Source organism: Corvus hawaiiensis, chromosome 30 (assembly GCF_020740725.1).
Source record: "Corvus hawaiiensis isolate bCorHaw1 chromosome 30, bCorHaw1.pri.cur, whole genome shotgun sequence".
Classification (NCBI taxonomy): Eukaryota; Metazoa; Chordata; class Aves; order Passeriformes; family Corvidae; genus Corvus; species Corvus hawaiiensis.
In genome coordinates this window covers 4,929,840-5,001,928 of record NC_063242.1, presented here as the reverse complement: position 1 = coordinate 5,001,928, position 72,089 = coordinate 4,929,840, and the positions used below count along the sequence as shown (strand labels likewise).

At 43.4% G+C, this 72,089-nt stretch overlaps 1 protein-coding gene and 1 long non-coding RNA gene across 2 annotated transcripts; one reads left to right on the top strand and one right to left on the bottom strand.

Moving 5' to 3' along the window:
- Positions 1-21,973: 21,973 nt before the first annotated feature.
- Positions 21,974-25,340, bottom strand: LOC125318630. The gene is made up of 3 exons (XR_007200458.1): positions 25,228-25,340; positions 22,632-22,634; positions 21,974-21,983 (listed from the first exon to the last, which is right to left on the bottom strand). It is a non-coding gene; the product is annotated as an uncharacterized LOC125318630 (long non-coding RNA).
- Positions 25,341-35,955: 10,615 nt separating this feature from the next.
- On the top strand, positions 35,956-65,484 carry NR4A3 (nuclear receptor subfamily 4 group A member 3). Its single transcript, XM_048289451.1, has 8 exons — positions 35,956-36,372; positions 38,877-39,035; positions 41,623-42,509; positions 44,696-44,825; positions 45,777-45,949; positions 51,296-51,495; positions 52,657-52,835; positions 62,322-65,484. The coding sequence occupies exons 3-8, from the start codon at positions 41,625-41,627 to the stop codon at positions 62,582-62,584; spliced, it is 1,830 nt and encodes a 609-aa protein (XP_048145408.1). The 5' UTR covers positions 35,956-36,372; positions 38,877-39,035; positions 41,623-41,624; the 3' UTR covers positions 62,585-65,484.
- The last annotated feature ends 6,605 nt before the right edge of the window (positions 65,485-72,089 follow it).

Below are 72,089 nucleotides of genomic sequence, written 5' to 3'. Positions count from 1 at the left end.
ACACCAGGAGAGCTGTTTTTAGCTTGACAATTTTACAATTCAGCGGAATGTTAATGGCCTCTTAAATTTCATATAAAACAACATCTTATCGAGTCCTTAATCTCTTATCAGATATTATCTAGAGTAAAAAAAACTCAGGGCCAGATTATAACCATGGAGAGAAGAAGCAAGAAAATTCTCCCATGCAGCCAAACTCAGATTTAAGATTAGCAGACTGTGTGCCAGCTATTTCCTGTGACTGATCAGGTATCTAGAGAATCATTACACTGTTCCCCTGTCATATATTACCCAGCATACATGACAATAAGGGGGAGCATGCTGCTGCTGCAGCTAAAAGTTGTAAATTTGCTCCTAGTAGCTGCCAAAAGTAGTTTATCATGCCCTGGGATCACCCTTAGAGCAGTCCACAGACATGCAATCTGGGGCAACCATCTCTTCAAAGCAATTACAACAGGGTGAAATCCAACCAATCTAAAGGTGGTTTGAAATGGGGCAAATCCCACATCTGTCCTTAAATCCCATGGGATATTTTCTGTGGCTTTGTAGTATGGAACCTCTACTTTTTTAACAGGTTTCACATCCCCCACTAACATATTCCATAACCATAGAAATTTTAAAATCTCTGTGCATGTCTGTACAAAACCCTTATGAAAAGAGTGAAACTGAATACCCACACTGTGCTGGCACATGGACAGAGTAAACAAACTGGAAAGAGAGAAAGAAAGAAAGAGCAAGAGATCCTTTTCCTCACCCTCCCTTTCCAACCCTTCTACTTACTCAAAGCTTAAGTTTAAAGTAAGATTTAAAAGTAGGTTAAAAAAATATTGTCAACTTGATTTCTTTTCGTTTACACTTCTCCATTAACACCTTTTCAAAGATACTCAGGTTTTAGAATGCACTGTTTGTTTGTATTAGGAGAAGCCCTTGCTGCACGATTGCTTAAAGCAGATAGGATCAAGCAAACTGCATGGCTTTTGTTGAGCCTGCCTTTTAGAGCAAATATCTTTGAGGCACAGCCTACTGAGAAGAACAGCTTTTCACAGGAAACAGAAGAAACTACTGTGTGCTCCAGACAAATGGGATTTTCCCCAGGCAAGAAAGACATAATAAACATCTCAATACAAAATTAGTAAAGAAATATGAGAGTTTGTGGTTGATCTTTGCTTTTACGAAGACAAAGGATAAAAACATGTATGGTAAAGACGTACAAATTCCTCTAGAGCAGATTTCAGACATAAGTAAAAAATTTAAATGAATTCCCTGATATATGCCTGCAAACCAGCCAATATGACAAGAATGTGTAAGGAATGGCAGAAATGTGGATCCCAGTCATTCTCTTGTCACACCACACTGACAGACTAAAGCAGTATAACTGCTGTAACACGTCACATTCCCATTCCCCCTTTTTTCTCATGCTCCTGCTTCTCATTTTCCATGTGCACCTTAAACCCGCCTTTCCCATTATTCATCTCCAGTTATTGTTCTATGTGACCCCATCTTTGATCCCCTGTTCCTGATACAAGGGTCTTTGACTCTGCAGGGCACACATTCATTGCCCCCAAGTCCAAGTGTTCTAGCCCCTTCTCTGCCAGGGGTTCTGCCTGCCCCTCATCCCTTCTTGCTACCAGCTGTTTCAGTGTCCACTGGTAATTATAAGTAACAACAATTTAAAGACAAAAACTCCAGAGTCTAGTCCCATCCAAAGAGCAAGCACAGTTCTGAGTTGGCATGTAGGGGGAAAAGCAACCCTGAAATACCTACATCAAAGTTGTAAGCGAAACACTACCTAGGGCCAAGACAAAGGTGCATGGCCAAAGGTCTGAGCTGGCTGCAAAGATATGTTATTCTGAACTCTTTTTTTTTTAATCTCTCCTTTTTTACTTAATGTCATGATAGAGAGAACCACTCCCTGATACATATATTAGATATTCTAAAGTCTAAATGTAGGATCCTTGAATCACTAATGATTATATCACTAAAAAGGGTACTACTCACACTGCTAAAAAGAGGTCTAATTGTTGTTGCATTTTATTTTTATTCAACTAATACAATCTTTAAAAGAACAAAGTACCTAGGTAGTCTAATACTTCCAAATGTAAAACCTAGTTTTCCCCAAGCTTCTATTACAGAAAGAAGGATCTTCAGTGGTAAAGAAAAGTCTACAGTCATCAGTGAAAGGGCCAGCTTTACTCTGGCCAGCTGAGTGTTGAAGTTGTCAGTCATTTAAGTCAGTTTGTTCACTGAAAACAAGAATTCAGACTTATGAAAATATATGACTTGACTTTGCTCTTCTTAGTGGGCTCTGAACCACATAAAATTCTCTCTGTCCTTAATTATTTTGTTTGAACTTAGGAGAACGATCCTATATTTAGCTGTTAGTGTATAATCCTCATGAGTCTGAGGCTAAAATTGTTGGTTGATATTTGACCTACCTTTCCCTATTAGTTAGTGCTTCTAAAGACCATTGTATTTATGGCCCATCTTTTCTTGCTCTAATCTGAATGTCCACAGGAACAAAGCACTGGGTAAAGCAGGGCAGCTTAGTCCACATTTTAAATCGGAGTTCCATATGCTTGACATTCAGTATTTTGTTGCTGTTTGACTTCTACTTATCTATTTTTCCCTTAGCTGGAGATTGTATTAGATGTTAAATGATTCATGTGAAAAAAAACTAAAGAAGACATAGAACATACCTCCTGAAACAAGAGAAGACCAACATCTAGGTCATGGAATTCAGCAAGTTCAGAAAAATTCAGGCATGTGAAAAGCTAAAAATACAGTATATGTGTCAGTTCCTCATGCAAGTGAAGAAAAAGGGGAAAAATGGCATTTGCAAAAATTAGTAAGGAAAACTTCAATTTTAATTGGAAAAATTGTTTTAAGTGGCATAAAGCCACAGCATAAGTTCAACGGGTAGATAAAGCCAATAAATGTCTCCTTGCAGCTGAAAGTATGAAGTCTGTCTGCCCTTTTCTTCTTTTCCTTCTTCTCTTTCTGTGCCCCAGCTCCTGTCTTTCTCCTCCCCTTCTGAAAGTCACCATAGTCCACTGTCACATTTTATGGCTGAAATTTCAGAAGGCTACCCACAACATAGATGGCACAAATGGTCTTCCATTTAAGTGAATTAAATCAGTTCCTGGAGAAATACAAGTCAGAGAAAGCACCAAGTATATGATGGAAAAAGAAAGAGAGAGAAGGGTAGAGGATCTCATCTTTTTGGTAGTGGTGAGCTAGTGTGCCTGCTCATTCTGTCTCATCCCCTGAAAAGATACTGCTTGAGAGGATGTGTCTGTGTCTTTGCTCCACATATTCCACACCTGGTCTAGATCCACAGTTTATCTTGGTGATGCACTAGCTGTCCTGGAATTTCATCAAAAGTAGCTTATTTACTCAGGAATCAGACTTCCTCCTATGGCTTCAGAGCACTCCATTTTGCTTTTCTAGGTGTTTTAGCACTTACTCTGTAATTCAGTTGATCTGCTTTTAATAAAAAGGATGGAAAACCTTCTGTCTAAGGTTCAGAAGCTCTTCTTCTGATTTTACAGCAACAAGAACCATCTGTACTTAGTCCCAAAACATCACCCTCCAAAGAAGCTTCTTCCCAATATTCATCCTGGCTTCATGGTTGAGCAGATGCACAAAATTCTTCAGCTACCTCTCAGCTCAGAAAGGGTTCTACACTCAGCCCCATGTTTGCAAAAGAGATCTGGAAAAAATGTTCTTTGTCTGAAAGTTATTGTTCCTTGGGGGTGGTAGAGCATGCTCCTTCTGCAAGACAGAATAGACTCCAAGGCCCCCCATGGCACACAGCAGCTTTCAGGGAATCTGTGATAGGCCAATACCCCCCATAAGCCACTAAACCATCCACAATCCCCGACAGCCACCATGTCAAATGACAATAGTGCAGAATCCCCAAAAGAGTTTCAGGCTTCTGACAATGAATTAAGAACTTTATTACAATAAGTAGACTAGAATTCCCCTTAAGAAGGCATTCCCAAAGTATGGTGCAGCAGGCCAGGCTAAACACTCAAAGGCTGGTCTGCAAAAGTCTGTGAAAACACTGTTTTCAACAGTGTCTCTTTTAACGGTTTGATGAGACAGCCCAGTGGTGGTACGAGAGAAAGAATGAGGCTAACAAGCATCCATCCATCAGAAACCTTGGCAACTACCAACCTAAACTGCTTTTCCCCCTGTCCTCCTGCTTCTGGAAGTTTTTTCAGACCCCTTCTGCCTGCTATCCCTCTACAGATTCAAAGCTCCAGCATGTGCACACCTTTACCAGGATTCCCCTCCTCCATCAAGGGTCTGGCTCTTCTGAGCAGCAGGTTCCAGAGCCACACCAATGCTCAGCTTGATAACCACCCTGCTGATGTGGGCATCCCTGCCTAGAGAAAAACTCTGCCTTTTCAGTTCTTCTGGGTATCAATTGTCACAGAAGTGGGCTTCCTTCGTGAGACCTTTTGCTACACTTCCAGCATGACTAACCTTAGCCTTGGCAGCACACCATAGCTCAGTAAAGTTTACATACTTCAGCTGAAGGCAGTCACATACAGGCTGTCTAGAGATAGTGATGTCAACAGGTATTGCCCAACATTTTCCCTACTTAGCTTTATTGCCACTAGATTGCCTGATTTCATCTTGCATAGGATTTCTGTGGCTAAGAAAGAGAATGATGGATTTTTGACACCTACAAGTCTCCTGTCATTTACAAGAGGGCACTTGAAATTAAAGTGGTGGTGCTCCCCCGCTGCTGACTATGCAGCATGCTTGACTATGTGACTGTATTTAACCAAGAGGACCTCACACCAAACAATGTTGCTACAGATGTCTGTCCTGCCCTCTCTTACCAGTCTGCTCCCTCATGGAAGGAGTGACCAGGATGTTCTGTGCTTGAAACCACACTGTGGTTTCTGCAATGCCTGGATCATTGCCTAAGAAACTGCTCTTAATCATGGCTATTCCTTCCAAGTACCAAAAGAGAAAAGATGCCTTTCCCAGACACATTCATTGTGGTTTTAGGATAGAAGAAGTGTTCCTACAAGTTTTAATCAGCCAGTAGTTGCGACACAGGTAGGTCACAGAAATGCAGTGCCATTCAGCAGATGGTACTCAGGCTTGAGGGTGCATCTCACAGTTGGTATTACTCTAACCTCTGCTCTCAACCCAGCCTTCACTTAATGGACAAGCCCAGAAACTACTCTCATAAAGGTTATGTTTCTTCCTACCTCATGATGCTGTATTTTTTACCCATTTCTGCACTGCAACCAATGTGGGGACTCTTTACATAGTTGATTCACTCATCAAAAGAAAAAATGTGATTATGGAATTACAAATGCTGTGTGAGTTGTCTGACAGGATATATAGGATCTTTGATGTTCATTTTGGGTATTTTTTGAGATGGGGATACTATAGGTTATATCTTTCGTGCAACAGCTACCATCAAATTTAGATGTAAGTTTGATGCCTGTTTCACGGTTTTACAAATTCCATAATACATGTCATTAACATCTCTAAAAGAAATAACTTTCTAAAACTCTCTCCTGGATGTGCAGATGGACAACATACCACCTTCTAATGTCTTCTTGGTCAATACAACACTTAAATCTGACCTTGACCATGTCTCCAAGTATATCCTGTTTAGAAGCAGAACAAAGCAAAGGTGTTCCTCAAGTTAGCATTAGAATTTGTTTTGCTACTTCTCTGAGAATTACCATCATACCCAAGATTAGACTTGCCGTCTACTACACTTCCTCACTGATTAGAAATTTTGCCCTAGTACTCTTAAAATATGATCAGAGACACATTAGAAACTTAAACTAGGAAAACTAGGGACAAATCATGAGAAGATAAATCATTGAATGAGGTTTGAAACATCAAAAAGTTTTAGCTTTTCTTAACAGATAAAGTTTCCTATCCTTTTCCTGTGTTTGGCACTGCTATATTCACCTTTCTGCCTTTTCCTGTACTCGCCAGGACATTTTTTTGTAGACACAGGCAGGAAAACTGTCACCAAGAAGCAAGAACAATGTGAAGTACTTGCCCTATATTCTGTGAATTGTCAATAATTTCAAAGAATGTCATTGTTGAAAACTACTCCACTGGAGGTCCTGAACACCCTTAAAACAGCCTATTTCCATAGCACCACACAGGAGTCCTATCACTACTGCTCTGGAGATATTAGTCACAGTAGAAGTGTTCATCAGTGTAGACAACAGTAAGGAGCAGAGAAGCAGAAGCAGTTGCATCTGGTGTTGTAAAAACTGGGGAGAAACATGTACATAATTTGTTTTATCCAGATGATATGATTGTTGTAACCAAAAGTGCAGGACAATCTCTAGCTTCAAACAAGCACAGCAGATGATATGATTGTTGTAACCAAAAGTGCAGGACAATCTCTAGCTTCAAACAAGCACAGCATGGTTAATATTAGAGAAAGTATGCCATGCGTGTATTTTTCTTTACTTACCAGACCCATCATCACAAATAAAAACTATACCTGATGGTAGCTCCTCATTGCTTCAAAATCCCCTTCAACTCGCACAGAGCATGACACCATAAACCCTATCTACATCAAGCCACACTAATCTTGTCATCATAGTACTTGTTCTTTTTCCTTACCTGACAAATATTAGAGTTTTTTCTTTGCTTTGTTGTTTGCTACCTTTATAACCTTTCATTTATAGCTGAGGAGTAAGTTTAAATATGTGACACAGAGACATCAACAGTTTTCGTTGTACTAATACATTTGCCTTTGAAACAAGACGTTGTGATTCAAAATAGTCTCTTTATATTAAAATTATTCTGAAATCCCCTTCTATCCTCGGTATAATCTTTTCTGTGTTATGCAGTATATATATATATATGCATTTCTGTATTATGCAGTATATATATATATTTCTTATATATCTCATTACAGTTTTGCAATGTATTTTGAAAAGAAAAAAATATATATGTATTAGTGAATCCAACAGTATGCAGAAATAAGAAAAATAGTCTGTAAACCACAGTCATTCTGAGGCACACCGTTCTCCTAGTCAAGAGCCTTGATGTGCCAAGGCCACTCCATTTGCTGACCTAAACAAGTAAATATATATACAATTGTCTTTAAGTAGGTATGAAGCTTTCCTATTCAGAATATTCATGTTCCCCAGGCTCCTCCAACAGATGTTGCAACAAGTGCATGTGAGATTACAACTAATTCAAGGTGTAAAACATTTCTCACTTTCTTCTCTGAGTCTCTCTTTACAAATTGCAAAACAAAACCAACACACAGTCAACCAAGGATTAAGACACTTTTTAAATATTTGTACTCAACAAGTAAAATACCTGTCCTATTTTTTTCTAATACATTAATTATGAGCATTCTACACTATTAAAAAATCCATCTGACTTAACATTTTAGATTATTTACCTGTCTAGAGCAACATTACTGAGAAACCACAAAAATACTCACCTATATAACTTTTTTTTGTTTCTGTAGACACCTAAAGGTTTCAGTAAAGGGTGAGATGTTTTAAGCGAAACTATTAGTTGGCACAGAGATACCAATCTGGCATTACACTGGCACAGCTTATAGTTAAAATATAACATTGTACTAGCAATAATTGTGTTTGGAGAAGGGGAGGTTGTATTTGTTCTCCCATACCAACATAAATTGAAGCAGTACCACTCTGAGAAAGAACAAGCTCTTCTGCATGCATGTATCCTTTCAGATCTAGCTGTGTAGGATGGAGTTGCTACCACTTCTGATTGCTCCTCATAGCCCATCAGGTGCAGATTACCACTTGCAGAGCACCACTAACAAAAGAGACCTTCGGAGCCCTTGGTCACACACATCAGTCTAGTCTGCAGGTTATCAGCTGTTTTAATCAAACCTTCTAGATGGGCCTCTAGTAGATAAAGTAAGCACGCTTATTTCCATTACAAGATTTACCAGGGTGATACTCTTCAGCAGCAAGATGGGTAATGAATTAAGAGATGGTATTTTAACATCCCCAGCCAGTCCAGCTATTTGCAAAGTCAGCAGCTGCCAACACAGCTCGAAGTGACTGTGACTCAGAAGAAAACAATTCCTGGCGGGATCCAGTATTTAGCCCTGTTCAGCCTTCAAGGCTTCCCCTCCAGGGTGAACCTTTAAGGTCTAAAGATAGTGACTGATAACCTCATACCTACATACTTCCTCAAGGATAGGTAGTAACCCCTGCCATAAATATACAGCTACATATAAAATCACTGTTAGCATCACTGATGGAAGTCTGGCTTCTGACTCAAACGGCGGCTCCATCTTCTCAGAAGGACTGAAACACACCCTCATGTCCTCAGGTAATGGTCTGAAATACAAGAGGGTGCCAAGTGAAAGCTCGACTATTCCATTATTGTGCAATTTGATTACAGCAACCCAGTAGGAAAGTGATGTCCTATGCAAACAGGTAAGAAATCATTCTGTTACATCAGTGATGCCTTTACCTAAAGGCAAAACTACCATCATCTTTGGTTTTCAAGGTTTCCAGAAAGTATTTAGTCAAACTTCTTCTCCAGTCAAATGTATAGCCCTGTTGTTTGGTTTGAAACATTAGCAGCTTATATGATGTCATTTAAATTCTCGGCTGTGTGTCTACAGAATTAGAATATCACTAACACTGAAGTGTCAGCTCCAGAAGTAGAGAAGTTCATTAAGTGAAACTTGTTTTTTGTAAGTTGCTCTGACACACTGGTTTTACAACTTTGCCATTGTGTTTTTAAACTAACGACTCTCCCCCTAGGCATGTAATATCACAGCACTCATTACTATTGATGGCTAACCTTACGGAGAGCTTTTGAGAGTATTTTAGAGTATAGTGAAACATTACATTGCAAGGCTTAATACTCTGAGTTAAGAAAGATACTTTTTACCAAATCCCGTAGTAACAAAGCAAGTGACGGAAAAAAGGTAAACTTCGACTGGAAGTAAGGAAGAAATACTTTGATGATGAAGGTGGTGAGGCACTAGGACAGGTTGCCCAGAGAAGCTGTGGATGCCCTGGAAGTGTTCAATGCCAGGTGCGACAGAGCTTTAAGCAACCTGTTCTAGTGAAGGATGTACCTCCCCATGGCAGAGGGGGTTGAACTAGATGGTCTTTAAAGGTCCCTTCCAACACATACTGTTCTATAGTTCTGTGATTCCATGATTCTGTGAAAAGCAGAACACTTGTATTTTCATGTTCTCGTAACTTTGTCCAGAGCATGAAGATCTTTTTGCACAGCTCTGCTTAAGAAGTCTTTTTTTTTTTTTTTTTTTATTTTAAGTGATAATCTTGATGTTGAATGAACTGTTCTAACCAAAACTTATGGTACTGACACAGATCCTGAGTCACTGATGCAGGTCATGCTTTGAATGTTTGCCTTGAACCAACAGTCAGTGGTACTCAATGAACATCAGGTCACTCCTTAGCTCAAAATCATCAGCTGAAAAACTGCACTTAGGTTGCAGACAAGATTGAATCTGTTCCTTGAGACCAAGGCCGCAAACCCTCGTCTTCCTCCAAAATTTAAATGTGCTCATAGAGACAAGAAAATGTCATCATTGCAGAGCTTACGTCTACATTGTCAGGAAAAGGCACATACTGCATAATGCACAAAATACATGAGATCCTCATTCTACACACTACGTTAAAAAATCTTCAGTTAATAAGTGGATGGAATTGCAATTAAATCCACAGGCTGCTAAGTTTCAACAACTGTATATGCTTTAAGGCAACAATTTTTCCAATGTTATTGGAATGACAAATATATAAAAATAGATTTTGGTTTCATGATACAACAATCCTGTATTTATAAAACTAAATTAGCATTGCATTGAAATATCCTTCTTTCCACAACTTTATAAATGTAGTTACCACTCCAAATCAGGCATGTGAAAATAACCTGCTGCTGTTTTCTCCAAATTCCTGACTTCTCCTTCTGGTGTTTCATCTTCCATATTATACCCAAGTTGTGACAAAATGTGCTAATGTGTCACCACTATTTATTAAAACATGAGACATTAACTAATAGAAGGTTGCTACTCCCCAGAGCACTGTTTTACAGAAATCAGTCAGCAGATATCTCAGAGGTTGCCTTCATCTGAACTAACGGGGTTCTTCAAACTCTTTAAACTTTTCCCATACATTGAAGGTGGAATTAAAGTAATTCTGACATTACACTAATGTATGCATATCCTCAGGAAAAAGAAAAAAGGGCTTGCCAATTTAAATGCTACAGCATGATACTGTTTTTCTCCTTTTAACTGGTTATTTAGTGAATTGAAACAATGACTGCTAGTGGTTCAATATATTTCGTACATATTACACCAAAGTCTATGGTCTACTGTCGTATTACAGTAGAAACATATATACATCAATTTCTGTTGGTGAAATTTGGTTTCAAACAAATGTCTTTGATTATTGGCACAGAGAGTTATTTGTTCACTATTTCATTTTTTCCCCAAAAAGCTTTACTTAATTATACTTCAATATGGTCCTTAAAACTTCAAACGTACTATGAAAAGTAGCTCTGTGGAAAAAGAAATTAGCTTCTTACTAGCTCTATTTTATTACATTTCAAATCCAGAACCATAACTTTTTACTCCACCATATGGATATCACAGCAAACAACAAACGTATCACCGGAATGTAACAATTTCTGCTCAGCAGCTGAGCAGCAGTAACTGACCTTACACATGCTTTTAACAAAATCAGATCCATTATTTTGAACACTGGTGAGGATATACACTAGGCTCTTCTCACAGCCCCAACAAAGCAGTTCTGCTTACCCAAAATAAAAATTTGCTGTAAGACAGCAGTCTAGATTCTGCATTTCTTCCTGAACTATCAGCAAAATAATGTACTAAGCTTCACTTCATGTATTTACTGAAAATTATTGAAGACTAAGTGTCTTCAGCACCACTAAGGGCCTATAGAAAATTTATGGGGTTAGATTATTGTCTAAAATGTTCTGCAATTTTTTTACTGTGGACACAGAATGGAATTTGTGGTGAACTTCATCAGATATCAGGCTGCAGTGGGAAGTCTCATCCTTTTCTCACACAGATAGAAATCCCCTGATTTGGTGCTCTCTAGAGACCCAGCTAGTATGGAAACAAAGGATGCCAAGCTTAGAGAATCCCTTGGTGATTGTTGGGGGAAGAGTAAGTTTTGCCATGAGCCGGTGTTTGCTACAGCTCAGTGGTAAGTTCATCTTACAGCAACCTACAGGCTATGCTTTAGTAATTGCAAAGTATTTTCAAAATTCTATTTTCCAAGAAGAAAACCACTCAAGTGTCATCAGCACTTCCAGGGCCACACTGAATGAAAACACCACAGAGAAACAGAGGCTCAACAACAGTGTGGATCCATACATCCCCGGATTACTGTGTGCTCACCTCCACCTGTGGCAAAGAGAAGAGAGCTTGTCTCACATTTTGATTTTAGTTCCTATGTAAGCTGGCCATCTTTTAAATGAACTTACAGATTCAGCAATAGTGATTAAGGCTGTACAAATCAATACAGGAAGAAACTCAGTAGGGGAGCTCCACCTAGCTGGCAAAATTTCTCAATTTGGCCCAGTTTAGTTTCACACACAGTGAGCCTACTTCACTGGGCAAGTTGTTACCATACAAAAGCTCTCTACAGAAACCACAAAGCCAGACGGGGTATCCTCCAAATGCAAAGTCAGGACATCATACTATTAATGTGTGAGAGTCCTGAAGCAGAAGGCCCTTTTTCCAGAGATCCTGTTTAGGAGAGTATCAGCAGAAGACAAGTCTGCTGAAAACACTCCTCCTCTACCCTCCTGTTCTCCTGGTTACCCCTCAGAACGGAGGAAAAAAACAAAGGAGCAAGCAGACCAAAGAGAGAAAGTGTTAGAAACATTAGCTAAATGCCTATGTCCAAGTGCATGTCACAGCTTTGATCCTTTGCCCCTGTAGAAAGGACACAGCAACTTCATAGTCCTTTGTGCTTCAGATCTAAAAAAAAAAAAAAAAAAAAAAAAAAGAGTGCGTAAGATGGACCAGCAAACACAAGTTTTACTAAAAAAAAACATTTTACAGGTAAGTTCAAAATGCTGTGAGATCAGTAAGCATTCCCACTCTTTAACAGACTGACTACTAGAATGAGCTCTAGGAAAATGAAAAGGAATCTGGGTCTTTTCTCATGATCTCTCTACCTTTTGGATTTGTTTGTTGGTTTAAGTTGTGGGGTTTTTACACTATTTTAATTACAATGTAATGCAGTTATATTGTCAGAAGTCACTGCTATCAGGGATGAATGAGGCTCTTTATAAGGCCAGTTTGAACACTAGGCCAGAAACCTGGAGTCAGCTGAATCCTGAATTATAATGGGTTCGGACAGAACCAAAGATGTAAAGGTACTTTTCCCCAAATCATAAACTATCATGTCTGCCACATAACTTTTTACTTCAGTCTGTTTCAGCCTCTGGAAAATGACAGATACTGAACATGAAGGATTTTTAACAACTTGAAGAGGGATCCTAGAAACCAAAGACCAGTATGTCTGATCTGCTGACCAAACCAGTAAAAGCCTCTAGTAATTGACTAAATTCTGAAAGACAAGAAAGGGAAAGGAAAGAGAAAGGGGAAAACATCATACAGGAATAGGTCATTTGTTTTAACAATAAAGAATTCATGGAGCAATATTTGAACAGAACAGCAGCTTTCTCACCAGTTCATAACTTCCTTAGTATTGCAGAAAGGAAAACTTAAACAGATTCTATTGGTCTAGAATAATTAAATTTGATTGACTATATTGTAACAGAGTAGTAGAAGAGAAATATCTCAGTCAGGCACCAGAAATATGACACTGATTACGTGGATGATGGTGATTAGATTTATTGTGAAGTCAATATCTAAATATTGCCAATGAAGTATAGAATATAAGCAGGTCTAAAGGGTTACAGTATAAGCAGGTTGAGCTAGAAATGTACAGGTTTACAGTCTTTGGCTTTGCAGAACACACAGTCACAAAGCACCTATGGAGCTACTTCATTTTATCTCCACATGTGACCTTATCTTAGCAGTTTTACTCACCTGTCCAAAAGTGAATGTTTTCCTTATGAGAGCATCCAGAGAGGCCCTCCTGGTACCTTAGGATAAATCGTACTACCCATCAGAGACAATCACAAGGGAGAAGAGGTATGTCTGTGGGGGGAAGACTCACACATGGCCAGACCATCTTTTGTCTCCAGTCACATATATGCCAGCAAGTTACTTGAAAGAAAATCTCTAGTCAATGCGTGAATAAATGCACCAAGCAAGCTATTGGCAAAGTCAGTGATGTACTTGGGATAAATTGTTAGCATTCATGCAGAGAAGGGGTTTGGAAGTTTTGTTTATTTATTTTATAAGCATTAAGACTCTAAATAAGTTGTTTCAAATTCCAGAGACCCTCAAAGCATTGGCAGACTCAAGGACCACAAAATCACCAAGAGAACTCTCACAGGTTTAAATTTGCTCTTCCTTCTACCACTGCACATTTTTCTGGGCCTTCCAACTGAGAAGTTGAAAATCAGTCGTCTGACAAAAATGGACATGTAAAGTCTTCAGCAAAGACCTAGCTACAGGATAAGTGTGACATTATGTTCAAAGAAAAAATAAATTCAGTCCAGTAACTTGAAAAAAAAAATTACTCAAACCAGCATATATATACCAGGTATTTTTTATTATTATTTTAGGAGTTAAAAACCACTTAGCATTGTCTATTAATTGTAAAAAGTGGTATACTTGCATGGAGCAAGTATACTTTGTTCCTTGTATATGGGCTATTCTCCTCATTTTCTAATTATCATGCCTTTTTTGAAGATGAGAGTTGCAACACCAATACTCAGATCTTGGTTGTAGGCAGAAGTTTTAACCATAGAATCTCTCTTATTGCCTTCGGTCTGATTCAGGAGACACTTCCATGGGGACAACTTCCCAATATTTTCTGACAGGTGCTGAGCAGATAGGCACTAGAAAACATGTATTTCACCATTATCTCACTTGCTTCATATAGGGTGTTATTCAAAAAAAAGGGAAAAGAACACATTGGTAGGAGTAAAGTTACTTCCAGTGTGAGTGATTAAATCTTGCAGACAATAAATAATAACTTTTTAAGTTTCATTTTCTCTTTTTATTATTAGCCTGTGGTCCAGCAAATGCATCTGACACACTGGACAGGTATGTATTCACAAGACTGTCTTTGTTGCTAGGTTCTCCCCTGAGCCCATGAAGTTAACACACCCAGAAGGTCAGTAAAAACAGCTTTTCAATTCCTGTCTTGCTTTTTAAAGGCTTTGGGATGAAAAGAGGTACACTGACATTAAGATGCACCTGAGGCTCTGTGGCTTCGGACCAGCTCACCGATCATCTTTCACAGCCTATGGAAAGATTATAAACATTTTGGTATTATAATCATCCATCAAACCAGTGTGTGGTGGGTAACGAACTATGCCATGGTGTTCTGTACGATTTTACATTGAATTTCAATCATTTCCATTTTTTCATATTTAGAAACAAAGCATTCCTTTTGTCAACAGTTATATGCACACACCACATCCTGTGCACAAGATGTTTCCTCCACTACAGGCCACGGTGGGGAGTATCACAGCAACTTCTCCTGATGTCAGGACTGAGTTCCCCACAATAGGCTGCAGTTTCACTGACTCTGCCACCTCTGACAGTGGCCAACACTGGCTACTTTGGAGAAAGCATAGCACCATTGCTCTTTAGCCAGAGCCAGTTTAAGGTCTTTCTGAACCAGAAGTGACATCACCACCTTTGTTTGTGGGGTTTTTTTTCCTTTAGAAGTACCTCCTCTTGCTTGTTTGTAAGCTTTCATCTTGAAGACTTAGTTTTAATTTGTGGTTTATTACAGAGAAAGGAATTACTTGGTGTGTGTCCTCCCATCCACTATTTATCTCTCTGTAAAGAGCTATCAACTCCTCTCCCCTGAAATGTATTATTTAAGAGGAAAAACTCTTCTGTCCTTATATGAAAACTATTCCAATGATTCTTGTTTCTTTGCTGAGGTTGGGGATTTTTTCAAATTCTACTCTATTTTCCTTTTGATAAGGTGGCTCAAGATGCACGCAGTGTTCAAGATTTCCATTGATTCATATACCAATTTGATAAAATTTTCTTTTTCCACTTCCTTTATTTTTACTTTTTGCTCTTTCTTCTCCTTCCTAACATAGTTCTGCTTGCCTTTTTGACCCCTATTTAGTATTGAGCTGACATTTTGACATAACTAGTCACAGTGAGTCCAGGATCATTTCTGAGTGATAATAGGTAAAACAGAGCACATCACTGTGTACGTATAATTAGTGCACATGCACACTATTTTACATTTACCGGTTCTGAATTTCCTCTGCCATCTTCTCACCCAGTCATGCAAGAACTGCAAGAATTTCTGCACTGCTTTATAGCCAGCTTTAGGTTTGATGTCTCCGTAAGCTTCGTCACTCCCCTCATTCTCCTCAGACTTCTTTTAAACATAAAAATACCGACTGCATTGTGCCAGATCAGTGATCCCCCTAACCAAGCATTCTGTGCAATATTGACTAAAAACAAAGATGCTTAGGCAATAGCATCAGAACACAACCCTGGAATACCTACCACTCTCAACCACTCCTGAGTTTGCATGCTGTGTTTACAGCTTTGGCTTGCTTTTCCACACTGCTGCCTCCTTGGAGCCAGAGAAACTTCTAGTGTTTGTCATGTCATCAGGTGTGGAATGTCAGAGCTTAGTGACACACTGTGCAAAGAACCACCTCCTCTTGTTCTGAACGTGACTCCCACCAGCTTCCTTTGGCACCACAGACACTCCGGCTCTAGTCACCCTCTAATGACACCCATGATTTGGTTGACTTCTGTTTTCGAATACCGAACCATTTGTTAGCTATTTTTGAACTGATTCAGAGTTTCTTTAGGGTCAGGCTCAAAACTGAACTATCGAGCAAAAGGACTAAGACAGCCAGATGGGCTAAAAACGTTGTCCAATGCTTTTCTGGAAAAAAATGTAGCAAGTATTTTCTCCTTGCTATTTGGTCTATAATTTAAATGCAAGCTACACCAGGTTCTTGTCCAAGAGCAGTTGCAACACTCCTGCAAACAGTTACTAAATTAGACTCTTGCATTTCAACAATATATAATACATCTGTAAATTAAAAGTATATTAAGAATAGATGTGCAGAAGAAAGAAGGAAGCAGAAAAAATTAAACTAAAATTTTTAGAAACATTCTTTTGAGTTGACTTTCTGCTTGACTTTCTATTGTCTCCTCTTTGATTGGGATTTTTCCTCACCCAAAAAAAACAAGCCTAAGTAACACTTTTACTGCTGGCCAGCAAAGTGAAAGTTGTGAGGGCAGAAGTTTTGGGGTAGACTACCAAAAACTGCACAGGAAGAGCAGACAAAATTTACCCTATTCTTACCCTATACTTTCATATACATTGTTATTTGGGCTTTTTAAAAGGAAACTGAAATCATCCTTGCCTATGCCCTAGGGATTTTTTTCCCCTGGTCATTGTGGAAAGTCGAGGTTGAAGCAAGTGAATTTTACACTTAATTCTGAGGACAGGGAGGTTTATAGTTGCTCTGATGTGTTCCAGGAATCAATCCCTCAGTTCTGGGCTAGCTGCAGAAGCAGTTTGTCTCTCCCATTCATTCCCCCTCTTGCCAACAATGCCATTGTTCCAGAGGAATGCAGCTGTCATGAGCGGCCGTGACTGCAGAAGGTGCTCCCTCAGGCAGCCTGGGCCACTGCCATCAAGCATTGTAAAGTGTAAGACCAAAACCAAAACCTTGAACTTGCCTTGGTGCTCAGCGGGGCTACAGTGCAATGAGCAGAACTTCAGGGCAATATGCTTTCAGCAGCCTGTAATAGGGAGGAGATGAATGGCTTCATTTTGCGTCAGCTTTGCAAATCTATACCATATGACTGGCTACCAAAAGTCAGTAGCCAACCCGAGCGCAGGGATTTGTAGCTTCTAAAGTTATTGTGAAATTATGGGGGGAGGGAGTGGTTCAGTACTTATACAAGTGAGAGGCACAATCTGAATTCAGGAAACTGTTTAAATATAAATAAATCCATACTGTGTGGAAAATCATGCTGCCAATGGCCTGTGTCCACAAAGGAGTCCTGCAGAAATTGACTTTATTCAGATAAAGGGAGACTCCACTCGGCCATACCCCTATGGGGTCTCTCGAGTTGTTGGAGGACACAGCCTCCTTTTATCCTAAACTCCTGACCGCGTGTTGCCCTCCTCCTCTTCCCATTGGCTGAGGTACTAGGAAGGTACAGCCTTCCCAACCCTATTACTACGTATCTCCCCTCCACCATGTACCCCCACACCCATTCGTACAGATCCTTGTTTCCAAGTCGTTTGTAAAGACATACAAACCCATTCCTCCTATCAGTACAATTATGCATCCATGAATTTAGTGAATCCTACACACTGTTCAGCCAAGAATTTACTTTAGCTTAGCACTTAACTCCTTTCTTCAGTTTTAAAAAACAATTAGGAGGGTTTTCAAGAAGCAAACATTTACTGTTCATGTGAAAGTGTACATCGAAGCTCAAATCTTTACATCTGTACAATTATTATACCAGGATGCACAAACTGATTTTACGAGGGCAATTCAAGCATCATTCAGAAGTAGTGGTTAACTATCAGGTTTTGTCTACATCATAAAATTTTGCAAAAAACAAGCTCTAAACCAAACAAAATCTTTATTGGAGTTGTAGAACTTCAGTGTGACATTCCCCATATTTTTCTTCTGGTTCTCCCAAAGCACTTACTCCAGTCCTTACAACCTTTAAGAGATCTTGCCCAATATGACCAAGACTTCTTACCTTCTATTCTTCCTGTTTTATCACACCTATCAAGTTCTATCAACAATGACTTTCAAAGTATTTCTCTTGTACATCCACCCTTCCCCTACCCAACCATCTCTGCCAATAATCAGCCCAATGTCCAAATGATCACAGCTAAGAACAATCACTTATAGCCTCAATCACCCATTTTCTAACTTTTCCCTCACAATTGACTGAGGAAATTCAAATGAAATTAGAACAACCTGCAGATGACTGCACTGGTTATTTCTACCTTCCATTATTTTTGTAGAACTTCTTCCACAACTAAGTGCAAGCAGTTAAGTAAGTGCATCATGCACATTTTAAGTATCAAATTAATTCCAAGCAAGCAATAAACTTACCCAAGCATATTTCTGTAAATAAATTACTGAGAATGTATACAATATCAAATCACTTTGACACACAGAATTAAAAGGGCCAGCATGAGGGGATTAGTCTTTCTCCAAATCATCTTGCGGGGAATGGGAAATGGAAAGCAGTCACCAGTCCTCCAAGACTACTTGCTGCTCTAGGGCTCTAAGCCTTAAGAATATCACATCTCAGGCTTGCGTCTTCTTCTCAGTGCAAAAGTCTTGGCTTTGCCATGGAAGAGTGAGCAAGTTGCGGACCAAATAATTAGGGAAGATCTACTCCCTAATAGAAAAAGCCATGATACATAAAGGCATGCACAGATCTCATCATACATACCTCACATGCCAGATCCCAGAGCAGAACTCCTTACTAGTTTTGCTTCACGTCTGAAGTCAGTTCTGAACAACAAAGTCAGTAGAAGAGTGCATAATGAAAGCCAAATGTCAAAAAATGTTTAGAAAAAGGCTGAATGTAGAAAAAAAAAAAAGCCACCCATGCTTCAGACATTAGCAGGTTTCATTAGCACTTCTCCCACAAGGAGACCAGCTTGGAAAAAAAAGGTAAATAAGAGTTATTAAAACCCTAGAAAGCTAGCATGAAATCACTTCTTAATTTTACTACATAAATGAAAAAATTAGTCAATTAGGGATATGTGAAGCAGGAAAATCCAGAACTGGCCTACTGTGGAAGCAAGGAGACCCAAAACAGAGACTGGAAACTCTAGAGGTACAAGGCAGAAGAGAGATTAGACTGAAAAGAAGAACAGAAAGCATAGAAACCGAGAAGGGTATTTTAACGCATGACCACAGACATAAGCTGAAAGCTGACATTAACAAACCACATTATCTTGTGCTCATCTGCTTATGACTTCCCACTCTATCCCATTTTTGCTTCTCATTAAATGCAAAACAAGGGAAGAAGGCAAAAAACGCCACTTAAATCTTTTTTAGAACATGGAACCCTTGCATACAGTATTGTTACAATCATATTCAAGAACTGGACCAAGCCACACTTTTTAGTAATTCAAATACCAAACTAGATTTTAATACAATTATGCACACTGTTATATTCCATCTAGACATGTTTTTCTAAACTAATTTTCTTCACTTCAACAAATGAATCATTTCTGGAAAAAAAGCAACAGGAATTTGCTCAAGATAAAATTTTGCAAATCTGCTCCTAGACATATATCTCAGAAAGAATGCCTTTCTTTTTTGTATTTAGAAAATATATCTGACACATTGAATTCTGTAAAACAGACTGGAGTGACTTCACTGACAAGTATCCCAGTCTACCTGAAGTTAGAGAGTAAACCTTTGGAAAGAATAGTTATTAAAAAAAAAAAAAAAAACACACAAAAACCAACCAACCAAACAAACCAAACCCAAGTACTCAAAGAATGTACAGTATTGTCACATCAGCATCTGATTTTCTTGTGACCAATTGTTGCTGCAAATATATTTTTACTGTTTACCATTTGCAATGACAAAAACACTACTGATTAGCCCGATCACAGACAGCATCACGGTAGGGGATGTTTACTCTCAGCACTGAGCATTAAGAGGCATCCAAGACAGAGGAGACAGCTCTAAAGGAGACTAGCTTTTTGCTTTATTACCCTACAAAGCCATTATGACTTTGTGTCATACTCATCTTTCTTTCCTTTTCCCTAAGCTCTGTCTTTGTTTCGGTTAAATTTCTCTTCTATTCAAATGAATCACTACACTGGTAGAATTACGGTCCATGCACATGAGCTGAGAGAGTTGCTACTTTTTTGGTTTGGGCTGAGCCCCATCAAGATCACCTCTTACTTCCCACATTTTTCATCCTCCTTAATTCAAGGCCTTGGGACCCACCATCAAGAAGTGACATGGTGTTAAAGTTAGCTTTTCTTGGCCCACTCTCAAGTGTCTCAAATCTAGACTTTCCGCAGGAAGAGAGTTTACTGCACGCCTAAGTGCTTTTGCTATCAAAAACCCTTAAATGGCCAATTAGTAAAACACTTGAACCTCAAACAAAAAGCTCAAGATGAGTTTAAGGAAAGCTTGCTAAGAGTGTTTTTGGTCAAATACATTTATGGATTTAATTTCGCCCACCAGTGCTACACCGTATGATAGCTCTCACCAAAGTTCTCTTTGAAATTTCACAGCACATAGATCCTAAGTAAACATTTCCTGGAAAGATAGTGCTGCGACTCAACTCCACCATTTTCAGAAAGGTAGGTTGAGGGCTTGTTCATAACTAGTTCCTTTCATCTTTTTCCCTTGGCTCTAGACAGCTGCCAATGGCTTGGAATTCATAATTTGGGGATGACTAGGTAGTGGCAATGATACCATCTACCCCACTGATGATGTCACAGGTAATCTCTCCTAGTGCAATGGTGGAATACACCAGGAGAAATCTGTCACAGATTACTGAGCTGTTCCTAGTTTCAACTCACCTGTGCAGTCATCTTCTCAGTGTAGGAAAATTCTCCTCCTTACAGATAAAGTAAATGCAGAACCACTGAGTTTCTCTCCTTGAATGTAATTACTGAAGTAAACCATTTTGCTTGAGAACTGAAGCTGATATTAGCATCAAAGATGATGGTAGAGGGCTGATGTAGTCTCTGCATGATGTTCCAACAGACCATGTATCCCAGAGGAGGGCATACATTCAAAAAACTGAGATTTAAAATAGTTCCCACTTGTCCAAGAAATTACTATATCAAATACGCTCTAGAAAGCTGACTAGCAACTGGAAATTACAAGTATCACTATTCAACACACTACTAGATGTAAAATTTTCAATTGAACTGCAGACAGAAAAGAATTTGTCTAGTCCACCAGGGCTAGAAAACACATACAAAACTCCCCAAATGCACAGAACTCGGTGGAAGCCCTAAATCACCAAAGCAGCTAATTCTCCTAGTGGAAGAAGTTGCTTTTCTGAACTCCATTGATATAAAAGCACAAGACAAGAAAAATGTAATATCGAATATTTTGTAATCCGTAATTTAAGCAAACCAATCAAGTGTTTGATGTTGACCTATAAAATGAAGCATAAAAAAACCCAACAAACCCCACACCAGAAAACCGTCAAAATGGCTGGATTTCCTGAAATGCCAAGCACTAGAAGTGCTCTATTGAGCAAATCTGCTATTTCCATTTTCTTTGTTACTGCTTTGCAAAGACTCTCTGGAAGAAACACACACCTTGGCGCAAGCAATAAGGGGTCACTGGGGTTTTAGAAGTCGTCCAGTTTTCTTTTTCTCTTAAAGAATTTTTCCCATACATGTTGCCTGGGCAACAAATTACTGGGTGCTTAAGAAAAACAAAAGACCTGGCCACAAAGGGAGGGTTCCAAGTGGCTACTCTCTTTCACCTGGGGGGTGGGTACACCCCAGGCTGGCTGGTGGTCTCGGCATTTGGTGTCCAGAGGGAGAGAGGCTGCCATCGTTGTGGAGGGAATTTGTCAGCACTGCAGGCTTCTGCTTTTCGGCTGCCTTCCTTCTACCGTGAGTGGAGCCTGCTCACTGGAGCGGCTGTTGCACCGGGACCCTAACAGCCCACCTTACTAAAAGAGGGACCTGTTCACCATCTGCTCGGGTGCCTCAGGGAGATTCCCGGAATTCCCAAGCCCGCCTTTCCCTGCCCTGCTGGGAGCTGGGCTGCGGCCGCCCTCTCCCCACCGTTGCTTCGAGCCTTCACTACCCTGTAGCCCCGCACGTCCTGCCTGCCGAGACCTCCCGGGGTTCCCACCGCAGCTCTGGAGTTTGATACTTCTCATCTGCCACCCGGGATTTGTGCTCATCCCTGCTGTTCCAGCCTGCCGTTCCAGCTTGCTGCTCCCGAGGGTCCGGCCGGACACCGGGATCGGCTGCCCAGGGGTTTGTGAAGCCTTTGTCCCATCCCTCCCCGGGATCCCAGGGCACCGGTGCCGCGTGCTCCCCGAGCTCGCTCCGGAGCGCCCCCTGCAGCCGCGGGGGAACCATCGCACCTGCCCTGCTCACCGGGAGCCGCCAGCGCCCCTGCCGGCTGCGAGCGGAACTGCACCCGAGGGGAAAGGGCCTGACAGCCGAGAAGGCTGGCACTGGGTTTGTGATTGCTGTTACTGCCATAGTTATTGCTGTTTGTTTGACTTGTTATACACACGTAGATATATAATAGTAAAGAACTGTTATTCCTGTTCCTCATATCTTTGTCTGAAAGCCCCTTAATTTCAAAATTGTAACAATTCGGAGGGAAGGGGGTTGCATTTTTCATTTCAAGGGAGGCTCCTGCCTTCCTCGGCAGACACCTGTCTTTCAAACCAAGACAGGGGTATGAGACAGACAACAACTGTGATGCTCCCGTACCCAGAAAGCTTACAATCAAAACTAGGTAATGATTGGATTTTCACACTATTTAGCAACAGTCTAAGCATTAGAATTGAATTTCTTTTTACAGAATTGTTTTCCATTCAATTCTTCAGACAAGCCTAGCTTTAAACCTAGCCCTACACACTTAGGAAGCAAGTGAGATGCCCAGACAGGAAAGCCAAACACGCTACTCATGCCTACACTCTCACCTGAAGAGGTTACCTGGCACACAGCCCTGCTGTGAACAGATCCAGAGGTGCTACCAACCAGGCTGACCTGAGGATTTGTGTACCCATCCTGAACCCCAGGCACCCCACATACTCACAGAAAAGTCGTCCTCATGCCTAAAGTGACAGGCAGGCATCTTCTTTTGAGTATCACTGCAATAGGTATTATTGCCATGCAGTGCTGCCATCATGGACAGCCATAGAGAACACCAAGTCCAAACCTCTGTCAGCAAGAGATATCGCAGGAATCCTCCCTAGGGTGCCTCAGGCAGTATTAGTACAGTTCATCCAGCTGCTCGCTTATCCAACATCAACTCAAGAGCTGTGGGGGCGGTAACTCTGGCAGAAGAAAGGCAGCAAATCACTGGGGGAGAGTTGCATCTTCAGCCAGCACAGCTGCTTGCAAAATGAGTTATCTTGCTACACTCCTAGCCCCAAGGGGCCCACTGCCTGCCGACACACACAGACCAGCCATCACAGCCATTTCTACACAGCAGACCACTGGCTAAAACACTTGCCTAGGCTGTGAGAACATTCACTTCCCTCCTGGACCTAAAAGGATCCAAAAAAGCCATTGCCTACCTCCTGGGAGATGGCTGCAGCTAAGCCTATTGAGACACCCATTGTATAGCTGGGAACACATTACCTATATTTATAATAACCAGCTGAAGTACACACAGATTCCCTGTAACCCTGCCTGGGATCTCAGACTAGAGGGAGAACAGCAGCACTGAAGTTACTGCTTCTGCTATGTACTCCCATCTCGGCTGCACATGGGAGTCAGGCTGACTGCAGGGTGACTCCTGAACTACTAACTCACAGCTGACACTCAGGCACATAATGATTTGTGCATCTGTTCAGCCTGGAGAAGAGATGGTTGTGTGTGGAAACCTCATTGCAACCCTCCAGTACCTTAAGTGGGCCTACATGGAAGCCAGAGAAGGAACCTTTATCAGGAGATGTAGTGATAGGACAAGGAGTAGTGGGTTTAAGCTGAAAAGAGGGCAATTTTGAGTTAAATATACAAAACAAATTCTTTACTGTGAGGGTGTGAAAAACTGAAACAAGCTGCCCAGGGGTGATGTGCATGCCCCATCCATGGCACTATTCAAGGCCAGGTTGGACGGGGCGTACAGCAGCCTGGTCTGGTGGGGGATATGCCTGCCCATGGCAGAGGGGGTTGGAACTGGATGATCTTTATTATCCCTTCCAACTCTTTTAACATTCTATGACTTTGATCACGGGGCTGTGAACTGCCACCGCTCAAGGCCAGTTACGCCGCCGGGCGAAAGGGGGAGGCAGAGGCAGCAGCACCAACTGCCCAAGCGCAGCGCGGCCCTATAGAAGAGAGACCTGCCTGCCCAGGGAGCTCCTCCGCACGCAGCCCGGAGGCCCCCACGGGAGCGAGGCCGCCGGGGCCGGCGGCTCCCGCGGGAAGCGGCACCGGGAGCACAGGCGGCAGCGCGCACCCGCCGCTGGCGCCGGCCGCCGGAAGGCTATTTATAGCTTGGCCCGGATACGCGCTGACGTCACGGAGCGCACCGCCCCCGTGCGTCAGCGTAAGGCGCACGTAATGGGAACGTGACACACGCACGGCGCGCAGGAGCTATTTATAGCCGGGAGAAGGCGGAGAGGGGAAAGGGAAAAAAAATTTAAAAAAAAAAAAAAAAAAGAAAGGAAAGGGCCGTTTGTTCGCCGTCCGCACGCGCTGGTAGGGGGAGGGCGTGGGCGCCGTCAGGTGACAGGGCCGGCAGCGGGGGGAACCGCGCGTGACGGGGGCGGGGAGGCGGCGGGCGCGAGCTGGCGGCGCGCGCGGGGGGATTCCCCCTCCTCCCTCTCCCCCCGCCCCCCCCCCCCCCCCCCCCCAACCCCGGCGCCCGGGGAAACCCCCCCATGGAAAATAAAAGGCGTAAAAGTAGCGGTGCTCGGGTTTCCGGCAAGCGGAGCTGCGCCCGCCCGGGTCTGGCGGTGCCGCTCCGGAGCCACCGTTTCTCCCGCCGCCTGCGTGGGATGAGCAGCCCCACGGCAGCTTCCAAACGCGTTCCTCCCACCGCCACGTCCCAGCGTGGCGGGAGCCGGTCTCCCCCCCGCGGGGTTGTCAAGCCCCCTGTGGGAAGGGACCCGGGCAGATCCCGTGCTGGGGACGCGCCGTCCCCCGGAGCCGGAGCTGTTCTCGGTGACAGTCCCGTCCCCAGCTCCCGAAAGTTGAAAGAGGCTTTTCGGAGTTTTTTCCCGCTCCGAGAATAGACCCGAAAGGGATCTGGAGCATCTGTCGTATGAGAAGAGCCTGTGGGTGCTGGACCTGTTTAGTCTGGAGGAGAGAAGACTGAAGAGAGGCTCTCATCAATGTATATAAATATATTCCAGGGCGGGTGCCAAGAGCATGGGGGCAGACTCTTTTCCGTGGTGCCCAGCGACACGACGAGGAGCAATGGCCATAAACTAAATCACAAAACGTTTCACATCAACACGAGGAAGAGCTTCTTTACATTGAGGGAGGCAGAGCACTGGACCAGGCAGCCCGGGGTGGTCGTGGAGTCTCCTTTGGAGACATTCCAAACCCGCCTGGACGCGTTCCAGCGTAACCTCCTTTAGGTGACCCTGCCTTGGCAGGAGCTCTGGAGTAGATGATCTCCAGAGGTCCTTTCCAGCCCGGGAGTGTCCCGGGGACACCTGTTGGCGCCGCCGCCGCCGTCACGCGGCGCTCAGCCGGGCGCGCGCGTCACGGGACCGGGCGCGCGTGCCACCGCTGTCACCTGCCCGCGCCCCCCCCCCCACCCCGCGGAGCAGGGCGGGCGAGAGGGAGAGCCCCGGGGTCATGGAGGGTCTCCCCCTCCCAGGCGGCCCCCAGCAAAAGGTGGGAAACTGAGGGGTTAAAGCAAATAGTCCCAGCTGGAGTCCTGCGGCTGCTTAGCCTGGGAACAACCGCTTAACTTAATCCTGGCTGGGTTCCACCTCAAGGCACGGTAAATGGGAGCAAACTCTTCGGGTAGGTGGGGAAGCGGCAGCGGTTCCGCCGGTGAAGGTTTAAAAACAAATCTGAAAGCAGCGCATGAGCAGAAATGAGAGATTAAGGGTGTTTAGTGGAGTGTGCTGGTATGACACAAATCCTGCAGGTAACGTGGAGCTCCCCCAGAATGTTTCTAATATGGCAAAGTTATTAAAGAGCCAACCGGACAGCTAGAAAGAAAGGAATCGTGAAATGATACAATTTTTCATAAAAGCCTATTTATGAATCACAGAATCATCAAGATTGGAAAGGACCTCCAGGATTATCCAGTCCAACTTTTGACCAAGAAATACTTTCTCTGACAGCAAGAGATACGTGCATCTAGACAGAGTAAGATCCATTAATGTCTAGGTTGAAAAGTAGTAAGTAGTCAAGGAGTTTGTTGGTGAGACAGTCTGGTTACTAGATTGATGATACTAAAGGAGATGGAAAAGAGGAAATCCAAAGCCTCCAGTGTTAGAAGGGACCCAAGTGAGGGTTTCGGGTTCTTGCCACTATTTAAATACCATGCTAGGAGCAGGTATAAGGAATGATAAAATGGTAAAGCTCAGTGGTGTTATCTCTCTGTTAAAAGCATGATACTACGGCTTAATTTGAGAGCAGCAGCATGGAAAATAAAGAGAACTGCCTAAACTCTTAAGGGTAGAAATACTGAAAATTTAACTTACTACTTCATCAGCAACAAAAACAATAAAACAGGGAAATATAATAGGAAAAGATATCTAATTTAGAACAGATGGCAGGAAGCTTTTTTCCTCCTTGCATGGAACCACAACTGCGCAGAATGATCAGCGGGGAATTTTGGTAGGGTGAAAACACCACAGTTATTCTAGCACTCAGCACATGAAAGCTTTGGTGAAGGAAAGAGAAAACGGGAATGAAATTTGCTTTTTAAATTGCCCAGACTTCTAATTAGTTTCTATTGCCAATTTTAACTGCAACATGACAAAGCTTTTACTTCATCATCCACAACAAATTTCTTATAAAAATACAAAGCATATCCTAGTAAAAAATAGGAGACTGTTCAAATATTAATCCTCTAGCTGTGCAATATTCTGCTCTCTTCCTGTAAGGCAGAGTATTGAGATTGGCCCAAACTGTGCAGGACAATGTCTTTGTAAAGACATTTGCTGGTCTTCTTGCTTTGGAAAATGCAAAGGTCCTTTTACTAGAGAAACACTTAGAATCATGGAATGGTTTGGGTTGGAAGGGACCTTAAAGATCATCTACTTTCAGCCCCCCTGCCATGATCAGGGACACATTCCACTAGATCAGGTTGCTCAAGGCCCCATCCAGCCTGGCTTTGAACACTGCTCAGGGATGGCACATCTGTGCAGCAGTGAGCACTTCCACTGATTTTCGGTTCCACTGTGGTGCTTCCTGTTTGCCTTTGTGAAGCTCAAACACTCAGAGGAGGATTTCTTAAGCAAGCAGAAGACAAGGCATGGAATCTCTTTGCTGCCATTCTCCCCCTCATCTCCATCATTGAGACACACATGCTTTCTGTAACTGGATCTCTGCTCTAAGTGCCCCAGAAGCAGTGATGATTGTTCTCTAAAACTATTTAGAGGCGTTTGACTTTCACTTCTTGGTGTTTCAAATTTTTTGCTATTTAAACCACATCATCATCTCATACAGCACTCCACCTGTAAGTTTTTGTGTAGTGTACAATTATAATGTGAGACTGTCAAGTTCCTTGGCTCCTTAAAATGGGAGGGAAGAGCCAGTAATTGAGCTTCTCTTTTGGTCTCATTTTCAAGGTTGACTTTCTAAGACATGTTTCAAATCTCAAATGCTTTCCTGAAGAGTGTGAGGCAATAGTATTCCTCCTTTGCCTTTCTCGGTTTTTTCTGCAGAAATGGCAGAAGGCTCCTCCTATTTAGTAGAAGAGCCAAGCTTCCCCAGTAACCTGGTTTTAGTTGGAAAGGAGTTAATTTTCTTCCCAGTAGCTGATATAGTGCTTTGTTTTGGATTTAGGGTGAGAATAATGTTGATAACACACACTGATGTTTTGGTTGTTGCTAGTGAGCAGGGCTTACACTAAGTTAAGGACTTTTCAGTTTCTCACATCAACCCACCAGTGAGTGAACTGGGGATGCAGAAGAAGTTGTGAGGGGACATAGGCAGGACACCTGATCCCAGCTGACCCAAGGGACATTCCATACCATATGGCACCATGCAGAGCACATTAAGCTGGGGGAAAGCTTGGGAACAGTCTAAGCATTGGTCAGCAGGTGGTGAGCAGTTGCACTGTGCATTGCTTGTTTTGTATATTCTAACTAGCGGTGGTAGTAGTAGTAATAATACTTCCCCTTCCATTTCTGTTGTATGAAACTGTCTTTATGTCAACTCATTAATTTTACTTTTCCCCTCCCAGTTCTCTCCTCCATCCTGCTGTGGGGGAAGTGTGAGTGAGTGGCTGCATGGTGTTTAGCTACCCACCAGGTCAAACCATGACATCTAAGCAGCACACCTGCACTCAGCGCACTTTGCTCCTTTTGTTCCTAAGTTTGTTTTGGCACTCCACATTCCCACTAGCTCCAGAGGGCTGCACAGAGGAGTACACATAACACAGCTCCAGGCATGGCATTCCCAGCCCACTATGGGCTGCAGCAGCCCTGACCTGCCAGTTTCATTCAAGTTTGGATTTCAAGATGATTTTCACAACCCCAAAGACTAGACTCTGAGCTCATCACCCTACTCCTGGAGCTGGGGCTGTAAGTTCAGGTGCATACACCACAATTTGGTCTTTCATATATAGTGCAGGGGGGTGGAAATGGAACTGATTTCATCAGCTCACTCTAGCAGCGTATTTCAGCTGATTCAGAGATGCCGGAAGGTTTAGACACGATTGAAGAAAGCTGATGCTTAAACTCTCTTAACCTGTGACGTGATACTAGTGCCCACTTCTGATCTTTAAGATATGATAAGCTTGAAAGAAATAGTCCAGATTCTCTCAGGTAAATGATTAATTTCTTTATATAAGAGAAAAAAGAAGTAATTACTGCCATTGAGGGGTTTGAGGCCTTGTGCGTTAGTTAGACATAAACAATAATAGTAATTAGTTTTCATTTCTGTGCCTTTATTTCCTAAACACCCTGTTGTAATTTTACAGATGGAGAAACAGAGCAGGCAGAGGTAAATGAAATTGTGAAAAGGCACAAGCCAGGACAAAGATGAAGCAAAAAGCAAACCTGGACAAGGCATTTGCCCTGGCAGCTGGGATCTCTCACTTCTCAAATCCCTCATCCTACTGCAGCTGAAGAACTGCTACCCTTTGGTTCTTGGCAATGGGCAGTTCGGATAGCACAGTAGTGAGAAGACAAAGAAAGGGACAGGGAAATAGTAGGAAACAGAGAAAATGCAGTTTATGAAGAGGTGAGAGAGATAGTAAATTAAATGCAATGCTCAGTAACATAGGAAGATGGTTTGGAAATCACTAGAGTAAAACAAACAGTAACTGGAAAGACAATGTAGTAAAAAGCAGATGAAATTTAAAAGATCTTAGGGAAAGTAAATAAGTAATAAGTTGTTGCTTTTGAGGAGCTATCCTTTGTCAACACAAGTAGAAAGTCTGCCAAAAAAGCAGTGCTGCTGAACAAGCCTAAATTATTATCTGGTATAAACTATTAATTTTTTTACAACTATATAGTTGCATTTGTTTAGTACTTCATATGGTAAGTAAAGAGACTCCTTCTTAGGGGTAAAGATTGATAATCCAGTCAAGAATTAAATGTAGAAATGAAGGGCCCAAAAGGAAGCCATGAAAATAACTTATAAAATAATAATTATAATTGGTAAATAGAAGGAAAAAAATACTAACTTTTGGGGTTTGTAAACCAGTCCCATGGCCTTGATTCCCTATTAAAATCCATCTCTCTGTAATAAACATTACAGTCTGTGAGATCTTTGCCTAGGATAAGATGATCTTGAGCCTTTTTTTTTTCCCCCACCCTCTCGTTTCTCTTTAAGTGAGCACAATCACATAAGATTGTCCTTTTGAAAGTATCAAGGCCAATGCAAAATGTAGTTCTTTTGTATCCACTATAAATCCAGTTTAAAGCTGCTTCATGATTACATAATTAATGTACTTAATTTAAGATCCCTCTGAATGCTCCTTCATCTCCTTATTTAATAATCTGCTGTGCTTGCATGTCTGAACCTTGTCTGGTCCTGGCTTCTCCCATTCCTAATCAGCTCTTACGTTGGCAGTAGGAATTATACTCTCAACAGCCCCTCTGCTTAATATGATCACAGTTCAGTCTGTGGGCTTGTCTAAAAGGCAGTCGTTCCATTTGTTAATATGTGACCTCCTTTACTTTTCATTTTGGATCACCACAACCAAGGAAGAATCGTCTATTGTCTTACAAGCCAGGCAAAGTGAACAGGCTGAGTCAGTCCAGGAATATTCAGGCCTCCCCATCTGTGGTATTGCAGAATTCCAGGGCAATTCCACCAGTTGGTGGAGCTTCTGTCTGGGAAAACGGAGCTATTGTGAACAAAGCATACTGTGCATATTTCTAACATTCATAAAAGACTGGGTTTGAATCATTTGAATCTTTCTCAAAATTTCTTCCTTTGGGGCAAAAATTTCCAATGCATGGCCATGATCCAGTTATAGTCATTTGGAAAATCTGAGCATAAACCATGCAACCATGTCTTTAACTAGTTATGAAAAGAAAAGATGAATGTTTGACTATAAAAGTATGACAGCAGGCTGGATTATATTGGGACTTCATTTAGTCAAGACTAGGACTCGGTTTTAGCAGGGGATGACTTGCCAAATACACCACCAAAGACTAAGCTAGACCTTCCCCTCTTCCCTATCATGACCTCTCTATGGCAAAGGCACCTTTCAAGCAAAGGAGGCGGAATGAGTTCCTCTTTCAGTTTGGAAACACTGCGGTGATAAACTGGGTGTCCTGACAAGCTGTTGTAGCATGCTACCTCTCATCTAGAAATGTGCTGGCCTAACATTGTAAGGCAGCTGAGGCAGAGCTGCTGTTCTAGGCTATCAAACTCTGCTGAGTGTTACTTTGATCAGCACCAGAAGATGTTACATTTTTTTTCTGAATGACAGAATAACTCTGAAAGGCAGGATTCTGACTCAGACCTAAATCCAACGATGTTTTAGATAACCAGATTAAAAATGGCAGTGTTTTTTCTAGTGCCCCATGCCCACAAATTCAGAAATCTAAATTAATCATGCTTGCAGGATGAAGAAAGGGTACAAAACAGACTAACTTCAACACAATGATAAGGGCCATATCCTAAATCCCACCCCTCTGGAGCAAGGAGATGTAGTTTAGGACAGCAGGAAGTCTTAGGCTAGTAGAACCTTAGCTCACCTAAGCTTTTTCAAAGACACATCTGGAAGGAGACGGATGCTACCTTCTGTTGACTCTGTAGCTTTGTCAATTACAGCACTCCCTAGAAAAAAGAAGATCTATGATTCAGCTCCTTTCTTAAGAAGACTCAAATCCACACTGACCTTTATCTGAGAGAATGGCCTCATCACCAGGTTATTGGTTGTCAGGAAGGTATGGAGGGGAAAAGGAACTTCAACATAGAAATCATGCTCAATCAGGCAAGAAAGTTCTCTTAAGGCCATAGCAGTATTTTTATACTATAGGTGTGTAATATAAAATAACACAAGCCATCCTTGGAGCAGGAATGGATAGTATAGGCAGTTCTCTTCCATTCCAGCAGACAGCCTGAAGCACTAGACTACAGAGCTTGCACACAAACCTGAAAGTGGTTTCACCACTTCAAACAGGTGGTTGGGATACCACCCAGAATGATGCAGGGATTACAGCAATCTCCTGGGAGGTGGGGAATGCAGGTTGAGTTTCCCCATTCCCACCCTCGTCTCCTTGCCCCAGACAAACAAGGTGAATCTGAATGTCCTGTTTTCTGTGCAAATGCTGGAACTACTGAGCTATTGTGTAATTTAGCCAACTCCTCTTTGGGGCTTTCCTAGAATGTGGCATTTAGGCAGATGTTTTCTACATGCTGGAGGAAGGTAGGAAATTTTCTTTAAAAAAATGCCAGGGGATAGTCTTTGCATAGGAGGTTAGACTAGATGCCATTTCTATGGTACTACTGAATCTATCATAGAATGCACTGGGTCAGAATGGATCCTAAAGATCATCTTGTTCCAACCCCCCTGTCATAGGCAGGGCACCTTCCACTAGACCAGGTTGCTCAAAGCCCCATCCAGCCTAGTCTTAAACACCTCCAGGGATGGGGAATTCATAACATCTCTGGGCAACCTATTCCAGTGCCTCAGCATCCTCACAGTAAAGAATTTCTTCCTAATATCTAACCTAAACCTGCCCTCCTTCAGCTTAAGGCCATTCCCCCTTGTCTTACCACTGTCCAATTTAGGTGCCTCTGGGCAGATGGCAGCCAGTCAGGATTTCAGCAGTTCGACTTGGGTATCCTGTGGTAAAAGCCTAAAACCAGTGACATTTCATGGCCTTGGCCCCAGAAATCTGCAGGCCTAAAGATTGGCTCTGGTCTTGGGGAAGCCAAGCAAATTCTGATAAGGAGTTGTCAAGTTATTTGGCCATAAATACAAACGCATGGGTGGGCACTGGAAGTGAACCCCTCAGTCTCTCCACACTGTCTGCTCCCTGTGTAACCTTCATCCTCCCCAACTCTGGCGCACCCAGCAAACATCCCTCAACAACCTTCCCTGCTTCCTCGATCTTTATTTCACCCAAGGCCTCCTTCATACTGCTGCAGGCTTCCTCCCCTTGCTGCAGTGCCTGGTTTTGTTATCCCGAGTTATCCCACAAGCCCTGGGAATGACATCCTTCTGGCCCTCACTCCTGCACCACTGCCTCCAGCGAATCAAGCTGTGTACACACCAGTTAGACAATTTGCCTACTGTTGTTCCTGTCCCCTTATCTCTCCCTCCACCTCGGTATTTATGCTTAATGGATTGGTAGTTCCTTGCATGAAGAACTTCCTTTTCGCCTCATGGGAAGCACACAGCGTATAGTGAGTGACCTCTCATGACATAAATAACTGCAGGACAGCAGACCGTGCTCTCCCTGGAGGGAACCTCTGCCTTGGGCCGGTCGGTGAGCAAGTGCCCGGCTCTCTGCACAACACCCGCATCTGCCCGAAGCACATAGCGCTCTCAATGCCACTTTCTAATCATTTCTCCAAACATCCCATTTCCTGTTCTTTAAATAGCACCTCAGAGATTATTTTAAAGGCTTTCAAAACACTCTTGCCGCCGGTTTTGGGTTTGGAGTGGGTTTTGTTGGTTGGGGGGTTTTTTTTAGCCTTCTTGCATGACGATTTTTCACGTCGTGGGAGACAGGAACAGCTCGAGGAAGCTGCGAAGTTGCACAGAGTACCCGGGGGAGGAAAGGCGGGGGGGGGGGGGGCAGTACGGTTTCTAGGACCGTCCACCTGGCACCAACGTTTTGTTCTCGCACACACTTTCAGTGCGGAGCTGCGAGTTTCGGGATGACTCTGGAACTTTATACCCCCACCCCCACCCCCCCCGGGGGTAGCCCGCCCGGAGCGGGCGGAGGGCGGTGGCGCTCCGCGGAGTCCCTTTCCCAGCAGAGAGGCCGAGATGCAAAGGAGAAATGACAACATGGAAAGAGGAGTATTTTTATCGGGGCCGGTGCCCGGGGTGAGGGGTGGGCGGAAAGTGCCACCCTCTCTCTGTCTCTCCTCCCTTGCCCTCAGCCGCCCACGCCGGCAGCGGCATCAAAGGGAATCTCCCTTGTCGCGGCGTGTCAGCACCGGGGATGAGAGCACCGGCCCGTCATGGCATTTGCGCTTCTCCCGGCGCTTACTCAACAGGCGGGAGGGGAGGCAGGGCTGGTTTGGAGGGGGGGCGGGGGGAGGACTCCCAACCAGCGCCGCTTCTGCCATGAGGTCACCGCGGCGCTATGCGCTGTGCCCGCCGCCGCCCCTGCTCCGCTCCGTTGCGTCAGGCAGGGGGTATCCCCGCCGCGGCCGAGCGAACGGGGCATCCCCGCCGCGGAAACACCCCGCGCTGCCACGCGTGTCCCCCGCCGGCGGGGGGGGGGGGGGGTGATCCTGCCTACATCCCCTCCGCCGCCTCCACACCACAACCCCCCCGCGCAGCGGCCGCTCGGCCGCCGCTCGGGAATGTCAACAGCGGTTCGCCGTGTGGCCGTGCAGGGATGGCGTGCGATGCGATGGGGAGGGAAGGCAGCGCACTGCATGGAGGGAATCGCACCGAGCCGGCCACGCGGAGGGAAAGTCCAGCCACAGCCACCATGAGACTTTTCTTTTTAGGGGGGAGCCGGGTCTGGCGCCCGCTGCCAGCGTCCGGCTGCGGCTTTCTCCCCTCCGGGGACCTGCCGGGGGGATGGGTGTGCACGCCGGGGTCCCCGTGCGCTGCCCCGCACTCCACCCCCTGCGCAGAGGAAGCCGGGCAGGGGCGTGGCCCCACGACAATGGGACTCACCGGCGCTATAAATACCCGCCCGCGTCTATATTTGGTTTGGCCGGATCACAACCGGGGGGGGGGCGAGAGGGGGGTGTCCCAAAAATAGCCCTGCGCGCCCGCCCGCCGCCGCCGCCGCTCAATGGGCTCCGGCCCCGCCCCCTCCCTCGCGCGCGATCCCGAGCGCCCCGCGCGGGCCCCGGCGGGGCTAAATTTAGCAACGCCGCTTGCGTCAATGACGCGGCCGCCGTGCGTCAGCCCCGCCGCGCCCCGCCCCTCGGAACGGGGCCCGCCGCGTCCTGTGCGTGGATTGGCCGCGGCGGCGGCACGAGGGCGGTGACGTGGGGGCGCGGGCTGGCCCCCGCCGGGGGCCGGCGGCGTCCGGAGTGGAAGCGTGGCCGCGCGGGGAGCCCGGCGGGTTCCCCCGCGGGGGGAGCGGGGTCTGGCCGCGGCCTCGGAGGGAGGGAGGAGGGAGCGAGGGACGCCCCGGCGCCCGCGGAAAGACGGCGCGCACCGCCTCGGAAAGGGGATCCCGGGCTCGGACGTGGCCGCCGCGCCGCCGGTCCGCGGCGTCCGCCGAGCCCTGCGCCAGCCCTGGCTTTGCTTCCCGGGGAGGGAGCGCGCCCCGCGGCGGTGCCGGCGGCGGGATGGTGGAGCGAGAGGCAAAGCGAAAAGTGCCGCCGCTGCCGCCCGTCCCTCCTCGGGGCGGTAGGCGCCTCGCCCGTTCCCGGGTCCCGTCCGTCGGGAGAACTCGCTTGGCGGAGCCTCTCTGTGCGAAGCACAAGCGCAGCACCGGCTGTCACGGCTGCGGTGACAGTCGCGAACATCACGGCTGCCGGCGGTGGATGTAAACACGGCACCGGGCATGGCGGCGGGCGGCTGCTGCCGGCGGACACAGCGGGGGAGTCGTCCGCCGCCAGCCCGGTGCCCCAGGCAGACACACGGACACAGGCAGACACACGGACACCGAAAGACACACGGACACGGGCAGTCACAAGCAGGCGGCAGCCGGAACGCTTCTCAGGGCCGCTCGCAATAGTGCCCGCTCTGTGAGCGGCACCTCCCGTAACCTGCTCCTTGCTCCTGCGCACTGGAAAGTTTCGAAAGAAAAGAAAAAGAGGGTGAAAAAAAGGGGGGAAAAAAAGGAAAAAAGAAGAAAAGAAACAAAAAAAGAGAAAAAATGGGAGAAGAGAAAAGAATAGGGAAAAAAATTAAAAGCAAAAAGAAGAAACGTTTAAAAAAGTGAAAAATAAAAAAGTGAAAGAAACCTTTATTAATTCATCCTGAAAGTTCCACTAAGTAACCAAGAAAAGCTCTTTTAATTTGAGCCGCTTCAGTAAAGATATATTAATTTTGTTATTATCACTATCTTAATAATAATTATTATTATTATCAGACTTGGGAACGACTGGCCAGGCTGTCGCGGGCAGGCGGCCCCAAGGCGGCCGGCCGGCCGTGCTGTCCCGCTGCCGCCGGCTCAGCACGGCTCTGCCGGGGCTCTGCACCGCTCCGCACCTCTCGGCTGTGCGCGGCTGTGCGCGGCTGTGCACGGCTCGGCGCGGCGCGGCGCGGTGCGGCGGGAGCGCGGCGCACACACTGGGGCGGGGGGGGGGGGTCAGTAGCGTCAGGCTCCCATGGCGTCACTATTGACGTTTCGCATTCCAGCCGCTCTATGGAGAGGCCGCTAGGGCTCCTCTCACATAAATGACGTTCAGAGAGAGGGAGCGGGAGAGCAGCGCAGAGAGGCGCCTCCGTCCCCTCTCTCCGGCGCAGGCACACGCGCACCCCGGGGCACTCGCACCGGGACGCGGGCACAGGTCCCGGCCCGGCTCCCGCCGCACACACACAAAGGCACATCGCGGCGGCGGCGGCCGCTCGGCATCCCTCGCCCGACCGCCTGCTCACTCCCTCCCTTCGCCCGGGGACGGGCTCCTGGCTCCTCAGGCTTTTTCAATCCTTTTCCATGCCTCGGGATAACGCACCCTCTGGACCTGCAGCTACCGGGAGTCTGAGGGATTTTGTGTCTCGGGTCCTGCCGCTGGACAGCGCCTACATACGCCTTTAAGGAAGCGGGCACCTACAAACTAGATGTAAAGACGGAACCTCCACAGCAACCGAGTACGTATGCGAGTGAACGGGAGCGGCTGAGGGAGAGGGACAGCGCGGCATGTCCCCACTCCGTGAAAGTTGCGCCGCCGAGGTAGAGAGATGCTGGGGAGATGCCGGCGGCGGGCGATGCGGCTCAGCCGACGCGCTGCCGTGCCGGGCTATCGCTGAAACTTTTCCCTCACCTTCCCCCCCTCCTCCCCCATCCTCTCCGTGGATGCTCAATTGCCGCTCGGCTTCCGAGCCTCCCTGCCGTCTCGGCAACTCCTGCCGTGCGCGGGGCATTGCTGTCCCTCGCAAACGGGAGGGCTGTGGTTGAGCGGAGCGGGAGCCGGAGCCGGTGGTACTAAGGTATTTCTGCTAGTTGTTGTCATGGAAATGATGCTGCCGGCGGCGGCGGGGAGTTTACAGCGCCGGTGATGAATGGCAGCAATTTGTCTCCTTCCTTTAGCCGCGCTTGGGAAATAAGTGGTTTTGTTTGCACAAGTTCAGCTGTCTAATAGGGACGGCGGGGCAGGTTGAGCTCATTTCACTTTGGGAGACAGCAGCCCCCCTCGGCAGCCCAAAGAGCTCGCCCAAGAGGTAATTGCTGGAATGTGACATATTGTATTGAAATGAGACGGGATGTTTGCACGGCACGTCTGCCCGGCATCTGCTCCTCGGAAATGTGCACTTTTCCCTTCGGAGGTCAGAAGTGGTAACGAGGGGCCGCGGTGCCCCGGCACGGGCGGTACCATGCGGGGAGGCTGGGCAGCGCCGCCGCTGCCCCGCTCCCTGCCCCCGCGGCGCCTCTCGCCTTTGCCTTCTCGCCTTAATAGCTGCGAAAGAAGTTTCAGTCTTGGAAAGAGGCGAGAAAGCGCGGGCGTTGGGTTGTGATAGTATGTAGGGGGACAGTTATCGGGGCAGCATTATCGCGATAGTCTGTCCCGGGCGGAGATGCGGCTCACCTTAGCGCGGCTAGTTAAGAACGGTGTTACTTAACCTGCAATTTTTGGATACGATGGATTCCTTGCGAGGATATTTCCCAGGGAAAGGGCGTAAAACATAGTTTTATGTAGGGGGATTGGTGTTTTGGGATAGGATTTTTTTTCTCCAGGAAAAAAAAGTTTGGGAATGAATCGCTAACTTTTATCCAAGCCGCTTCACTCGATTACATTCTTCGCCCTATTTTTCTCTCCTCCGTGGAGACCGCTGTATGCTGGAGTCAAGCCCCGGTAAAAAACAATGGACTAAACCAGACCAGACGGTTTCTTCGGAGGTGAATCTCACGCGATCTCGTGGACGTTTGCTGGAGTGACCGTGCGGCTCGGGGCGATCCCTCCCACCCCCACCCCCCCCCCCCGCCCCCAAAAAAATCGCCAGCTAACCGGCGGTGGAAATCCAGCACGAAACTTTTTAATTGAATGGAGCTTCCCCCTCCGCAGTCCCTCCCGGGTAAATGAAGGTTTCGAAACTCGCCTGAAGAAGTCACAGTCACAATGGAGTATTTCACGGTTTCCTCCTCGTATTACAGGGTGGGGAGGGGTGTCACTCGGGGCTGAATGTAAAGTGCACGGAGGAAGAAAAGAGCTTTGACAAGGGTAGTTATTTCCTCCTAATTTACAGCCCTTACGGCCCTGCGCTCCTGGCTCGGGCGGCGGCAGCCCGGAGGGGTGCTGCGTGGTTAAAAGCGCAGCGAGTGTCTCTAGGTAACCGGCGGCTCGGGGGGGCAGAGAGGAGCCCTAGGGCGCTCCGCGCCGAGCGGGAAACCGCCTAGCAGGAGCTCGTGAGGGAACAAAACCATCGGGAGAGAATGGGATGAGCTGACAGGCACTTATCATCCCGGGAGCTGGCGGGGGTTCGAAGGCGAGGGGCGCGGGGAAGGCAAAAGAAAGGCAAGGAGCGGGAGAAAGAGTCGCCGGGGAGCGGCTCCCGTGGGCAGGGGCCGGCGCGGCCGCGCATCCCCCGCGCTGCCGCGGAACCCGGCTGGCAGCGCCCAGAGGGTCAGGGGGAGGCGGCTGGGCAGCGCTCCCTCCCCCGCGCCGGCGATGGTGGGCCCGGAGACACTGCACAGGGCTAGCTGGGCCGGCAGAACACCCCTCAAGTCTGGCCGGTACCTTGCATAGAAACTTCCAGCCTGCTTTTCCCCGGTCTCTACATCCCAAAATGAGAAAGTTCTCACGGGGAAGTGGACGCTCGAGGATGCTGCCCCGCTTGTTGTAGTCACCCCACCCGGGGTTCTCCTCTTGCCTTCCCCAGGCTCCTCTCTCGGAGAACAAACCGGCGGCTCTGTTGTCCCAGCCCGGTGCTCGCTGCCTTTTGTGTGATGAGGGAGCGGGAGCCGGCAGGAATCCGCTCCCCGGCCGGCTCCCCATTCCCACCCGCGGGGCGAGGCGGGGGGTTGCCGTGCGAGCGCGGGGGACGGTCCCCCCACGTCCTCCCGAGGCGCCGCGCCGGGGGGAGGCGGGGGTCTCCCCTCTGCCTCGCTGGGCACCGCCGCCCCTGACCGTGTCTTGTCTCCCGCCTCCGGCGGACAGAGCCCGGGTCGGAAGAGCGCCCCCCGCCCAGGCCAGGCCCCGGGCCCGCCTCCGCAGAGAGGTCCCAGCCGGCACCCACCCCGCCGCCGCCGCCGCCGCCCGCCGCCGCCTCCGTCCGCACCTCCAGCCCCACCATTCAGCGCGCAAGATACCCACCAGGTAAGCTGCCGCTCCGGGAGAAGGGCAGGAGGGGGGGTGGGGGGGAAGTGCGGGAGCTCCTGCCGCGGCCGCGGCCCCTACCCTTCCCAAATCCCTTTGGCATCATTGGTCCCCGACGTCCCGGGGCGTTTAAATCCCAAAAGGATCAGGGCAGCGCCTGCCTTTCGCAGCGCTTTTGGCGATGCCGTGCCTGAGCACACACGAGGTTGCGAGCCCCTCGCCGAAGATGTGACAGATTTAAGGGGACAGCTGGTTGGGGGTGCTAGCGTCCCTGTGAGGAGCCCAGCTTCTCTGGCGTTAAACTGGGCATCCTTTTCAAGTTCTCGCAAAGAAAGCAAAATAACATGGTAATAGCTCCCGATGTCCCTGCCCTGATGCTTTTACCCATTCATTTGGGTTTTGGTGACAGGTTGCTCTTCAATGTGCCTCCTGTGGGGCTTTTTCTTTTCTTGCTTTAATATTGTTAGATAAAGAAGAAAGAATCCCAGGTTATTTACTTTGCAGGGGAATTAATACTGCTGCCCTAAGTGGAAAAGTAGGGGTTAGACTTAGACAAGTGCGCTGGCAAAAGGCGAGGTAGGAGGAGTCCCACAGAGCCAGGATAGACCAGACCTTTAGGTTAGGGATATTTTTTCAGTCCTTCGGTCAGAGTTATTTTAGACTTCTGTTTTTCTACTCCACTTTGCACAGAATTCAGTGACATAACTCTCTAATGCTCAGAAAAAAATGCAGAAAAAACGGCATAATGATCTGTTCCCTTGAACTCCTGCTCGTTTTCTGAGCTAGCAAAAAAGACTTTTTCCTTCATAGAGCTGTGTATCAATATGTCCACTTGTGACATTATCTGTCCACTCACTCTGTTGTGTTCCTCCGTCAGTTTCCAGTGGAGGTGTGTGGAAAGAATTTCTTTCCCTTTTTATTTGATTAAGCACTGATCACTGTGTTTTAACAGCCAGTACTTAAACTAACAAATGATAGTGATACGACTTGCCAGGAAATGTGTGTGCGTGGAATGGCATGGACAGAAATTGATAGGAAAAAAGAGAACAGTAGAATAAATACATGAATAACATTGGGAGGCAAGGCTTGGGGGAGGGTTGTCCTGCCTTTTTCTTCAAGCTTTTGGATTTAAGAGCAGGAAGGTCTTAATTTCAGGAAACAGCAGTACTGTTTTTTTCTCAGATTTTAATGTTTCCTCGAGAAGAAGAAAAATCTGAATGGTTTGTGACAGCGTGATAATTCAAATTTGGTGCTTAGTTTAAATATATTTATCTGTAAAGTGGGCAGGAAAGAATTAAAAGTTGATTTAACACAAATTAGTTGGATTCCTCCATGCCAGGAGTGAATATTTTAAAATTGTAAATGAAAAGAGTTCTTAAAATAATGAGGAAAACCTCATTATTTTCAAGGCAGTTTGGGGGTTTTTTTTAGCATGAATTATTTCTCAAGTGCTTCTGGAATATAAATTACCATGATTAAGAAGAGATGAACTGCACTTAATTTTGATATACATTTTATCCATATTTACTTTTCTCTTTATGAGGAAATTTATACTAATTGAGCATTTTTTCCCTCTGCTGTGGAACCAAAATACACTACACACTTTTAGTTCGAGTTGCAAATATTGGGCTAGAATCTCACAGTGTTTAGTCAGACAAACCTCAATGAATTGCAGAATTCAGTTGATTATTTCCTGTGACCAGCAAATTACATGGCAGACTAGTAGGAAATGTAAAAGAAAATAACAATCAGATCTTTTTAGCCAGGCACTGTGTTGCTTCAACCATCCCAGCTATCAGTGAACCACATTAAGTTTTATGACTAATGAATAAAACCAACTGTATTACTAGCCTCAACCTTGCTTTCCTATAAAAACAGAAATACCACGTAATTTTTATCCTACATTTTTGCAAATTGAGGGGGATGTTGCACCCTCCACTTTTTTAAGAACATTTTACCAGACATAAGCCTTAAAACTAACAATGAGACAGCAACTTTAAATTATTAGCTGACCAGAAATATTCTTTGAAGGTCTGGAATTGGGTAAGCAAAATTGGTGTTTGCAAGTCCTGAGTAGCAAACCTTGTGATTTGAGTAATTCCTCTGACATGTACTGCAGATGCTGCTTCTTTTAAAATAAATATAATTTTTAATATTATGCGTTTGATAATCTCGTTTACCCTTCATGAAAATTTTACAGCATGATTGCATGCATACAGAGACAGACTTAGAGTCATAAACTGTTCTCATTCTGCTTATCTAATTCTCATTGACACCTATGTATATTAAGCAGCAGATGTAGGGCAGCTTGAGATGGATTCTTCTCTCACTGACACTGGTATAAATGTGAGTTTCTCCCTTGACTAGATGAGAGCAGGCTCCATGATACCGAATACTTAGCCGGTCCTTGATGAATATTTCTTGTTGAAAGGAAAAGGCTTGAGGCTAATTTAAATGTCCGAATGGGAGTTGGGTGCTTATCTGAGCTCTGAAACGTGGGAAGGCTCCTAGGAAAGAAGTTTGTGAGGGCCTGGGCCGCAGCCTGGTGCACTGGGCTGGTTGTTAACGTGCCCCTTTGCCCCTGCAGATATGCCCTGTGTGCAAGCGCAGTATAGTCCTTCACCGCCGGGTTCGAATTATGCATCTCAGACCTACGCGTATGGCTCGGAGTACAGCTCAGACATCATGAACCCTGACTATGCCAAGCTGACCATGGACCTGAGCAGTACCGAAATCACTGCCACTGCCACCACTTCCCTGCCCAGCTTCAGCACCTTTATGGAGGGTTACTCTGGCAGCTATGAGCTCAAGCCTTCCTGCCTCTACCAAATGCAAACTGCCTCCTCTGGCCAGAGGCCCCTCATAAAGATGGAAGACACCCGGCTGTCCCCATACCAGCCCTCACTGCCCCCATCCACAGATGAGGGGATGCCCAGCACTTCCATGTACTTCAAGCAATCCCCACCCTCCACGCCCACCACGCCCGGCTTCCCTGCTCACCAGGGCCTGTGGGATGAGCCCCCGCTGCAGCCCACGCAGACCTGCCTGCCTCCCGGCCACCTGATGGACGCCACCCCCATGAAGACCGTGCCTCCGCGCTTCCCTCTCTTCCACTTCAAGCACTCGCCTCCGCACACGCCGTCCGCGGCCGCCCACATGTGCTACGACCCTGCCTCCCTGAGCCTGCCCCTGGGCTCGGACAGGCCCGCCGCCAGCCAGGCTCCCATGGAGGGCCATTCCTACGGGCTTCACCTGGCCAAAAGACCAGCCACCTTAGCCTTCTCACCACTCGGCCTCAACGCAGCCACCTCCAGCCTGATGGGCGAGAGCAGCGGGAGCGGCAGCAGTGGCCTCCCGTCTCCGCCCAGCAGGAGCTCTTCGTCTGGGGAAGGCACCTGCGCTGTCTGTGGAGATAATGCCGCCTGCCAGCACTACGGGGTGCGGACGTGTGAGGGCTGCAAGGGCTTTTTCAAGGTGAGAGCTCTGCGCTTCGCTCCCCTCCCTGCTTGCCCCCACCTCACTTCCCACCCCCTCTGTCCCTGCATGCTCCTGGTCCTGACCCGGGGGTTCAGGGACATCGTGTGTTAAAACTCAGGCCCCCCACCAGGGTGGGAGGGACATCCAGAGTTTTTGAAGAAGGCCAAGGAAAGCCCTGTGTAGGATAAAAGGATCTGCCAGTGGCTGCTGAGAGGAGGCCATGGCAGTGATCTGGGCAAACCACATCTCTGGTCTGCCAGCATTCCCAATGAAACATGGGTCACCCTAGTTTAAGCTATAAACTGCATTTATTCTGTAGTGAAATGCACCTGGAATACATTCAACCTGGATTTTACTCAGTCACCCATTCCAATTATGCTTTGTTTTAAGGTGAAAAAAGAAACCCTGAAATCGTAGAGTCCACTTAATATTTTAGGTGGTGGCAGCAGTGCCGTTTGTTGTCATGGGGTGGTCAGCGTGAGGAGGAATGCAGGGTGGTCAGCACCAGGAAGAAACTGGTTTCACTCATGGGAAAAACGCAAGTACTTCTAGTTGCATTTGGTAGCTGCCTTGTAACTTTCAGCTCAGGAGCCCAGGGAGTCCTCACCGGGGGGAAAGCTGCCTGCAGAGCAGTGACTAAGCACTGCACAGGGTCCTGGTGCCTGCTCTGCAGTGAAGGCAGCTCTGCAGCTGAATAGCAAGACAAATAACTTACACACAGCAGTTTCTCAGTGGAAACTTTATGCTTATATTTTCAAGAGCTGAATATGCTCTTTTGATCTTAGATTTGGGTGCTTTGTAATTTCCTTTCAGCAGACTGGGTCCAGAGTCCAGTATTAATTTCAGAAATAGCTTGTTTAAGTGAAGAGCTTGGGATAGACTCTTGGTAGGATGGTTCTGGGCAGCAAGTTTAAGATTTGAAATATTTGGGGTTGATTTGGTCTATTTCTTCTTGCTAAGATAGCAGTCATGCCCCTGTTCTGCTCAAAGATAAAATGGAAAGAAAAACAATCCCAAAATATTTGGGGGGAGGGCTTGCAATGTTTTTTTATTGTAGATGGAGCTGTCAGTGTTACTTAATAATAATCCTTTGATCACATGGTAACACACACATCTCCTATAAAACTAATTTGTTATTTAAATGTAACTAGAAAAGGGTATACAAATAACATGGAAATAGCAGCTCTTGTTATCCCAAACCTGCCCCTGTGGAAATCAATAGCATATCCTTGATTTTTAACAGTACCTTATTCTGCAAAATTAAACTGTTTTCAGCTCCAAATCACAATGAACAATATTTGCTATATCTCTTATATTTAGTACATTGAGGCTGTTATTTGATAACAAACACAAATTAGGAAATAAAATTTATCCATTAATTTAATTGCAGTGACAGATTTAATATTGAATGTTGAGTTGATAAATTTCTTCTGGGTGTCTTTTCTAGTAATATCTTTTTGGATGTTATTTATTGATCTATCCTTGATTTTAAGTATGGCAGCTTGATACATTTTTGCACTAATATTTGTTACATTCTTCCAAAGCTTACCAGGTTTCTACAAATTTTAATTTTATTTTTTTTCAACATGACTTTAGAGTTAATTAAATGTACGTATCTATGGCATTATTCTGTCTTTTTTCCTCAGGTCAGGTTAACTTTCCCAGAGTATTTAGCCAAAAATCTTTTGTAGGGGTTTCTGGTATTTTTATTTTTCTCCCTGATGATTTTAATGGCTAACCAAACCAGTTATTGTGGTATTTGACTAACAATAGTGATAGCAAGAGAAGTACATTGCAGATAATTTTGATTTTATTTTAATAAGGTCAGCAATAATCAAGGGAATGAACCAAGTAGAAAATTGTTCCCAAAGGGATATTAAAAGCGGAGATAATCTAATCCCCAAAGGTAGATGTGATGACCTGGTAATTTCAGATATGATTTTATCATTCAAAGTTGCCTGTCTCCAGAGACTTGCTTCAGAACAATCCTAGATGATTTTCATTGTCAGCAGCTAGCACTAATAAAATTGTTTTTCCTGCAGGCTAGTGTGTTAGGAAATTAATTTTATCTAATTATATGAATTGCACTGTCACTTTTCATGTTGTAATTAAAACACATTTTGTCAGGTTCTAAGTTGCTCAAGAAACAATCAGTTTACTATTTTTGTGTTGCATTTTTGCAGAGAACAGTTCAGAAAAATGCAAAATATGTTTGTCTGGCAAATAAAAACTGCCCAGTGGACAAGAGACGTCGTAACAGATGCCAATACTGCCGGTTCCAGAAGTGTCTCAGTGTCGGCATGGTTAAAGAAGGTAAGGGCCCTGGCTATTATCCCAGGAAACTAAAATATTATGTTTAATGAATGTGTGTGTGTGTATGTGTGTATTTCAGCATGGATGTCTCTACAATAAATTTGACAGTGATGAGATTCATAACTTACCCCCAAATATGTGTGTTTATGTAATAATGTATTGATTTTCTGCTTTTCACCCCTATTATCATATTTAGACTATAGACCCCAGAGTTCAAGAACAGCAAGGTCACAAGAGGATAATTTGACAGTGGCCAAAATGTCTCTTTTATTAACTTTGGACATTGCTCGATAATGCTGTTGGCTTCCCCTTGTTATCTCACTGGGGGCTGCACTGGATTGTGTGCATTTTGACATAGGATCTCGTTTCATTCCCATAAGCTGATTGTAAATTTGCAATTAATTTAAATGGAAACAGGATCAACTCATTAGTACCAATTCTGCAAATATTTAAGCATGTGAGTAATATTGTGTGAGCAGTCCCATTGCAAATACTGACATGGATAATACAACCTATATAGTGTGACCGTGTTTTTTCAAATGCTTCAAGAAAGCTAAAATTACTTTGAATGAATGCCTCTGCCATTTAAAAGAGACACTGGTAGTAGAAACACAAAAATCTGTGTTTCACATTCAGGTTTTTTTTCAGCAGTGGAGTGTCACAGGCACACATACACGGGCACACAGACGTGCCGCAAACAAAGCATGGACACAAGGAACACAGCTGGGCTCTCAGTAAGCAGCTACATTGCTGTTTACAGTCATAGGTCTGACACAGTTCTGGTGCCATTTATGTTCCTTTGCAATCAAAGGCATCAGAAGCATGTGCTGAAACTGGAGAACGTTCTTATTTTTGCTGGTCTGTCCACTGTAAGGAAAGCAGGGTGTTCATTCTGACCCATCATTTGCTGGTACCTTCACAACTCATTCCCTTGGGATTCTTTTCACCTAGTTGTCCGTACCGACAGCCTGAAAGGGAGAAGAGGTCGGCTGCCTTCCAAACCAAAGAGCCCCTTACAGCAAGAACCCTCTCAGCCCTCCCCACCCTCTCCTCCCATCAGCATGATGAATGCCCTCGTTCGAGCTTTAACCGACTCCACGCCCAGGGAGCTGGACTATTCAAGAGTATGTCTCACTTTTCTTTCCCTATTTGCTTTCCTCACAGAAATGATTTGCAAGCTGCATTTCTCCTTACCAGCTGGTTTGCCAAAATGAAATTAAGTGTGAAATTTGGATGAGGGTAGAAACTGGTCCAGCCAGCCGTTGTCTTTTTGTGATAGGTGGACTATGAGAGGAAAGGAAGTTCAGTAGTTAGTAACTATTAGTTATTAGTGTTAGTAACTATTCATTGTGAGGATCTCAATCACAAAATGATCTAATATTCTGCAGTATATTCCATGGCTGAGTGAAAGGAAAAATGCACGGATAAATAGAGCATTCTTCTTGCAAAAAGGCTGTGCCAAAACACAATCAAGTATGATGTCATTGATTAACCAGGAGCAGTACTTGTATGTCCAATATCTTAACTTCCATTTTCTGAAGGCTAAAATTTAATAGCACTTCCCTAATATTCAGATAGAAGGGTTGCAGAGTATGGCACTGGATGGATAGGACCATTCCTGTTGAAATCCACAGGAATTTTGCCATTATTTAAGTGGGACCAGGGTTGGCTTTGGATACTCCAGCATGAATATTCCTTCAGTAAAACTCACATTTTTAAAACAAGCCTTTTAAAATAAAAATTCTGAAAAATTATCTCAACAAAGCTTTACCAAAGATTATATATTTTTTTAACCTTGTTCTTTAATGTATCATAGTCATGATTTAAATATTCATGGCACATTCTGAAGTCTGAAAAAAAATGTTCTGTAGTTGTTAAAATACAGCACTGAAATGGCTTGTTAAATACAATTTTTAGGCAGGTTGATATAGGATAAGAAAGAAATTACAGCTAAGGAAAAAAAAGATCAAATTCTTCCCCCTAAAAGAAATATGACTAAATTTGAGACTGTAAAAAATAGCAACTGTATTCAGACAACAACTCCATTGGCCATTTATCACTTGTTGCTAAGTAATATTTAATCCTAAATCATATTTACTGTAATTGTATAAAAATTACATTATGCTATTTTAGACTATACTTATATATATAATTTAGCAATTTAAAACATGCTGTAACATATTTTCTTTAAGCTAATCTGTAAGTATTAAATAATTTAATTTTTCAAGTTATTTTCAAGAATCTAGCTGTTCAGTGTCTGACAACCTACTACAGGGAGAATGCATTAGCCATATCTGCATGTACTTTAACTTACCCAGAATGTCTCAGGGATCATTCTGCAAATACCAAGGTGTGTGACGAGCTGTGCTCTTTGATAGCAATCTGCTGGGTTCCACAGAATTACAGGAGTCCAGAGGCCATAGTTTGTATTTTTTATTGATATAAAGCTCTTTTGCATTTACAGAAAACTGAACAAAAATTATGTACTTTTATGTGATTGTTTTCTTTGTCCTGCAGTAATTATTTCTCTTTTAATGAAAACAACCCATAGATTTAATTATTGAACAAATTTGTTGGAATAATTTTGTGGGACATTTCAGGGACCATATGATTGACAGTAAATTAACTTAGTCTTGGTAGCTAAAAGATTGTGTGATTTTCTGTTAGAACCTATTAGTATCTAAGTTTTCCTTTACACTAAAATATATAATAGTCTGTTATGCCCAGCAGTACTGAAAAGACAAAAAGATTCTACTAGAAATTAGTAGATTCTTATGTTTTTCATACACCCTTATACTTACTTTGAAAAGTTAGAGGAGGTCAGAAACAAATGCTGTGTAAAAAGCAAGATTAACTGAGTTTAATGAAGCATGCCATAAACACACAGCAATGCTAAAATACTCCTCCGAAGAATCATCCTGTACCTGTAAAAACTAACTTATGGCATGTTCAGCTAGGCTGTGACCCTGCTGAGCACCACAAATGGGCAGATCTCAAAACCTGGCTTTGGAGTCAGTCCTGGCACTTCTGCAGATACAACCTTAATGTTTAGCATGGTCTTCATGTTTACAGGCTGTAATATCTTGACCGTCTTTAAAATACTGATAAAAGTTTCAGAGAGAAACATGTATCCCTTCCCTCCAAAAAACCTACACACACACACACACACAGACAGAGCAACCCAGGAAGAAAACAAAAACAAAAATGAAATTACATAAGCAACAAACTTTACACCAAAACATTGGAAACAGTTCTGTTCAGAACATGGCTGCTTTTCATCTCAGCACTGGTTTTAACTTACCAGTCCACAAGCAGTGGTATATTTAGGTACTTCGTTTCAAAAGGCAATTGCCAAGGGCTGTAGTCTGGTCTCACACCTGTTTACTGGTACAATTCCCTGAGTTCACACTTTTAAGGAAGTGAGATGAAAAACAGACCCTATAACTTGCCATCCTTATTCATGCAGAGTAGGCACCAAATCAAATAGAAATGTTGCCTTTTCAGAGGGGGAGTGCAGCATTTAGGCAACAATCCCCCCCTTCCTGGGCCACAAAATTAAGCACATATCGTGGCTTTTGGAAAAATGAGTGTAGGTTTTCCTCTGTGCAGAGAAGTTATTGTTAGGCTTTTGCAGCTGTAGCAGTCGATGAAGGACTGATGAAAGCAGGCAAAGGGCAGAGCTAAGTTGTGCTATCGGGCTTCCCAACCTCAGGCTTTCCAAATCTCCTCAGATATAACATACAAGTTAATGTTGCTTGCTACACATGCAACCCCCTCCTTAAGTAACTGTCAGATTTCATTTAATTCCCAAAGGAGCTTCGAGGAAGGGAGTGGGGCAGAGCTTTGTCTTTTGTCTTTCTCCCTGTTTGCCTCCAGTTTGCATAGGGCAGGTTTAGAAATGCAGATCAGAGGGAGCCCTTCCGTCCCTGTGGCCTCCTGACCAAGGGCAGGTTTGCCAGCTGTCTTGGTCACAAGTTAGGTCAAATATCATTACTTCTCCATGAAATAATCATGGAAAAACCCCACAATTGTGGTGCAAGAAACGAAAACATACATACCATTTATGGTTACTTATATCCTCCTAAATCTATTACAAGTAAATAATATTTTATTTTAACAATCCTTTGTAAGTGCTAACTCTTTGTAGCGAGCAGTGATGTATTGCAGCAGCTGAAAACTATACAATTCCATATAATCTTTTTACCTTTCTTCTAAAATTGCTCTCATGGGATAGACTATAATAAAAAATACAGGTTATAATTTTTTTAGATGCATTTAATTTCAGTGCCCAGTGTGGGGTATATACCACACTGTAGCATTCACAGTTACATGACATAATGCAGCATTCACCTTCATTAGAAAATGTTAAAACTTTGCCGTACTTTTGCCAAAGGAATGTTTTATAAACATTGGGAACAAATTAACACCTGGCATAATTACACTGAGTTGTGATGAGTTATAATTAGAATGAACCCATTCAGAATGGGTACTATCTTTTTTCTTTCCCCTTTCTTTTCCCTCCTCTTTACTGCTCAAAGGATCAAGAATATGTCTTGCCTTAGCAATACCTATTGTGAGGCAGGAGTTTCCATCAGCCTGTTTAGTTTCCCTGTGTATTAAGAAAGAGTCATAGGTTCCCACCTGTTCAGCAAAGCACATCTCCCAGAGCCAAATGCACACTTGCTGTGGCTTGCTCTGCACCTTCACTTCTAGAGGGTCCAGAACATGCATAGTCTGTGAAAAAGCAAATTATCTTTTTCTACCCATTAATTATCTGGGTGCATCTTGCTGCAGTCCAGTGCCAGGAGTAGTTGATTCATGCTGCTTGAGTATCCTCAACTGCTCCATTCAGGTGGGAGTCTGAACACATAAATGATGCAGCATACAGATTTTTCTACTGATGCTCCCCATCTTCTCCATATTGTGCCTCTACCTCCCTCACTATCACAGGATTCTTCGGAGTAGCTGAGGCAAAATTTGTCTCCATATAAACTTTTTAAGAAGGATTGCACATGTTTCACCAGCTGATAAGGGATGTGAACTGGAACTTACCATGAGAAGCTCATGCAGTTAGTGTTGGGTAAGCAGAACAGAGTCACTAAGGGCTAGTACCAGGACCACAGATACAGGGAGAGGTCTCTAGGATTGCTGTGGTTCTCCCATCAGTCAGCAACTCTGACATTGTGTCCTTCATCCCTTACCTGCCAACAGCAACCAGCTCCAGCTAGGAGGGGCAGAGAGCAGGACAGCTACCTGAGAAGTTCTGCTTGCTGCCCCTGCTCTCTGTCCTGCACAGTTAGCAGCTTGGGTTGCAGTTAGCAACTTGGGTGATACCTGCAGCCCACAGTTGTAATATGGTCCTCCCAGGCTGCCAGTCCACTGTTAATGATAGGGAAAGAGTTTTTTTCTGCTTCCACTCTGGCTTGGAGAGTTGCTAGAGTGGCCTTCAGGCTGATGCACTGAAGCCTAACTGCATGTGGGAAGTTGTTTCCAAAGGGTATGCAGGCTTCTTTTGGCTGTGGAGACTACCTAAGCCTTTCTTTGGCTGAATCCATGAGAGAGAGTGGGTATGAAGTCTCTCCCAGAAATAACCCAGCAGATGTTTGATGATGAGGATATTACAGTAAATACCACATTATTCAGTACCTGCTCAGAAAACCAGCAGCACTTTCCAAGCACAGAATTGGACTAAGCCACAAAAGCTCATGTTGTATTTTCTGCCGACAGAGAGAGAGCAGTGTCAAAGGAGTGACAGGGATCCACTGGTGACGAAGTAGGAGATAGTGGGGAGTGAGCTGTCAGGGGGTCACAGGGAAGCTGAGCAAGCTGAGACTGTCAAAACGGTTGCCTGGAAGAGTTATGGCCACATAAGCAGGATAATAGGTTCTGCTGAGCCTCAAATGCTTCAATTTGAAGGATAAGAGGTGATATGGGGCAGCTGGTTTACTTTGAACCAATTCTGTATTCAAATGAAGCAATGCTGCATGTGTCAGATAAAACGTGATTTATCTTATGTGTCTCTATCACTGTCAGATAAAACGCACTTTGTGAGGTTTTGGAAGAAATCTGCATTTCCAACATATTGAGACAAATTCATCAATGGGAGAAGTGTTTCATTGTAGTAAGCCAAATAATGTTCCTATTCTAGTGTGATGCAAATTATCCTACCCACCAGGTTTCTATTTCTGTTTACTAATAGCATATAGGTACTTGTAAAACATGATATTATATTTTAGTTATAAATTTGAAATTACTTTTATACATATGGAAATGTTTTTGCAGTATCTATCTGAATAGCAAAATGCCTGTAGGTAGCCAAATAAGTAGAGAGACGTAAACCTACTTTTTATGTCTTTGTTAATAATACCAGCTTTGCCACAGAAGGAAATGTTGTTGGGCAAATAATGCTGTATGTTTCACAGAATGCCCTTAAATGCATATAACCTTGCTTTCTGTGGCTTTCATTTTAGTACTGTTCCACTGATCAGGCTGCTGCAGGCACAGATGCAGAACATGTACAACAGTTCTATAATCTTCTGACTGCCTCCATTGACATAACTAGAGGCTGGGCAGAAAAAATCCCAGGATTTACTGACCTCCCAAAAGAAGATCAGACATTACTCATAGAATCAGCTTTTTTGGAGCTGTTTGTACTAAGACTCTCCATCAGGTAACTATTTATTTCATTTCCTCTTAAGATGATGTCAAAAATCATCTGAGTGTTTTTAAGGAATAAATATGACGCTTTCTTTGAGCATAGTCAATTGTACCAAAAAAAAGCACAAAATAATCAGCAATGTCATCATACAAAGGATATGATGTTTAATTTGTTTTACGCTGCAGGAAAAACCGAGAAGGTGATTTAAAAAGAGATCATAGGTGTCACTAATGTGCTTCTTTTATTTGATCTATCCCATCTTCTCCCTACACAGCAAACAAAATTGATCCTCAGGTACTATTTGAGCAAGTCTGCTTTGTACTCATAAGTATGAAATATAGAAAAGCACTTTAAGTAGGAAAGTTCTTTTCTTTTCCCTTTGTCATCTGTTTTTGAAAGGGATGAAGAAGATTTAAAATCTTGTTCAGATTGGTTTTCTTCTTAATACCAAGTCATTTAATAGAGTGAGATGCTATTTGTCAGTCTAGTACTAGTTAAGACACTTTACCAAACCCACTTTCAGAAACTGGCAAAATTGCAGACTGGTGATTTCAGTTATGCCCATGTTTATTCAGGTTGAAAATGACCTTTGCATGTGTGATATTGGCAATGGGGAGGAGAAGGAGAGGAGAGTTTGGCTGTAATTTCTCTTCTACACACAGGTTTTCATATAGAAAGGTTTATGCTGTTATGTGTATTGTGCTGCATTATTGCATGCATGTTCCATTGTTTTTTCCTTACCAATTTTTACAATCTGAAAAATGCAGATGATACTAAGTAAATGCTGAGAGTTGCAGAACCTATCTTTTTATTAGGTTTGTATTTCAAAATGCACTCTCTTAGTATTCCTTTGGTTCAAACATACAGTATTTAATGCAAAATGTCTTCTTTGTTTATGCCTTTGGGCAGGACCAAAATCTTAACTAATTAGACAGTCTACACCACATGCTACAGCTAACCTCAGGCTTATAACTCTACCAAGTAAGCAATCATAGAAGCTTGTTTGTTGTACTTTGACCCCAAGGGAGAAACATATTGTCAAACATGAATGCCCACATATGTCTCAGGATAATATGCCTTGGATTTTAAATGACGGACGCTTCAATACTGGTTATGCATTTGGCTGTAAAGTAGAAGATGCATTTATAATTTTTTCAATTGTTTTTATTTGAGGTCTGATACTGCTGAGGATAAGTTTGTATTCTGCAATGGACTCGTGCTTCATAGACTTCAGTGCCTTCGTGGATTTGGGGAGTGGCTCGACTCTATTAAAGACTTTTCCTTAAACTTAAAGAGCCTTAACCTTGATATCCCAGCCTTAGCAAGTCTATCAGCTCTAACTATGATTACAGGTAAGTGCTCCTTTTCTAATAGAAAGCTTCAGACTCTAGTGCTTTGCTTTATTGTAGATTCAAGCAATTTCAATTAATTTAGCGGTGTTCAGGGTGAAGTGATTATGATTTTTAAGCACTGGCATGGCCATATTGAAACTGTGGATTAACATTAGGCTATCAGACACCCCCATTAAAATGTAACTCAACTATTTCTTTGCAGCTTCATTGTTTTCTCAGAATAGACTAAAAAAGCAAACTGCTTCCAAGAAAATTGTGTAGCTCCTATGAAAATATTCAAGATACTTGCTGAAGTCCCAGAAAAGCTTAATGAAATTACCAGAGCTAGGTCTTCTGTGTAGGAACACTAATATTAAGGCAGCTTGAGACGTAGAAGCCGTACAGCTAGCATAGCTCATCTCTTAGCAAGATAGCTAGACCAGAAAGAATGCTTCATGAGAGCAGGCAGGCTGCTTTTGGCAGCCAGGCTTGCCTAGGTATTCCACGTACTGCTTTTCTGAGAGAGGAAAATCAGAGAATAATGAGAAAAAAGTCACATCCCGCAGCTGTACAAAAGCTTTTGGGTGTGCATGTGCCCATATGACCCCTTCTGCCGGCTGGGGTGAGCAGCAGGAAACTAATGTCAGAATCTGCCAAATCTGTCCAGTAAGTACAAAATGGGGGAACATAACCTTTTAAAGTGTAATTTTTGCATTCCTGAAACAATAAAGCCACTGCATACCTTGGGCATCTTGCAATAGAAGAGTCATGGCTGATGGCAGTAGGAGGAGTTGCGAGAAAGGGTGTCTGACAACCATACAGCAGAATTTGGAGCAGAAGTCATCTCCACAGAGATCCTCACACTCATATCTGAAAAACTGGTAGTTTAACAGAGCAACTGTGTCATCAGTGTGAGACAGGGCTTCAGTGTGCCCTGAGCTGAATCTTCCCAGGGATGCTTATAAGCTCCACTGGGATAGATATTGATTTCCTTCTGCATTTCAGGCATCCACTACTTTGCAGGCAGTGGCCTCAACAGTATCAGCTGTAGCCTTCCTTTTACCCGGGATGAGATGATGTCAGGGCAACACTGAGATAAAACACTCAATGACAGATATAAAAACTAAAATTGGCCAATTCCTGCTGACATTTGCGGGGCCAGGATTTTGGCTTCAGAGTTTGCATGGTACGCTTCCTTCCTGCACTTTGGTGAGGGGTTAGTATATGTGTGTAGCTCTTTGTTTCTTAAGTATTTTCAGGCTTTTTATTAATTTTTGTTCATTTTTTCTGCAGTTCGAAAGGGTACTTTAGGGTCCAGATTTCTGGTTTCTTTGATAAAACATATAAGACCAAAATAACTCACTGGAGCTGCTTTACTCTGTATTAAAAAGTTTCTGAGATGAGTGTTATGTTAAAGTCAGGAAGAACATTACCAGTTTTTTTTTTTCCCTGCATATAAACATACACTGGCATATGTTCATGTCTACTTACATATATGTGCTATAAATACCTATATATGTATGTGTATACCTGTATACATACATAATGTATTTATGTATGTATATGCATTTAGATATCTCTAAATCAAGGACAGGTGCTGTCCCTCTATACATTTACATACAGGCATATATGCTCACACACATATATATATATAGCACATATGAATTATTTAGATTATTTACTATATACAAGATATGTCTTTTTTAGATAGTCATTGGTAGTGTGTTCTTGATTATCCTTCTGGAGACCGAGAGGATGCAGGTTGATGAACAGGATTCCGAGCAAGCTAAGTGAACGTAGCAAAAACAAAAGTATAAGAAGAAAACTTATTCCCCTTACAAACCCATCTGTCCTGTCTTAGCATGGTAATTTGTTCAGTTAACCACTGCTTGCTTGCCCTTACATAAGGAGTCAAAGTTGTCCAGTGGCTGGCTCAGTTCACCCTAGGATAATTAGAAATAACTTTTAATTGGATACACCCCACCTTTCTTCCTTTCCTTGATCATAACCCTTCCAGGAGTTTGCTATATTGTGCTGGTCTTCCCAAAGTTTCTAAACAAATGGAAGCAATTGTTGCCTTTAAAAGGAGACAGTTTCTGTACATAGAAACTTTAAGATTTTCTCTGTTTGTCAAGCTTCTCTTGATTTTTTCACCTGAGATGGTGTTTAAAATTAATGCTGTTTTCTGCTTTCTTTCATTTCATGAGGCTGGTATATATCTCTGCTGATTTGGTCTTAAGGACAGCATGTATTTTCATGTGATCTAAATTAGACCAAAGCTCTAGTGACATATTCACAGGTTTCAGATGTCCAAGGGCAGTTAGCTAACTCAGGGACTCAGACAGAAATTTGGTCACCTGAAAACGGATAGCACTGTATAATGATGAACAATATTAAAAATAAAACATGTAAGAGGAAATCAGGTGATTCTAGATAGTGTATTGAAATTTTTTATTCAGGAAAACCTTGAGATTTGCCTCTGATGTGGCATCCCACAAGAAATGGCTTCTTGTCTTCTCCCTGCAGTTTGAGTATGACAAGCCATGTGCTGGTTTTCAGCTAGTTACACCAAAAGAGAAAAAATAATGAAGAGAAAATTTGGAAATATGAAACCTGAAGAAGTCTGAAATGTTGAACATTTTAAAGCATTGTTTTGAAGCTTGGCTTAGATTTAGATGGGTGGTTTAGGTGCCATTCTTTATCTCCAGGGAAGGCACCCTTTTCTCCTGTAATGGACTGTTGGAGGCAATGGGTAGTTGGCAAACCCTGCATCAAGCCCTCTTTCTGAGTCAGACCAAGGGAGAGCAACCTTCCCCAGGAACACAGGATATCCAGCTATTGAGCGTCACTGTCTTTTGTCTTAAGACAACTTGATATATTTCATGGGGATGCAGAATGGCTGTTGTGTCTGATGATTTGCGGACAAGCTGGTGGTCAGAGGGATACCAAAGACCCTATCTCTAGTCTGATTCCAACAGGAAGGGAATCTGACTCTGGTTCTCCCATGTTCCAGATGGATATCCATGTCATTAGGCTTCAAGATAAGGAGCAGGAAAGCTTTCTTTTGTGAATCTAGTTGTTTGCCTTTAGTAACAACATTGCAAAACCTGAATGCTGCCTTGAGCTAAATTTTCTTGCTTATTACACAAATTGCTCATGACTTGATGGCTTAACCAAAAAAACCAAAAACACAACAACCCTGTGATCAATGGTAGTCATAGCCTGTTTTAATACTGTACAGCATCTTAGGTACCATTGAATTCAAGGATTGTCTTTCCAGGTAAAGAAAAATTTCTTCTGGGAATAATGACCTGTTCATTCTTCTTGATTTCACGAGTGCTGTCCTCAGCCCAAACAAAGATGTACTCTTAGAAAACAAACCCTCTTGTATACTACTAGTTTTTGGCAGTTTTGCTGAGGGAGAAGAGTAAGAGGAGCCACTGCTCTCTTTTGCATGTTCTCTTTCTGTTCTTCAGGAGTGACAGGGAGAACTAACATCTGTCCCCCAGTGAAGGAAGAAGGAATAAATGTAAAAATCAGTGTTGGAGACTAAAACACATTCCACTGGTCCCAGTGTCCTAAGATATGCTGAAGGCTGTTCCTTCATTTCGGGATGTCAAATTGTCTCCCCAGTAACAGCTCCAGTAGTTCCAGTGACCTTCAATTAACCCTGCTGACTTGTTTGGAGCTGCAAAGGTCCATGTGCTATCCCAACCGCAGCTGCAGATGACAGCATAGGATGCATGGTTATAGGCATGTAGGGTCATTTGTTCTTTTCAGTAATTGCAAAGAGAACAACAAGAGACCTATTGAGTATCACAGTACTCACTAGTTCACTACACTGCTTGCTTTGAGTAAAGGTATGTACAATATTTTGCATTACATATTCCATTAGAAAGTCCATATATTTATGCTTTTTCTATCTATTTTATGTTTCCTGAAAATTTGTGGTATGTTGCCTTGAAGAAAAAGCATTATGTCAGATTGCTGATGAATTTTCAGGTCCTCTCAGACATCAGCTTAAAAGACCATCCAGAATGAAAGAAGTAACATCTGGTTTACTATGGAGGCTTGCAAACAGTTGACTTAGAACTCTGTCGTGCCAAAACTCATCTTTTTACTGTAAGGTGCTCCTTTAGGATCTTCCTCTCTCTGTCTCTCTTCTCTTTTTTTACTTCCTTTAGTTGGTTTAGAAAGGCTGGACACAACTTCCTCCACAGCACGAGTGTTGCTCTAAGCATCACCCAGAAGAAAGTAGGTAGGAAACAACACACAACACTCACCTCACATGCCTATGAAAGTAAAAAAATTAGGTCTATCATGTTCTTCTTCTTTGGATCACTTATTCTGTTGGTATGTAGGATCTAATGAGCTGAAGAAGAGTGCCAATATGGAAGGAAAATGCTGGCCATCTTGGAACAAGTTCTGTTAATTCCACACGGATGATTACTATCAGTTTAGTATGTTCATGGATCACAAATGTTCCTGCACAATCACTCTATGATGGACTGGATAGTGTTGAAGATGAAGCTTTGCAGAGTAGACTAGATACTAAGCCAGTCTATGCTTGAAAATGCTTCCTTAACTTCCCAAGTGATCGTTTGTTAGGTTTTTTTCTAACAGTGTGAAAATACAAAGACTGAGAGTTCCAGTGCAGATCATCGCAAGGGCACATTGTAATTTAGCCTCAAATTTCTGCATGCTCTAGAACTGCTAGTGTTTTCTCTCTCTCTCTTTCTCCTTGTTGATTAGCTTTTCCTCTCTGCCCCTTCCTTTCTCTGTCCACATCAAACCATTATTGTTTTGCCCACTTGACACTCTCGGTGGGATGCTGCCGAGTACAGAGCATTCTAGCCCTCATTCAGCCAAGCTCTTTCAGCATATGTTTTATTTTAAGTGTGTTACAGACCAGCCCAGAACTACTGTATATATTGGGCTTATTCACACTCCTAATGCTTTGTTAGACTGGCACCAGACCACTGAAGAATATTGTGAGGTTTCAATTAATTACAACTTTGTGTTTGTCTTCCTGCTGTTGGGCTTTCTGTTCCAGTTTACAAACACAATTTTTAGCACCATCAGTCATACCAAGAAATAGTAATGAGACCAGTGTGGCTAAAAAGAGTATGACTGCTGCAGTTCCTTCTGAACATGAATTTGTCCGACCTCCGTATGGAAGGGAGACTTACCTACTCTGCAGCAGCAGCTATCCTTCAGTCCTCTTGCCAGGATATCCCCTGGAGTGGGTGCTTCATGTGCTGGGTCTACATACAAGCAGGTGGCAGACTGGAGGAGTGTAGGAGAGCTGGTTATAAAAAAAACAACCCTCCAGATTGCATTGTCTGCCTTCCCCCCGCCACTTAGCTGGGGGAAATACTGTCAGCGTCAAAGTAAAGTACTCACTCCTCCTTTTTCACTCCCACCTCTTTGTTGAGGCAAGAACTCTTTGCTTCTACAGCAACCAGCAGTCTCCATGTTATATTGTGGTTTTCTCAAAGGAGGGAGCAAACTATGGTGTTCTGTGTGGTCGCTTAGCTCATCTGACTTTAGGTACCTTGCACAGCTGATGGAGAATACAGGGCACCTCCAGAAGATGATTCATCCACCTAAAATTTAATAATCTTCTAAAAACGCCCATCCTTGTACTGATATTAGGAGGAGTTTGAGAAGTCTGTGCACCAAAGCTGGGGACCCTTGTGAAGTGTCTGAGAGTTAGGCAGGATAAATAGGGGCCAGATTGCAACAGGAAAGGAGATTCTTGGGTCTGCTGAGTTGCAGTGTTTCCGTGTAACAGTGTGTGCACAAGAAAGCTGTAGGCAGCTGAGCCTTGTGCTTATTTGAGTTATAGAAGGGGAAGAGGAATGTGAAGGGGGAAGAGAAAATCACATAACTACATTGAAACCGAGACAATCAAGAGGCCTATTTTAAGTCTGCAGTGTTCATCCGTTGCATTTCTGGATACCTCAGAATTAATTGAGACTGAAAGTGATCCCCCGTGACACAGAGTGCAGAGCCCAAGGTCTTTGAGGTACTTCAGGTCTCTGAGGTACTTGTGCTCTCTGAGAGGCATTTTCTTTCCAAAGGTACTGCTCAGTCTGCCTGACCCTGGCATGATCTACCTCAGGTCAGAGGTTAGGGAAAGAGGGACTAGCACTGCTGGGTGATGGATTTCTTTGCTTTCTTCCTGTTGAGTTTTTGCTGATCAGTGTGATGATAGCACAAAATCACATTCAGCTTCCTGGGAAAAGGACAAAGGTGTAAAAAACTTGCTGTGTTCAGTTTGCCGGGATGAGCTAAGTTTGCAGAGCTTTAGAGGCAAGACTTTTGGTGAGTCATTTTGGCAGCATCTTTGCCATAAATCACCATTTTTCTTGCAAAAATCAATGCTATCCTAAAACAGAATCTTGGTTTGTTACAGGCTGAGAAATCCTATATTCACTTTACGTGTGCCTTTGTAATTATAAGAAAGTCTGACTACAATAATATTTACACATCTCCTCAATCAGTTAGAGAAAATCTATCTATTTTGACCAGCTGTACTTCTTGGGATAAATCTTGGCCTTATCATTCCCATGTGGATATGAACATCCTGTGGAAGACGGCGAATAATGATTAGAAGGCCTTGGCTTCAGTGCCACTGCACACACTTACCTCAGGGATCTTGTGCTGCTCCCGCTAGGTTGTGTAAGAAAGACTGTGGGTCTTTTTTTGTACAAACGGGACTGGGCATGTAAAAAAGGCAAGAAAATGTGCATCCTGTTATTTGAACCCTGTTAAATCTAAATCTTTGAGTAAATTAGGCCCAAGACACCTCAAGTCTACCAAGTAGGGGAGCCTATTCTTAGATGAATGTGTTCTTCAGAAGGTAGTTGTGCTTCAACACCAGAGACTGCAGTGGCAGTGCCAGTGCATTCAGTGGCCTTCCCTAGCAGAAGGGCTTCCAAGTAGATGGTTTTGACTTTCTATGGATGCCATAGGAAATTTAAGGGAATTCATTTAGGGAAAACCCTAGAGGCAGTTCCAGGCATGAGAAATTAACCCTTATGGAGATTTGCAAGTAGCGGAGGCCATTGTATGGCAATTCACTCAGGGGAGAACAATTTGGGTTATCAGGGACTGCTTTAATATTGTAGCACCAGAGTTTAAGGACAGAATATATCTTAATTCTGAATTTTCATAATTTTGTTGTGTAAAGTAAGACTTCTAATTTGATAATCTTTGCACATGTGCATTGGTACATTTCATGGCTATTCACCAAAGACATGATTTTTTCATGAAACCTTCTGAACTTGTCAGTGGGAGACAAGCTGCTTAGTTCTGGCTGAAAATGCTAACAAATCTGCTGCATGCTCCAGAGCCAGAGATAATTTTCCATACTCTGCAGCAAGGTACACACCTACTGAGGCAGTGGTTTGAAAATGTGCTCTGCTAATTTGTAGTCAGGTTTTGAACCCACTCTAATATTCCAGCTCCCTACATCCATAAAAAATATCTTCACTTACACAGCTAGGAAACAAAACAGATTAAAATGTGGGAACTCTTCAAAGATTGCAAGATTAATTTAATGTCCTGCAGATTCTCTCAGTAGGCTAGTGGTAAAAAAAAAAAAGTCCTACAGCTTTTCCAACATGTATAAAATATTTATCTGCCAAGATTTTTAATGGCGGAATCTGCCTAAGTATTTACTCTCGGTGACCTGTATAGTTAAGGCTTACATAATTACACTATACACCATTTACTGGAAAGACTTTAAATATTCATTGACTTCTCATGTTTTAATGTAAACAAGGCACTTAGGATACCTAGGGTTTTTAATTCCTGCAAGGTGAAAACGATGTCTGAAGCAGATGTCACTGGCTGGATAAGTGTTGCTCTGAAACAACAGGGCAGATTGATGGTACTTACATGATAGAGCAAGGTAGCTTCTGGCCAGAGATGTCCACGTCTGCACATCTCCGATTCTGATCCCGAACCAGTATTATTCAGGAGCTAACTGTGCCTAAGTAAATACAGTTGAAAAAAAGTGTAAAATGGGTGAATATCAGTGCAAACCCAGACCTTTACATTTCTGACTGCCCTCATTGAATCCTGTCTGTTTTATTGGTTTGTAAAGAGCATCTAAGCCAAAACAGGTGGTGAGGGGAGGCAGCAAGGAGTTTATGTACACAGGCCTGGGCAAGGCACCACTGCACCTGGTGCAGGCATTGCTCCTGCTTCTGGAAATAAAGAGAACTGTACTCTTTTCACTGTTCATTAGGGGACAGACAGAGAACTTGTCTATTGCTTGCTCCTCCTGGCATGGAGGAACAAGACTTGGGGACAATGGGCAGTGTGGCTGCTGGCTGCCAGGGATGGGAGAGAGGCCCAGGGAAGGACATGACTTCAAAAGCATCAAACACAAGAACTGCCACAATTACTCCTTATCCACTGCTGTCATTGTTTTATATATCTAATTGACTAAATATAACATGCATTTTCTTTGATTACCTTATCTAGCACAATTCTATTCCACATGTAAATTATTATGACTTTGCTGTGAAGCCAGTTCTTACTTACCTGTGTATTTCAAAGTCAGAGGCAAATGAACACATCACAAATTTGAGATTTTTGTTCTGAATTCTTTTTGTTCTGTTATTTTAATTCATTCACTAAGCCTTGATAGCAAACAACACAGAATTCTTTCCCCTGTAAAGAGCCTGCTTTTAATGAATCACAAACCTGATTCATTCTACTTATGCTTAAAGAACTGTGAATGCATTTAATGTCATTGTAGTATTTTAAAAAGGTATTTGAAGGGGAACAAACCCCAGCTCCACTTCTTTTTAGGAGTGCTGAGGTTTTTGTGATGGATAACATAGCAGCTGTTCAGGCATTGCTCACTCAAAGCAAAATAGTTAACTTCCAGGCTTCTTTTATCTTAGAGCTTTTAAAGATGAATAAACTAAGAAGCAGCAGCTGATCAAAATAACAAAGGGTAGTAAGGTGCCTTTAGTTTCTTGTAAGAGTGTCTGCAAATTCCTGGTGGAATTCTAGGCCAGGCGCTGATGGAACTAGCTAAGGATATTGATCGCCACTTGAATTCACTGAATAAATAATGGTTGCCATAGTTATTGAGCATTCACAACTGGTGGGGAAGCACGGAAATCTCCAAAACACCTCCTGTGATAGTTTTGCTGGAAAATCACCCAATTAATTCTGTCTCGTATCATGAAAATTATGTCAGATATGCAGGATGCTTGGATTCCTTGTACTAGAATTTCAATCATAACTGAGCATCTCTGTCGCCTGCTTTAGCAGATGAAGAGAAAAGGGCACTTGCCCTCTCTTATTTTGTGTGGAAAAAAGGTTAACTGACACCGTATAACCCCAGCTGTTCTGAGAAATCTACAATTTCAAAGCACTTTTTCCTCGGAGTTCCAGAGTATGGACCTGGGTTACGCCTAAGAAAACGCTTTCTCTCCGTTTGTGATCGGGATGCTGATGTGTTTTTTTCCTCTGGCTTTGCAGAACGACATGGATTAAAAGAACCAAAGAAAGTGGAAGAGCTATGCAACAAGATCACAAGCAGTTTGAAAGATCACTTAACTTTCAGTTGCCAAAACAAAGGACAACCACTCGAGTCTGCAGAGCCGAAGGTACTGGGTGTTCTGGCTGACTTGCGTTCTCTCTGCACACTGGGACTGCAGCGCATCTTTTACCTGAAACTGGAAGATTTGGTGCCAGCCCCTTCCATCATTGACAGGCTGTTTCTGGACACCTTACCCTTCTGAGTCAAACCACCCTCCTGAGAGGCAAACGCCCACCAGAGCAGGCAAACGGATTGTGACTTACAGTTAACATTTCTGCCCTCACTTAACAGAAAAGCCGCTCCGAGTCTAACATGAGGTCTTTTCTGGCGCTTTGTCCTTACAACCTGAGGCCTGAATCTTACTGGCTTACTGGTTTGGGGTTGTGTTCTTCGTTTTCTTTTGTGTGATTTGGGTTTTTTAAATGGCTAATATGGCACTTTTGGACAATGCTATCCCAGCAGCAGTAAAAGGTAAACATGACTGTTTTAAATCTGTTGTTTAACACCTCATGGTCTATGAGGAGTAAAATTGTAGAAGCTGTGTTTGAAAGAACAGCAAATAGTTGTTTGCCAGGGTAGTATGTGTTTTGTGAGGATACCTTTAGCATACTTCCTGCATCAAGGGCACATACATCAGCACAATCTAAACAAAAATCCACTTTTTTAGCAAAGTACATTCAATTAAACATTTCATACAAATCAAATATAGCAAAATGACAATGGCTGTTAGCTCCCATGTTCAAGTGCAATTTTTTAAAGTGCTGTCTTACTAAGTCTCGTTTATTAACTAATTTATTTTACTAGGAAAACAAACGGAAGAAATCAAGTGAGAAAATTACATGCACTAACTTACCTGACAGAGTTTTCCAAACTTGATTCCATGTAGCGTGACTTATTGACAAATGTATGTGGAAGACACGGGAGCAACTGTGGCTCAGTTGTTCCTTAGCTAAGGAAACCCGAGTAAGTAGTGATTGGAGCATACAGGGTCAGTATCAGGGATAGTTCAGCTCTAGACTTCTAACACAAGCAACTCGTTAGTAAGCAAACAGAAGATGGTTTTCAAGAACAAGCAAGTCTTGTAAAATAGTATGAATGTAAGTGCTAGGAAGGGTATAGTGGGCTGCGTTTAAACATTCCGTGTTCGTACTCCTTTTTGTATGTTTATACTGTTGATGCCATATTAATATGAGATAATTTGTTGCATAGTGTCTTTATTTGTATAAATGTTTGTATGCATGGTATATTGTAATGGCTTTGCCTGTATTTATTGCAATGACTGCCAGCTCATGGGAGCCCTGTTACACACGATAACTAAATGGGGTGTTCACACTGACTCAGATACACCAGTTGGAAAACTATATACATATATATAATGTGTATGTATATATATGTATATACCTATATTTGTGTGCGTGTGTGTGTGCGTGTCTTTTTATTAACCATTTGTATATAAAATATCTGTCAAATCACAAGCAGAGTTATTTTACAGTTTATTTGCAGTGACTTTTAAGGCAGTACTGTTTAGCACTTTGATATTAAAATCTTGCTCATGTTTTGCTAAATTCAAATAATATTTAAAAAGTTCAGTTCTAAAAAACTTTATATGCACTGTATTAAGTCAAAATTTTGTTGGTCATTTTGCTAAAGAAATTTTGAATGTCAACCTGATGTCACTGTATCTTTTGTTAGCTTTAAACATTCTAGCTTTTGTCTTTTTTTAAACTATGCTGTTTATATGGAAATTAAATTATACAATCAAACAGATGCCAAATGAATTGCCTAATTGCTGCAAAGGATAACCCAGATATCGAGTCACTGTATGGTTTTCAAATAGTAATCTGGTATTTTATCACTTACTATGTTTGGATGTGCTTTTATGAAAAAATTATTCTTATATCAAGATTTATAGTAGTGTCAATAGGGAAACAGACTTCTAATCACTATAGTTAATATTTCTGGTTTACCTGCAGATAATATTTGGAAAAGTATTGCTTTTTGTATTGACTTTTAAGCTTATGTGCAAACATAATAGCATAATTAAATATCAGAGAAGCTAATGTTTCTTGTAGGTTGCTGTAACAAGCCTGACCAGCAAGACAAATATATTTTGACTGAATTTGCTTTTGTATATACTAAATATATATATACATATATATATATATACACTCACACACATGTGCGCATACAAAAACATGCAGACATAAAATCCAAAAAAAGTATGTTTGCTTTTGTCTCCTTGTGTAAAACACAAGGTCCCTTGAGAAATTACTTTTATCTAGGGACAAATCCTGCCAGGTGCTGAGCACCAGCCAGACAAGGGTTTGCAGGAGCTTTTTGCGAGTGGGCCCTTACCAAGGATTTTCAGGCAAATCAGCATAGTACAGTAAAATTGCTTTTTTGTTGAGCAAGGTTTATTTATTAAGTGGAATGTGAGTGGGAGGAAGCAGGTTGAGAGCCCCATGTGAGATTTCACGTAGCCTGTGTCCTCCAGTCTTCCATAGATAGTCTTAGCTGTGATACTCTCCCAAATCCCATCATCTGTGGAATTGTCCTTCATGTCAACTTCAATACACGGATTCATCCTAGAGTACAACCGGTGACCTGTCACAGTGGTAAAGGAAAGAGTTAATGCAGAATAAATCTACTACTATTCTTAGAGCTCTCTCAGTGTGAACATGCCTTTGTCTAGGCAGAATTCAGGAATATATCAGGTGTTAAGGGAGAGTGCCTTGCTTTTATTTCAGACAACAGTGTCTCAAGAGTTTCTTCACTCAACTAACCACAGTACTTTTTTTCTTTTTTATTTCTTTTTCTTTTTTTTTGTGGTGTTAACCTGTGGGTTGAAAGAAATGCTCATGTACATATACAATGTAAATTAAAATTATTAAATTGAATAACTTTTTTTTTCAGAGGCCCCATGTGTGTTGAATAAGTATGCTTAATTCTGTTAAAATCTGATGTGAATTTTTTATCATTTATAAAACATTTAAAAAATTGTCTACTTGAGTCTTAAAAGTGGAAAAATTGGTGAAGCATGCTTAAGAACACTGGCAATTTAATGGCTAGTCTTTTGATTAAAATAGCTTTTATATAAATACATGCCTGCAGTATCTGGTTATGCAATTAGATATTGAGAGCTGGACCATGGTTGTCCCAGAAGTTGAACTACGTATAGACCAGAGCAGAGACACTATTCACCCCTCACTCTATTTCTCCTCCATGACAAAAAGGGATTATAATTAACCCAGAGCTGATGAGGCCACAGGGAAGGGAAAGGATGGCTACAGGGCTCATAGCACCTATGTCTGGCCAGAAAGAGGACAGAGCTCCCATCCCGTCTTCAGCCCCTTTGCGTCAGTAAATCCTGCCAAGGCATCGCTCCAGCAGGCACCTGCATCATTTTCTTCAAATGTGCATCCAGCTCCTTCCCTTACCATGCCGTTGCTTTGCAGGAGGGATCACTTATCCCCTGCCAGGCAAAACTGTTTGGCTGCAAATGCATTTCCAACAAATGCAGTTTTGAGAGGCATCTGCCACTGTTTCGGGCACCGCCATGAGTACCGATGGCTCCGGCACACCTCCGCCAGGGCTGCTCTGCAGGAGCTGCTCGGCTGGGGGTTACATCAAACGACGTGCTGTGGTGGGCTGCAGGATTGGCAGCTCCTTCCTTGGAAATGTGACAAAACAAAAGGTTGCACCACCTCTTCCAAATTATTTTCTGTTGGTTTTTTTTTTATGCAGTATTTTTAAAATTTAAACTACGAGTCTTAAGATTGTTAATGATAATGAGTTTTGCACATTAGCCCCCGTTGAGCAAAATATGCAGACCTTGAGATCAAGCCACACCAGGATCTGAACTTTCACCCTACAAGACAGTTTATCCTCACTAAACTCACAAGTATCTCAATTTGTAATTATTTTAGGCCCTTGTGTCCTTAGACATGAGAACAGGTCTGTGTCCTGATCTAAGTCACCTGCACTTGTGTCCTTATCTGTGCCTTGTGTACTTATGCTCCTAAACCACATCAGCAGCAGAGGCCTTGCTAAGGGATTTGATGCCCAGTGGTTGACTCTGGCAGTGGAAGGTTGGGCTGAGTCAGGAATTTAATAGCAGGTTCCTCTAGTAGAGACCATCCTTGGACAAGAGACTCACAAAGGCACCCAAAAATGAGGAACTGTGACTAGAGGTGAGTCAAATCTCTTTCTACAGCTTTCCTACTTCTACTTTTTACATTCAGGTTCATTTGCCCAATACACAAAGCTAAAATTTCAGTTATGCCGTAGAGACGAGGGAGAGAGAGGGATTTAACTGTATAAAATTAAGCATGGCTTTGGGAAAAATTGCCAACAACCTCGGTGGACACTGAAACATGTCTTTTGATTAATTATTTGTATTATAGCAACACCTAGAGGCCACAACAGAGATCAGGACCCCATTTTGCTACCTACCCTAATTAGCACCTCCAGTACCTACACAGGAGAAGCTCCAGACTGAATAGACAAAATAAAAGGAAATAGGAGAATGCCAGCCCAAGTGCATACAGCATCTCAGTCATAGAGCTGGGAATAAAACCTTCTGTTTGCTGAGCTACTGTCCAGTGAATGCTCTTGTTTTGCTTTCCTTTTCTTTCCATTATGCTGCCACTGTATTGAACTATAAAAACATGATAAAAGCATTGAAATATTCAAAATAACCCAGGTATTCAAACTGACCTTTCTTACCCTGCTTATGAAGTCATCCATGAGACTATTCAAAATGATGGTCAATCACATGTTTGTGAACCAAACTAGATAGTATTTAGAAAAAAAATACTTAGTAGTCCTTTATTAAATTAATGAAGCCAACCATTGGGAATATTGCACAATATGGATTAAACAATAATTACTAATGGACAAAAAAGATTAACTTTTAAAAATGCCAGACTATTGATGTAGTAATTGAATAAATGGGGTGCCAATTAATCAAATTCTTAGCAGCAGATGACATATTTGAGAATTGTATGCCAGACCTGCATTTGTGAGTATTACCAATGCAGTAATTTGTCAAATAAAAGTAAAAGAAACTTGTTTATTATATGGAAACGCAGCAAATTTTATTCTGTTTTCTTTTTTAGCATTAGAACACCTTTATATTCATAATATGGAATGTTCTGGCCGCATTTGATTACAGAAGGAGTTTAAATACTTGAAATTGTTATATGGCTGTGAAAGTCAAATGAGATAAAGATTCTAACCTAACCCCACAAAACCAAGGATTTTCTTCATAAAGAAGCGTGGGATTCCACCTTATGCTGGTTTTGGCTGGGATAGGGTTAATTTTCGTCACAGTAGCTGGCATGGGGCATTTGACTTCCCAAGTCACTGTAAAGCATGATAGAGCCCTGCTCTCCTGGGGATAGCTGAACACCTGCCTGCCCATGGGAAGGGATGAATTAATTCCTTGGTTTGATTTGCTTGTATGCATACCTTTTGCTTTCTCTAATAACCTGATTTTATCTCACCCAAGAGTTTTCTCCCTTGTACTCTTCCGATTCTGTCTCCCAGCCCACCAGTGGGGAGTGAGCAAGTGGCTGTGTGGGGCTGAGTTGCCTGCTGGGGTTAAACCATGGCACAGATGTAAATGATGTTCTGCATATGGCAAGATCCTTATGTGTCTATAGTGAAACTACTCAAGTAGTACAAGATTCTGAAGTCATGCAAGAGACAAGACCATGGGGAAAAAACGATATTTTTTTCACATTGTTTAATATTTTTATGGCATCCTTGAAACATAGAATCATCGAAGATCATTGAGTGGAACGGTTAACCTAGCACTGCCAAGGCCATGAAAAAGCCATGTCCCCAAGTGCCACATAGACATGCCTTTTAAATACCTCAGAGACGGTGACCCCATCACTTCTCTGGGCAGCCCATTCAAGTGCTTGACAATCCTTTCAGTGAATAAACTTTTCCTAATACCCAATCTAAACCTTCCCTAGCACAACTTGAGGCCGTTTCCTCTTGTCCTGTCACTTGTTACCTGGAAGAACAGACCCATCCCCACCTGGCTACACCCTCCTTTCAGGCAGTTATAGAGAGTGATAAAGTCACCTCTGAGCCTCCTCCCCAAATGACCCCAGCTCCCTCAGCCACTGCTCACAGCACTTCCCATCCAGACCCTTCACCAGCTCCATTGCCCTTCTCCGTACTTGCTCCAGAACCTCAATGTCCTTCTTGTAGTGAGGGGCCCAAAACTGAACACAGGGTTTGAGGTGCAGCCTCACCAGTGCCGAGTAAAGGAGAATGATCCCTCCTCTGGTCCTGCTGGCCACACTATTCCTGCTACAGGCCAGGATGCCATTGGCCTCCTTGGCCACCTGGGCACACTCTGGCTCATGTTCAGCCACTGCCAGTCAGCACCCCCAGGTCCTTTTCCACCAGCAGCTTTCCAGGCACTCTGCCCCCAGCCTGTAGGGCTGCCTGGGGTTGTTGTGACCCAAGGGCAGGACCTGGCACTTGGCCTTGTTGAACCTCACACAGTTGGTCTCATCCCATCCATCCAGTCTGTCCAAATCCCCCTGCAGAGCCTTCCTGTAGATCAATATTTCCACCCAGTAGATTGATATTCCCACCCATCTTGGTGAGAGTCTGCAAACTGACTGAAGGTGCACTCGATCTCCTCATCCAGATCATTGATAAAAATATTAAACAGGACTGGCCCCAACACTGAGCCCTGGGGAACACCACTTGTGACCTGCCACCGGCTGGATTATTCCATTTGCCACTACTCTCTGGGCCTGGCCGTACAGACAGCTTCTTACACAGCAAGGAATACACCCATCCAAGACATGGGAGGCCAGATTCGCCAGGAGAATGTTGTGGGAAATGGTGTCAAAGGCTTAATTGAAGTTTAGGTAGACAACATCCACAGCCTTTCTTTAACGCACAAAGTGGGTCACCTTGTCATAGAAGATCAGGCTGGTCAAGCAGGACCTACCTTTCATAAACCCATGTTGTCTGGACCTGATCCCCTGGTTATCCTGTACATGCCACTTGCTGGCACTCAGGATGATTTGCTCCATCTTAGATTGTTTATCAGTTTTTATTAAAGGAACAGAGAACTCTCAGCTTATTTAGGTGGAATTTTATCTTAAACAAACAAATAAATAAAGTGCTAAGTGACATTTAAAGAAAGAAATGCCTTGAAGTTGCAGAAGTAGCCCAAATAAGCCGAAGTCTTTAACTTGCTAAATAATGTGTTAAAAAACCCTCTTCACAACAACTTCCACTGTGGTCTGTGATAAACATTACCGTAGAATGAAAGTGAATTACAGAAGTGCTTGATACTGGGGAAACTTTCAAATATAGCAGGCAGGAAACAGAAGTTAATTTACCTTTCATGGGTTCTTATTATTTATCTTGCTGTGTTTCCTAATTAATTGACGATATTGATGTTTACATAGGGATTTGCTCCTTTCCAACTTTGCTTGATCCTGTGAAGAAGTCAGAATGCAGCATTTGTAGTATCACATTTATTGCCATGGCAACAGTCGAGGATTTCACAAACACTAATTAGGGTTGGCAACTTGGACTGTTTTCAGTATGGTCCCATATAATTTTCTTTTATCTGTTTCTCATTATACCCCACTTTAACAATTGACTTCTTCAGCCCGTGTACAGGTTTTTTCCCACATGGCCTCAAGATTCAGTTAATACCTCCTCTGATTTGCAGCCACCTTTCTTACATGCCCTCACACATCCAGTTAAGAAGCAACTGCAGTCCTACCTGCATTTGTGTTAAGCTCCATTTCTTACCCTTCAAATTAGTCCAAGTTTCAGTACTACCAGCTGGCTTCTACACCAGCAGGTGCAAAAGTAGTAAGGAAAGGTATAGAGGCTTAGCTGTATCTTCCAAGCTACTTTTAAAGGTAGATGCTAAATCTTGCACAAGGCGGACTACAAGCCTTCTGTGCACAGAAGCTTAAGTTCTGCAAACGTCCAAAACTCATACTAGGTATTTTAATTTAAGCATATCAAAAGCATTTATGGACACTTCATTTATTATATAATAATATAGAGAGCTGCGCCCACATGCGCCTCATGAAGTTTAACAAGACCAAGTGCAAAGTCTTGTGCCTGGGTCAATCCCAAACATAGACACAGGCTGGGTGATGAGCCAGCTGAGAGCAGGCCTGCAGAGAAGGACCCTGCAGGATTGGTGGCTGAAAAACTGAATATGAGCCTGCAGTGTGTGCTCACATCCCAGAACGACAATTGTATCCTGGGATGCATCAAAAGAGGAATGGCCAGCAGGTTAAGAGAGGTGATCCTTCTGCTCCGCTCTAGTGAGACCCCACCTGGACTCTTGTGTTCAGGTTAGGGCCCCCAATATAAGAAGGTCATGGCACTTCTCGAGTGCATCCAGAAGAGGCCCAGAAATATGACCGGGGGCTGGTACACTTCCCTATGAGTACAGGCTGAGAGAACTGGGGTTGTTCAGATGGAAGAGAGAAGGCCTCGGGAGACCTTGTTGTGGCCTTCCAGTACTTTAGGGAGGCCTAGAAAAGAGATGGGGAGGGACTCCTTATCAGGGAGTGTAGTGATAGGACAAGGGACAATGGTTTTAAGTTGACAGAGGATAAATTTATATTAGACTTTTGGAAGAAATTCCTTACTCTGAAGGTTGCATGACACTAGAACAGGTTGCCCAGAAAAGCTGTGGATGTCCCATCCCTGGAACTATTCAAGACCAGGCTGGATGGGGCTTTGAGCAATCTGGTATAGTGGAAGCTGTCTTTACTCATTGCAGGGGGTTTTGAACTGGATGATCTTTAAGGTCCCTTCCAACCCCAGCCATTCTATGGCTCTATGACTAATCATGTATTATGGTTATCCAATTGAGTTAGTGCCTAAAGTCTTATCTCAAAAGTCTTATCAAGCCCTGTGTTGGTAGTGAGCTTTTGAGCCTCTCAAAAAGCAAAGCATACTCATTTGTTATCAAAGGAAGAAGGTAAATTTATGATGGCATCACCAGCAAGAGGGGAGGTTTTACTTTTTCATGCATACTCAGAGTAAGAAAGAGAAGTGTCTACCACACAAAGTAAAAGATTCCCATTCTGCAGCTCCCTTGATAACAAGTCCCAGCTGGTTGTCAAGCTGGCTTCCCAATAAAAAAGACATCCAAACAAAACGAAGGAGAGAAAACTTAATTTGGAAAGGAAGATGGTAAATCAAATTGGTTATAGTATATTTATACTCCAAGACACTACAAATTACTAAAAAGCAAGAGAAAAATAATGGAACCAGCTAAATCATCTTTGTTATGTTTCAGTTTAAATCATATCACTTGTTTCTAATACAGAAAGGATTTTGTACAATATTAATGGAAAATGTGCATTTGAAGAATAAATTCTGAGTCTGATCACTGTCTTCTTTTCCTATGTGATGGGGAGGCAAGAACCCTTTAAATTACAGAAAAATGTCTCATAAGGTATGAAGGAATTGAGAGTTGGTCTTGATGGTAAATTACTGAATCTTTTTAGGAGATTATAGTTGAACTCAGGGAAGAATGACTATAATTTGTAAGGAGGTCTTATTGAAATAAACAGCATATTTTGTTAAAAAAAGCAAACCAAATATTTACATTGGACATTCAAGACAAAAGCGAACCATTGGAAGAAGCTTTGTATTCCAACAGACACTGAGACAGGCTGACATTAACATCT

Excerpts from the sequence above, each read along its gene's own strand:
- NR4A3 (XM_048289451.1), top strand. The coding sequence starts at position 41,625 with ATGCCCTGTGTGCAAGCGCAGTATAGTCCTTCACCGCCGGGTTCGAAT. Across the intron at positions 51,496-52,656 it reads GTACTAAGACTCTCCATCAG|GTCTGATACTGCTGAGGATA; the intron begins GTAACTATTTAT and ends TTTTTATTTGAG. Across the intron at positions 52,836-62,321 it reads AGCTCTAACTATGATTACAG|AACGACATGGATTAAAAGAA; the intron begins GTAAGTGCTCCT and ends CTGGCTTTGCAG.